General features: G+C 43.6%; 2 protein-coding genes across 4 annotated transcripts; both read right to left on the bottom strand.

Annotated features, from left to right (window-relative positions):
- Positions 1–1370: 1370 nt before the first annotated feature.
- Positions 1371–44092, bottom strand: TRIT1 (tRNA isopentenyltransferase 1). 3 transcript variants are annotated; one of them, XM_065879657.1, is made up of 11 exons: positions 43919–44092; positions 18205–18345; positions 13845–13943; positions 12999–13144; positions 10189–10331; positions 8050–8161; positions 7579–7691; positions 7248–7325; positions 4539–4648; positions 4102–4219; positions 1371–1540 (listed from the first exon to the last, which is right to left on the bottom strand). In XM_065879657.1, exons 1-11 carry the CDS (start codon positions 44090–44092, stop codon positions 1371–1373), a joined length of 1404 nt encoding a protein of 467 aa, XP_065735729.1. The 3 variants fall into 3 exon arrangements, with proteins under 3 accessions (XP_065735729.1, XP_065735736.1, XP_065735744.1); XM_065879664.1 differs by lacking the exon at positions 7248–7325; XM_065879672.1 differs by lacking the exons at positions 13845–13943; positions 18205–18345 and having other exon boundaries at positions 8050–8155.
- An 11273-nt stretch (positions 44093–55365) lies between these two features.
- Positions 55366–61024, bottom strand: MYCL (MYCL proto-oncogene, bHLH transcription factor). Its single transcript, XM_065890598.1, has 3 exons — positions 60816–61024; positions 59953–60457; positions 55366–56985 (listed from the first exon to the last, which is right to left on the bottom strand). The coding sequence occupies exons 1-3, from the start codon at positions 60894–60896 to the stop codon at positions 56387–56389; spliced, it is 1185 nt and encodes a 394-aa protein (XP_065746670.1). The 5' UTR covers positions 60897–61024; the 3' UTR covers positions 55366–56386.
- Between the last annotated feature and the right edge of the window lie 6510 nt (positions 61025–67534).

A 67534-nucleotide genomic window follows, 5' to 3' on the forward strand; every position in this document is an offset into this window, starting at 1 on the left:
TTTATATTATTTTTGAAAATTGAACTATGTAAAAAAATCTAGTGAAAAAATAAAACTTTTGCATAGCTAGCTCACATACATTCACAAAGAACTGCTTTTTCAGGTCCCGCAGAAATGCACCTTCTTCCATGATCCCTCCCCTCTTCCCTCCAAAGTGAAATTCTATACAGCTCTTACGGTCTTTGATAGTCTCTTACCTAAATTTGTTGTCTGTGTATATATAAGATATTTACAAGCTCCCTGAAAGCAAGAACCACATTTCATTGTATCTCTGTATCCCTCTAGCCTACTCTAGGGCCTCTCATATAGTAGATTCAGAACAAATAAAATACTGCTTGAGTGAGGAGTTACTGCTTAATGGGGTGCAGAGTTTCTGTTTGGGGTGATGAAAAAGTTTTGGTTGCACAACATAAATGCTGCTGAACTGCAAACTTAAAAATGTTTAATCTTATGTTATATTCATATATATGTCTACTCACGTTGCTGGTAGCTCAGGTCACTCCAATAAGAGAGCTTCAACTGGAGATAACAAATCTCCTATAAAAAAAAAAGATCCTCTCCAGATGTTTTCCAGGAATATAGTAAGTGCTCAATAAACATGTGCTAAATAAACAAATAGATAGCATATTAAGAACATCGACTTTGAGAAAAAGCTCTCATGTTGAAAACAAAGCATACTGTATGTAAGTTAGACATGAACATAAACATCTTTTTAAGGACTAGAGAGGTTCTTGCAAACTTTTTCTTTATTTAACTTTCAATAAAAATATAGTCTCCTAACTCAATAGAAAGATAGCAGTGATTATCACACAGGAGGAGCTCAACAAATGTCAGTCTTCAGTTTTCAAGTTCCATGTCACAATCACCTCAGTCTGATTCTCTCCGTCTCCATGGAATTCCAAAAACTGGTTTGGTTCACTTAATTATCTCACTGGGGCTGATCCTTTACTGCCATTCACCCAAATCCAGAACTCTTGAATTGTGGCTCACAATGACTCAATCATCTTTACAAGTGTCTGGAAATTAGATATTTCCAGCCAGAGTCAAGGACATAAAACTTTTTTTTAAGGGATACAGTAAATCCCAGTATTCATCACCAAAAAGATCAAATGTAAAAAAGTGCAATCTGTGCCTCTTTCAAAAATAGAAACTTTAAGGTTAAAAGAAAAAAAAAAGCCCTTCCCAAACTCATTACCAGACCAGACATATCAGCCACACAGGAGCTAACAAGGCCTGCTGTTTCCATGACAGAGAACATGAGAGGTTAAAACCACACCACTAAAAAAAAAAAAAGAAAATAAATAAAACCACACCACTGAATGAAAGAACTGGACCCCCGCCACGTTTGCAAAGGCCACTGGACAAGTCCCTTAAACGCTGGATTTCAGCTCTTCATCATTCTGCCCTAGGGATCCCTTTTCTTTAAGCTCTTTATCATGGTCTGGGGAAATACTCTGACTTTCTATGGTAGTGATGGCATCTGAGTCCAACCTTCTTCTTTTCTTCAGTTGGTGCAAGTGGGACTTGGATTTCATGTGTGCTAAGGCAAAACAAACAAAAAAAATTAGGATTTTCTACAACTAATCTTGGAAGCATACAAAATTAACTAAACAATCCTTTTCTTTAACAATAACAGGATCAACACATGTACTGGTACAGCGGCTTAGCATTTTTAAGAGAAGAATAAGTCATATGGCCAGCTAGCTAGCAAACTAGCTACCACATGTCACGTATAACTGCTGGGGGCTTTATATCACTAAATCCACACAACAATCTTGCGGGACAGTATTATTCAGCTCATTTTATACAGGAAGAGACTGATTTCAGAGGTCTTACATTGTGTCCTAGGTCACACAGCAGGTAAGCTCTTCGGATTACCTATAGCTCAAAAAGCGAGTCAATTTTCCAGAACAGGGCTCCAGACTCAATTTTCCCATATAGGGCTGCCTGTTACAGATACATTTCAACTCACACATCTCAAAAGTTCCAAATCCAGGGCTTCCCTGGTGGCCCGGTGGTTAAGAATCCGCCTGCCAGTGCAGGGGACATGGGTTCGAGCCCTGGTCCGGGAAGATCCCACAGGCCGCGGAGCAACTAAGCCCATGCGCCACAACTGCTGAGCCTGCATGCCACAACTACTGAAGCCCGTGCGCCTAGAGCCCATACTCCACAACAAGAGAAGCAATGAGAAGCCTGCACACCGCGACGAAGAGCAGCCCCCGCTCGCCGCAACTAGAGAAAAGCCTGCACGCAGCAACGAAGACCCAACGCAGCCATAAATACATACATAAATAAATAAGCTACAAATCCAAATTCTTATCTGTATTGCAGGACAGGTGGTTCAGGCCTACAATACCCAGAGCCGCCCTTCCCTCTTCTTAACCAGCTCGCTCAGGTTGCCCCTCCTGATGTGACATCCCCATGCCTGGGTCAGATAAGCCATCTGAATGACTAACCCAGATACTCGCATTCTCCAGCACACAATGCACCAGAGAGATCACAGCAAGTATTCTTTTCTGATGATCCCTTTCAAGGATCCACAGAAGCAGTAAAGCTGAAAAGCTACTATTGGCTGATATCAATTTCTGACCTCTCACCCCAAAGACAGTTCTCAGCTTCTGACTAACTCACACAAGCTCCTTTTTACCATCCTGTTCTTTTTCAAGGAAATCTTATCTGGAAACACCTATAAAGATAGACAACGAGATTAAGTTCTTTTATACTTACTTAAAACATCATTTTTAGGGATTGGGAAGCAAAAGTAGGTAAGGAAGAGGTTAGAAGTCAAGGAAAAGTTTACTTGAGGAAAAAAGTCAGCTTTGTCTCCAGCTAGAGCCTACGGCAAAAAGTGGCCTTCTGGACTGACTCTCCATGGCAGCAGGAGATGGGAGAGCAAGGACTTGACAGATGGCACTATAGAAGGGCTTACACAAGCTACGCTCACAAAGGCTCACAAATGTTGCTTCTCTGTGGCAATCCCTGAAGGACATTCGACAAATCAAACCACTAAGTTTCCTTTAGAAAAAACAATCAGACACTCTCTTTCTCTTCCCCTTTCATCATTATGAACCAACGATAATTGAGGCTTCTTCTGCTGCTTGGGCAATCACAGCCATCCCCAGTCTCTGACAATGCAGTTCATTTTGCCAGCGTTAACAGTTAATAGAACTAATCGTTCTATTGGTTGGTATGGGGGAAAAAATCCACTTCTATGAGAATGCCATGCAAAGCAGTACTCTGAACGGGATTCCAGCCGCTGGGTAAAATACAAGCCCTGCTTGTGCCTAAAAGGAGTGAGCCTTCAACAAGTTTCTAAATACAATGTAAATTCAAGGCTTAGAGGCTAAGGCCCTTTTGAGCTTTGCTGGATTACTGCAGAAATCCAACAGGGGAGTGCAATGTGACTCTATGGCAAAGACAGATCCAGGCTCTGAAACAGGGAACTAGAACCTCGGTGCAGGGCTGTTCCTGGGTTGGTCAGGAGCGCCTTATGAAGAAGACAGTACATACCCTTTGACCACCGTCTTTTGGCGTGTCTAACCGTCTTGCTTTCACACAGTTTCCCTTAACACTTTTCATCACAGTTTTTGCAACCAACACCATTTCAACGTATTACCTTAAAAGTTACTGGAGAGACACCACTTTTGAAGAATGTACTCAGGAGGAGTAACTGCACTTCCTGTTCCCTCCCAGCTGTTTCTGCTCCTTTGGCCTCTTGGGTGAGTTGCCTGGCTTCCCTTACAATCCTACCTCACCCCCACTGAGGTCTAAACATGAGACCAAGAAACTACTCAGGCAGGATCATGAAAGTCAAAGGAGCTCTGGCAAGTTAACTGCAGACCTCTCAGTAAAATATCTACTCTAGCTGAAGCTAGAGGGCATATGATCTTCCTTTGAAATTGAGAATACAGAGATAACTCTCCCGTTTGAGAAGGCCTCTCCATGAAATTTGAACAAAGGCTGTTAGAGGAATCTGGTCTTTTTTTTTTTTTTTTTTTTTAACAAACAAGCAGACTCCAGCATTCAACCTACCAAAGACCTTAAATTTTTCATGAAGTCAGTGTGACCCACCCTTACAGATTTCTCTATCCTAGACTCTACCTGCCCATTCACGGTCCCCAATGATGATTCGATCACAGAGGTCACACATGTGATAACTTCTCTTGTTCTCAGTTTCACTGCTTGGCATCTTTACTGGAGTAGCTGCAGGCTTGCGGCCCTGAAAAAAAAAAAAAGGCAGGGATGGGGGAGAAGCATTTGATTCAAAGAGATTTGGATATTATACTCTGATATTAAGAGGAGTGAGATTTTCCCAAGATTCCTTTTTCTCATCCCAGAGAGCAGGTGGGCTGTGAAGAGATTTTAACAACAACCTTTCTGAAAGTGAAAGTAGAAATGCAGCCTCCAAGGATTTAAAAGCAGCCTTCTGCTCTATTCCACGGAAAAGAATGCTTGGTTCCCAGAATAGCAACAAAGGTGTCAGCAAAGGAAAGCTTTGTGAGAACCAGACAATAGACAGTACCATGATTAATAATCACCTGGATGAAACTTCGCACAATTTCAAGAGCAGGTTCAAGAACAGACTCTTCCCACTTCGAGACGTCAGACACTTCTAAGCCATATACTGGGGGAACACTGGGACCAGGTCCTAATGACGACAAAGAAAAGCTGTGAGAGGTCAGCCTCCAAGACCCAATCTATTCTGCTCCTAGGACTCCAAAATCCTCAAGGGAAACATATGGGGTCAAAGAAATAAACATTCTGACCATGCCATTCAATCTAACCAGAAACATGAACCAAACAGCTACACACAATCCAAGAAAGACCCAGAGGGTTGACTGGTCTGCAGCCAATAAGTCTAGCTGTATAATCCAGAGTCTCAGGTGTAGGATCTTCCAGATCAGTCAGGAAAACAATATAGAGTAACAGCTCTAGTGACCACTGTATGGGCTACAATATAAAGGTAGCACGTGACAGGAGGCAATTAGCGGCTTGAAGTGAGTGCCTGTTCTAAGGTCCATATCATCTTACAGTGATGTCACTCTGTGGCAAAAGAGTTCACAGCTTTCTTTAGTCTCAGGTTTGTATACATCCCTTCAGCAGTCTAGCATTCACGAAACTCATTAATACCATACTGATAATCGTGGGCTGGCAACAGCAGAGTATCAACCAGTGAGCTGCTGAATCTGAAAATTAGAAAAAAGCCTTGGAATTGAACTAGTTGAGCCCTGTTTCTAAGAAACAGATCTAGAGGAGTATTCAAGAAATACCCTTTGGTGAATACTTCTGAAGGGAGATAAGACTGGAGGTAGCCGGAAGTATAGCTATAAGCATTTCATCCATCTGAGCCAACTATGTTTAGTCTCTGCTTGTAGCTTCCCCAGTATGTGGATACACTAAATTGCCTTCCACATCCAGGTTAAGTCAGTTGCCTAAAGGCAAAGAGCATTGCCCCATGGACAAAAACATCGAAGTCCTCAGAATGCCAACGGCTGGCAGGTGCTGGCCTTCTGATAGTGCCAACCACAAGTAAGATTCTTCATAAACTGGACTGGGCTACACCTGCCACCACACGGAAAGGTGAGACTGGGAGGGTGCAGGCAGCATCCACAGCACACCTGGCCTTGGCTAAGCTCTGCACCTGTTTCCAGGCCACTCTATATTTTCCTTTCCCCTCTAAGTCCTTTGTTGGGCTTCTGTGCCCTGTCTAAGTACCTTTCAACAAGTTCTCGGCTCCCAGCTGCTATTTCTGGCTTGGGTCCAAGGCCAAGCTGGGGTGGGGAAGTCCCTCTGGCTTCTTGCCAGAACCTTACCCCGGCAGACCAGCCCTTGGCCAATCACACACGGCTCCTGATTTACAGGGCAGCTGTGCCTTTCACCCTAGCACCAGGACTGCGCCGGCATACACATGAATGAGGAACGGGCATACGATGCACTGTGCCATCAAGCCCTCACGACTCAGAGATGGGCGAGTTATTGTGGCTTTACCACAGGAAGAAGTTCCAAATCATTATCCCAAAAACCCATCTTTTGTTACAGACTAATTGTTAGCCCTGCGGAGAAGAGAAGCTGCATTAGAAATTTGTAGTAGGGAACTTTGTTTCAGCTGACACAAAGACTTCTATCTAAAAGGACATGCAGAGAAAGCAAGGTAAGTAGAAGAAAGTGTAAAAAGCCCCTTGGCGTGAGAACTACACTGGAGAGCCCTAGCAGAGGGTGAGAACCGAGAGAGAGATCCAAGGGTCAACAACATGGCCCAAGGTGTTTCTGTTCAGAGGCACTGAGAGGAGGGCGAGACCTCAGCTGTGCGTATCTGTAACTGAAAGCAGAAATCCAATGGCAAAAGGTAAACAGGGATGATTCAAAAGCACATTAAAAAAGGGCCCAAAAGATAAAACTAGGGTTTCACTTATGCTTAATCTCCTTTAAATTAATCTCCTTTTAGCTCATAACCACACAATTTCTTACCCGAGACCCAATACTAATGCTGTCCAGCTAAAGTTATAACTAAAGGAAATAAGAAGCATGGTGTGAAGCTGAGCATGGACTTCAGAGTCTGGCCCACATTCAGTACTCTACTGCTTATTAGCTAGGGAAATTTTGGCAAGTTATTTAACTTCTCTAAGCCTCTATTTACTTATCTGCAAAAAGAAAAGAATACCACCCACCTTGAAGGCTCAGTAACATATGTATGACACCAAATTTAGTGCTAAGGATGCAGTACAGGGTCCAATGAATGAGAATTTCGTTCCCTTTTCCTTAAAAGTGCTGTTCAACTGAAGTTAAAGAGTTGCAGCAGCCTGAAGCACTACGTATCTGAACACAGAAGTGATGCTGGGAGAATTGGTGAAAGTTTTGTCTTTTTATACTACTTATCTGGCCCCCAAACCATTTTAATTAGGAAAGCCTCCCTACGGAAATCTGACTGTTCTTCAGGTACAAAATCTGAAGCTAAAAACAACCCTGAGCACCAACTCCGCTAAGAAGGTATTGCTATTTTGTTCTTCCCTGTCTGCAGCCAGCACTCACGTGCTCAAGGCTTAAGGCAGATTCTTCCTGGGGAAGAACTGTTTTCTGAGGCATCACAGGAAAACACCCCTGGACAATCACTTATGCAAAACCTCCCAGGTCAGGTCCCAAATCTTAGAACAGATCCAGAAACTAAAGTTCACTTTCTGGGTGAGCTGAGAACATCTATGTTCCACTGAAAGCAGACCTAAGGCATAAGGAAAAACAAGGACACTTACTGCTCAAAAAACGGTTTTTAATCCATCGGTTTTGCTTCCGGGCATATCTCTTAGTCACTTGTTTCAGAGCCTCAATACCTGAAAGACAAGGTAGATATAAGAACCTCTATCTAACCATTTCTCACTCTGCTGAAAGGAAGGCCCATCCAGTCCAGCATTAGAGAAAACTAGCCACGTCAGCACACTGGTGGATACTTGGTAGGTGAAAATCTCAATTCTGAGCTGAAGGCCGTTTGGGTCTCTTTTAGCCTCAGCTCCTTCTCAGGCCATAGCAGCAGGACACTCTGTCACCCAAGGATGTCCAAGGCTAGGTTAGATGGAGAATTCACACCTTTCTTTAGGAGCTGGTTTCTAGTCTCTGGTGTGCATTTTCCCTCAGTGATCAGGTACTCGTGAAATTCCTTGAAGCCAATTGATTGGAAGATACCATGTTGATAGTCCTGGCTGGGAATAGGAGAGCATCAGCAGATGAGCCATTGAATCTGAAAGCTAGCAGGGCACTGGAGATGATCTAGCTGAGCCATTTCATCTCATAGATGAGGAAACTGAGATCCTTAGCAGTTACTACCTCTCTGAAATCCTTCCTCCACCTTCCCCCACCAGCTCCCAGGTTACTTCCCTTGAAAATTAACTTCTGGGAATGTCTGAGATTAGAAAATTGCGACTGTAACAAGTACACCAAACCTCCTTCCGATGATGAAGGGTAGCAAACAATAGATCCAAAGCCAGTATTATATGTTTATGGTCTTTTGACCGTAAGCAAGGGGTGGAGAGTAGGTGAAAGTAATAGCCAAATTCTCACCTGTTTTCCACAATTTTCTTCTCATTATAGCGTCTGTGAAAATCTCTTAGTTCATCCAAGAGCCCAGTGGCGAGCATGTTATCCACCCTCTTATCCAAGCGCTCATCTAGAACTTGAATCAAATTAACCCATCAACCAGCAAGCCTGCCGAAGGTGTGTACTATACATGATGAATGCATAGGCTGCCACAAAGAAGAGAATTTGTTCAAATGGAAGAAAAGGTTCAGAGTCCAAAGATTATACAATAATTCATAATTATAGTTAGTCACACTTAAAACTCTGCAATTCCAGTAAAAACAGCCAGAATGAGGCATGTCTTCTTACGTAAAGAGCACACAATTACAGCTACTAGGAACAACAAATATTTTATTCTTGTATAGAATGTATATCCGTTGTTTATTTTAGAGGCAGCTGAGAGCCCCGTTTTACTCTTACTTTTTTCCATTATATGTGTTACTCTAACTTTATGCTATTTCATATTTAAGAACTCTCAGATGACACCTTAAATAGGAATGAAAAACTTGAAACCAAAGCCATCCTAAGTATATCCTGAACTACTGAGCCAGACAAAGGAGCAAAGAGTGAGAGGCGATAATCATTCCAATGTGGTGGTCAAACACAGCTTTATTATGAATCAGATACCACTGTTCGATGCTGCACTGCAACACGTTTTCATTTACAAAATGTTCATTATTAAAACATTACCTTCTTCTATAACCTTATAATTTAAGTTTGAGATAATATAATTTGAGATTAATTTAACAAATACCCACCATTTCAATTACGCTCTTCTACATCTCTGCCATTGCTATTTCTTGGCTTACGATGATAATAACCTTTTTTTCTACCTTCCTAGAAAGTTTGCATTTACTGAGGACTCACCATGTGCCAGGCACATTCTGAGCACTTCGCATGTATTATTAATTCATCTAATCCTCAACGAAGCTATGAGATATGTATTATTATTATCATCCCCATTTTATAGAAGAGAAAATTGGGACACAGAAAGGTAAACCAACTTGCCTTAAAACTCACATAGCCAGAGACGATGGAGCAGGAATTTGAATCCAGACAGTCTGGCTCAGAGACATGTTCTTAATCACTAAACTATACCACCTGTTCCCATAACGATCTCATTTTTCTAGACCTAGCTCATAAGTTACCTTTACAAATTGGTCCCCAGAAAATGCTCATCATCCCTTCTCTGTGGCCCCACAGCACCTTCTAGCCCAGCGTTTAGCACAACAGAGTATCTACCTCGTTATTTGTTGCCCGACTAGACCGGAAGCTCCTTAAGGGCAGGTACTGTCTACATTCATCTCTGAAATCCAAGTACTATGTAGAACACTTGGCACTTCATTGAATGCTTGCTGTTATATTTGTTGCATAAAGAAGTTACTATTATCACAGGGCATTAGCAAGAAACCAAAAAGAAATACTATCAGTTAGCTAGCTAACCATCATTCCCACTTCTCAGGCCTACTGATTCCAAAATAATCAGTGAACCAGGCCTTTAGCCAATCCAGAGAGTCAGACCTCCTTCCACAGGAGACTTCCTTCTCTTTCTCCTTTGGATTTTCTCTGGATGGCAGTCTCTTTCCCATCCCATCTTATCTCATCCTCAGCTTATACTAATCTTTTTTTTTTTTTTCCGGTACGCGGGCCTCTTACTGTTGTGGCCTCTCCCGTTGCGGAGCACAGGCTCCGGACGTGCAGGCTCAGCAGCCACGGCTCACGGGCCCAGCCGCTCTGCGGCACGTGGGATCTTCCCGGACCGGGGCACGAACCCGTGTCCCCTGCATCGGCAGGCGGACTCTCAACCACTGCGCCACCAGGGAAGCCCTATACCAATCTTATACTCAACTCATGTTATACTAATGCCAGGGCTACCTTTACCTGCTTTCCAGAAAGATAATGGCACTGTGTCTTACTAAGTCAATGAATAATGATCATGATAATAAAATGAATAGCTAACACTTGTTTAGTGCTTATTATGAGCCACTCATAGTTCTAAAGCATTTTTTTTCAAAACAACTTTTTATTGAAGTAGAGTTGATTTACTCTAAAGATTTTATATACAGTAATGTATTACTATAAGCTCTGTCTCAGATTAACTCTAGGACACCAAAGGACTTTTACCTGTCTGTTCAGCATGAAGCCAGAGGATGCACGGGTTAGGGAACTTCAGAGGGCCTCCAAGGGGACCACCACCTTCCTCTGCATGTTGACGATGAAGAAATTCACTATGAGAGATTCCTGTTTCTTCAAATACTTGCAAGCTCCTAAGTCATTTGAAAGGGGAGGGTGGGCACACCCACAACAACCATTAGGAAATATTAATTCTCAAGTGAAACAGGGGAGAGGCTATTTATTATAGAATACCTCACTGTCATTTTCACTGCATAAGCCCCTGAACACATGAAGGTCTGGGGTTACTGCAAACCTATAGCTACTCAGAAAAGGGTTCTAAAGAAAACTTTAGGTAAAGAAAGAAATAAAACTATTCTAAACATATATAAAATTTTCTGAAATCAGCTAAACAGGTTCAGAAACAACAGGTTTCTACTACACAAAGAGAACAGGACATATTCACTTTCAGGTAAGCAGTGAAAGCTTGTCTGGGACACTTTGCTGTAAGCCAACAAGTCTAGTCTCGCTGGAATGCCTTTCCCACAGTACAAAAGTATGCTGTATATCCAGCTCATCAACTTTCTTTTTAAATATGTCTAAAATTAATGAAAAATGCTTCTGACTAATTCAGTGCTCTACTAGCACAAAGATCACTGAAGAAAGAACTACACACTTATTCTTAAGCCACTATCCACTCTGTCAGCATCTATTATGTCATGCAGCACTAGGTAATTTAACTCTCAAATCTATACTCTACCACTCTGGGTGATTGCAACTTATCGGCTTGAAAGTGATCTTTCCCTTCCTGATCCAATTCTACTTCCTGAAACCCTAACACAAGAGTAGAGACCCCTCGTCTTTCCCTATCACTGGTCACTCAGAGAGGACCTAAGAGGGAAAAATGTAATAGATATCTTACTTATCTGGAGGCTAGAATACAGCCTCAAACTAAAAGAAAGATGAAAGAAGTCCTCCAATCTTCTTTTAGAGACTCTAGAGCTCTTGCTTAGAACCTACTGTTCTCACGAAAACACATTCTCAACTCATTACTAGTTTAGAAGTCGCAAAATAAGGAGAAATGATAAGAACTGATTAATAAAAGGAGCAGATAGTAACAACCAAGCTCTAGACTCATACCATAAAACGATACAAAAATGAATGTTCATCAGAGTGTCCCTGAGTTTTCCAAAAAGTTTTTGGAAGATTTCTATTTAAACGTTTAAAAATAAAGTGTTTGGATACTGGAAAGTATAAACTTCATTTATCTAGAATATGTATTATCAACAGGGTGACATTGCCCTCAAGGGAGCAAAAAAACCTTAGATATTACAATGATGTGTGGCGCTCTCCCAAAATCTTATTCTTCAGTATTAAAATTTCATGGAGGGGAGGGAGGGAAGCACAATTAGGAAAAAAATTTCTAAAAAGGCTTCAGGGGCAGGGGGGAGAATAGAAAAGGATTAAGAAACACCGATCTAGAATACTCATTTGAGTGTAATACTTCATAACCCCTGTCAATACCAAATGTTGCTATAAATATCTAATGTGTATAACCATCTATATAGTAGGTCCTCTACTCTGCCAGATAAGGTATCGCTTCCGGCACTACAGAAAAGTACACCTCAGTGGTGATCACTTTGTAATGTACAGAAATATCAAATCACTATGTTATGCACTAGGATTCAACATAGTGTTCTAGATCAATTATACTTCAAAACAAACAAACTCATAGAAAAAGAAATCAGATGTGTGGTTACCAGAGGCTGGGGGTGGGGGAAGGGGGAACTGGATGAAGGCAATCAAAAGGTACAAACTCCCAGTTACAAGATAAATAAGTTACTAGGTATGTAATGTACAACATGATAAATATAACTAACACTGCTGTATACTATACATGAAAGTTAAGAGTGAGGCCTGAGAGTTCTCATAACAAGAAAAAATCTTTTTCTTTTATTTTGTGTCTATGTAATAAGTACACTAAACTTATTGTGGTAATAATTTAATGATATACATAAGGAAAATCATTATGCTGTACACCTTAAACTTACACAGTGCTGTACGTCAATTATATCTCAATAAAACTGGAAGGAAAAAATAGATAAAATGACTGATAAAACGAAGATGCAGTCAGAAGTGAACAGAATATGGAGCCAATGAAGATGCATATTTACGGAGGAAAAAATAAACCATCTAATCTTAGGAAGGAAGGGAGGGAGGGAGGGACGGAAGGAAGGGAAGGAGGGAGGAAGGAAGGAAGGAAGAAAGAAAAGTATACCTAACACACGAGGCTGCAATTTCAAAGCAACCTAACAAAACATGGTTAATGAACTAATAAGGTCATCTCTCTCTTCCCTTCAAGAAAGTCTCCATGTGTAAAGGTGAACTGATCTATAAGACAGTTTATAAAACCTGTCTCCCACTGGGCAAGCTGCTGGGGCAGAACTCAGCATTGCACAATCAATTATGAAACCTAAATCACAATGTCAGCTGACTGCATGCCAGAAAAAATGTATATGAAAACTGTTATAAAAGCAAAGATCAAATAGAAAATGAAGCAAGATTACATAGGCCCTAGGGAAAAACTGTATTGTATTATGCATTTTAAATGTAACAACAACAAAGTAGGGTGCAACTATTTATTGAGGGAGTTGGACTGAGGCAATAACTCTTGGCCTCCTAACCTCCTAACCTGCTGAGCTAAAACACATCAATCTCCACTAACTGCTACTACCAAACCTATCTCACCCAGGCACACTTAACAACTGACTGCCCTCTAACGCTAAAGGGGCTTGGCGTCAGTTGGCTCCCAGCTTTCTTACCTGGCCACTTTGCGCTTGTCATGTGGGTGCAGCTTGGCAGCCATTTCTGGGTCCACCTGGCTTAGGCGTTTGTGGAGCGCATGGCCATCTTCCTTTTCAAGCTCAACTTTCTGGTCAATCACTTTCTCAGTGCCCATCTCCCAGGGCTATTAAATGAAGGTTTAGTAGTAAATTTAATTCAACAAACACTGAAACACTGTATGTGCCAGGCACTTTACTAAGTGTTCAGGAACACAGAATGGAGATGAATCAGAAGATCTTGCCATATAGTGAGAGACAGATCATAAACAGAAAATTCCAATACACCATGGTAGTGCTGTGAGGCCACAGTAAACAAAGAGGAAAGAGGACTAGGTGTCTAGGGAAGTATTCAGGGAGTACAAGCTACCCAGGCTAACACATCTATATTAACACATCCAGGAGTCTAGTCTTCTCAACAAGTATAACCAAAGAGTGGACCAGAATTTCCAGCACATTATAGTTTGCAAAGTCCCACCCTATGCAATAGCATCTCTGTAAGAATGGTTAGTGTCAGATATCTCCCTGACATATAGATTGTTTCAGCCAGGAAATGCTGAATCAGACTAATGTACTGTTAACTTACATGGAGATGCTAATTAACCCACAGAGGAGCACTGTCCCCACACACAGCCCCTGTCCTTAGGCCAGCCTGGAGAAGCACACTTCACATATGGAGGGGGCATTTGCTTCAGAATATTAAGTAGGAAAGTTAGTACAGTTGCTGAGTATAAGAAACACGTGAAAGTCAACTTTCCTCCCATTAAAATTAGCCGGCAAGAAAGAAGAACCCATTTCCTCATTGAATTACAAGTGAACTAAACATACCTTAGCATTGACAAGAACTTTCCAGAGCAGAGCCTCAATGTAATAATTGGTTCCTCCCACGACAATAGGAATTTTATCTCGGGCAAATATATCTTCAATGTGAATGTTAAGAAAGACATCAAAATATTAATATCAAGAAGAAAATCTGACTCACTTGGAAGTAGGGTATTAGTAAGAAACCACATTCGTCATATTTTTGATACTAGTCTTCACTGTTTCTCATGAGTTCTCAGAATCACTTCCTATCAGTTCTGGAGGGACTTGCATAAACCAGAGACAGGTGCATGATGGTAATTCCTTCCAATTCGAGAACTTTCTAGGCCTTGCTGCTAAAACTCAAAGCTTGCTTAGTATTCAAAATTAGCTTAAAAAGCGCAAGCCTAAGGACTCTCACAGAATTAAGTATCAACTGCTCAGGAAGCCACCAAGATGATGTCCACTGTGTGACTTTGCCTTCTAAGGCAAATGACAAGCTGGTTTCTCTAAGCCGTAGTTCTTAGACTCAGTCTTCACCATTTTGTAGTAGTAGTGTACATTTCAGCCACTTGAGACTCTACCAGATGAACTGGGAAGCACAGGCTATGAAGACAAACAGATTTCAATTACCAGCTCCAACACTCAGCAAGTCATTCAACTTGTCTGAGCTTCAGTTTTCTCACCTGTAAAATCCTCATGAGTTTTTTTTTTAATTAATTAATTTATTTTTGGCTGTGTTGGGTCTCCATTGCTGCACGTGGGCTTTCTCTAGTTGTGGTGATCGGGGGCTACTCTTCGTTGTGTTGCACGGGCTTCTCATTGCAGTGGCTTCTCTTGTTGTGGAGCACGGGCTGTAGGCTCATGGGCTTCAGTAGTTGTGGCTCACGGGCTCTAGAGCGCAGGCTCAGTAGCTGTGGCGCACGGCTCCGCGGCACGTGGGATCTTCCCAGACCAGGGCTTGAACCCGTGTCGCCTGCATTGGCAGGTGGATTCTTAACCACTGCATCACCACAGAAGCCCCTCATGAGTTCTTATGAGCATTACACGTGACAGTGCAAATAAAATCCCTAAGACAATGCCTGAAATATTTTTTTCAACTGAGTAAGCACTCAATTTAGTCATTATTGTTTTTACACCACTGCTACTTGGAATTTTTCTCTTTAGAATCTCTGTTGAACAGATAATTATCTGCTTTAAGAAGGGCTTTCCTTCTGAGAATAACTGATAAAGAGACTTTCAACCCAGATAAAGACTCATTTACACACTTCTTCCCCTTGCCAGCCAGTCTGTGGGCACAGAGATAGATGACCTCTTTTCTGACAGAAGCCCTCTATAAGAGGTTGGGGTAGGGTGGGGAGAAAGATGTTACTAATCAAGGAGCATAAGGAAGAAACGTGTCTATTCGTTTTTTAAAAAGAGAAACAAATTCTATATCCCTTCCTATAAATTAAGTATAAGAAACATACAATTACACAGTAATTGTAATAAAACTTCAAATGTATAATCTGACTAACAAAGGGAAAGGAAGCAAGGAAAATAAAAGGGGAAGGGGAAATGGTGAGATACCAGAAGGGAGAGATGGAAAAGAGGGAGGGAGATGGGATAGCAGTTATTTGGTGGGAAAAGGTTTAACATGTTTGCCCAAGCCATGAAACAACTGTGATCCTAAGCAAAACCTTTCTCTCTGGGCCTCAGTATCTACTACCCTCACCTGTCAAATCAAGAAGGTTGATCGAATACTTCTTAAGGTACTTTCAGTTTTGACACTCTTGATTCTAGGTTCTTACTTAAATTCACAAATCTCCAATCCTCTAAGTGATCTGATTAAGTCATCCCCTGTTGCTGCTGCCCTTTAACTCTTTTAATTAGCTCTCCACTTTCCATCAGTCCTTTCTGAACAACTGACCTGTCTTACAGCAACAATGTTCATTTGGTGATATGTTTTTTTTTTTTTGTGGTACGTGGGCCTCTCACTGTTGTGGCCTCTCCCGTTGCGGAGCACAGGCTCCGTACGCACAGGCCCAGCGGCCATGGCTCACGGGCCTAGCCGCTCCGCGGCATGTGGGATCTTCCCGGACCGGGGCACGAACCCGCGTCCCCTGCATCGGCAGGCGGACTCTCAACCACTGCACCACCAAGGAAGCCTGGAGATATGTTTTAATGTGCAAAGGGCTTTCACATACATTACTTCATCTGACACAAGTGCCTTATAAAGCAGGTAGGGCAAGAATTATTATCTGCGTTTTAATCTCTGCCCACTTGATAGGCAAAAAAATATTATCTCATTATTTTGATTTGCATGGCCTCGATTAACGGCAATGGTAAACTCTTTTTCATGTTTATCACCATTTATATTTCTTCCTTTGTGAATCACTACTCATGCTCTTTTAGTATTTTTTGAGTTCTTCATATATTAAGTATACTAATGTTACAGATATTTTTCCCCTGGTTTATAGTCTGTTTTTGTTGTTGTTTTCAAATTTTTTATTTTTTGGCCGCATCTCGTCTGTTTTTTAATTTTGTTTCTAGTGAGCTGGGTTATTTTTAATTATAAAATATTCAGTACATACAAAAGAATATATGCAGCATATGTAAATAATAAAGCCTAAAAATAAAACAAATACTCATGAACCCAATGTAAGAAAGTGAACATTATCAATTCTTTTGAAGCTTCCTATGTAGTAATTCCCATCACAACCCCTTACTGCCCCTCTCTGAGGGAACCACTGTCTTGAATTGTTTTGTGTATTGTTCGTTTTTCATCATTCCCTTGCTTTTCTTTACATTATTACTGATGTATATAAAACCCTAAACAACATATTGGTTAACTTTGCTTGCTTTTTAACTTTTATAATAAATGGTATGACCATCTATGTATCCTTCTATAATCTCCCGCATTTCATGTTGTTTCTGAGATTCTTCCCCATTGACTGATGCGTGTAACTGCAACTTATTCATTTTCACTGCTGAAAAAGTACTTATATGAACAAAGCACATTTTATGCATTCTTCTGTAAGTAGGAATCTGGGTATTTATATGTTTTTGCTGTTAAGAGCAATAATGTTAAAATTAGATCTACCACCTATCTCCTGGTATACTTGTGGCAAGGCTTCTCTAGGGTAGATACCTAGGAATTGAAATGGTTGAAATACTTTCTTGCCAGTACGAATTCTTAATTCTAACATATTCAAATCTAGCTATTTTCCTCAAAAAAACCCAAAAAACAAAAAAAACTATTATGGCATACATGGTAGTGATGGCTGCAAAACAATGTGAATATATTTAAGACTACTGAACTATACACTTATAAATGGTTAAGATGGTAAGTTTTATGTATATTTTAACACAATAAAAAGGAAAAATTGAATTAAAAAATCCTTAAAAAAAAAAAAAAGACTAGATCTACAAAGTCCTTCCCTACTCTAAAATCATATAACTACTCAATTATATGTTATCCCATTTGTTTCAGTTTCGTTTAAAAAAAATACATATTTACTTAACTCTGAAATCCATCTGGAATTTATGTCCATATAATAAGGAACTGATTTTTTTTTCCCAAAAATAATTAACCGTCCCAGGAATAATTATTAACTACTACATTCTTTCTCCACTGCTTTGAAATGCCACCTTGATCGTAAGCTAAATATATACATCCATTTGAATTTGTATCTGACTTTTCTAATCTGTCCCATAAATTTGTCTAGTATTATGTAAGTTCCATGCTATTATAACTATTATGAATTTTCAATATGTTTTAATATGTAGCAGTCCAGATATTAAAGGCAGTTTAGACATTAAAATATAAGGGCAGCCCCCCAACGCTTATGTTATTCTTTTTTCCAAAATTTCCTGGTGTTACCCAGAACTATTTTTTCCTAATCCCTTTGGAATTCTAACTATAATTCCATTATATTTATAAATTAATTTCTTATCCCCATTTAAAGGTGGGAAAGTGAAGCTCAGTGGGGTAAACGCTTTACCCAATTAAATTTTTGTGGTCAGACGGGGCAGTTCTAAAACTAGGACATGGATTTTCTGGCTCCTAAATCAGTGTTCTCTCCACTAAAACAGCACCTCTCAAATTTTAATATGCATGTGAATCACCTGCGACTCTATTTAAATGCAGGTTCTGATTCGGTAGGTCTAGAATGAGGCCCAGATTCAGCACTTCTATAAGCTCCCAAGTGATGCTGATGCTGCAGTCTAAGGACAAGACTCGGAGTAGCAAGAACACTGTATCTTTTCAATCCGAATAGCTCTCATGGGGACGCTACTATTGATCTTGGGTACCTCTGCTTAGGAGAATTGTCACTAGGAAGAAAACTTTCTCGGCTTGGGCTGCCTTGCAGCCACCAAGCCTAGTTGCTGTCTTTCCTAAGGATATCAGAGCAGTTGCTTTGTTCCTGAAGTCCACCACTGTGTAATTTGTCACAAGAGGATCCACAAAGCTGATCATGTGGTGCTGGCACATTCTCTGCTCCTGGGCAGAAACCTTGTTGGTGATGATGTCTAGGCCTTCATAAACCTAGGGGAAAGAAAATTAGCATGAGAAAGTCATCTATCTCCATAAGATGCACACTTGATGGGCAGAAATGGTGATCTATTCCTCCCTGCAGCCAAACACTTGACTGACCCAAAGCACCAGAGGAAATGTGTTCTAACCAGAGCACAGCCAGATCCACATAACCCAAGACAAAGGAAACAAAAGAAAACAGAACATTGGCTTTCTTAACAAATAGTGGCTATTAACTCAGACTTAAAGATAAAAAGTATATGTAAATCGGTGCCCAAATAAGAACTAACTCTGCAAGATTAACTGGAGGTTCTTTGGCCTGAACTTCAAGCATTTAGAAGCGGGCAGGTTGTTACTACTTATCACAAGTCTCCAGAAAGGTAACATTTTGCATTGCTCATAGTTCTACTTCAAATGCTTAGATATTTTTTGGATTTAAATGCTCTGAAAGGTTTTTAGAATTTGTAAAAGATTGGCTCCATTTGTGGAGAAGTGGCCTATCTACAAAGATATATATATAAAACACACACGTACACACTTTGAAGTCAGAACCCCTAATACTGCTGAACTGTAGTAGAACAGTGTGCCAAATTACTGCTTCAGGAGGTCAGCAAATACAGTCTAAATACTCAAAGGCAATATCCTGTCTGTAAGCTCTTGATCTGCCAATTAAACTAAAAAGTTCAAGTGTACTTTTTCTAAATGCAAGGTCTCGGATGGAGAACAGATCTGAAAATACTAGTTTGAAAATAGGGATGAATGCTTTGAGATTAAACGTTCTCTCTGTAATCACTGATTCTACAGGGAGCACTGAATGAACAAATAGTAAGTTCCACAGAGCCCACAGAGATGTTAAGAACATTTTTATCTCACACTTCCCTTTACTTATATGGGTGTCAAATAAGTACAGTACAGTATAATGGTTAGGAGGAAGGACCCTGGTGCCAGGCTGCCTCAGATCAATTCCTAGCTCTGCCACTTACTAGTTATTTGTATTTGGAGTAGTCAGTTACTAACCCCTGCGTGCCTTAATACCTCATCAGTAAAATGAGGATAATAATATCTATCTCATATGGTTGTTGTGTACGTTAATACAGGTAAAGAACTTAGTTTTTGCCTGGCAGATGGTAAATACTATATAAGGGTCACTATATTACTACCCATATTACCCATATTACTACCATCAATACTATCACACAAGAAGAATGGGAAATAATTTTCGTGTCACTATCGCTCTGAGGCCTCTGTGCTCCTAGGTACTGAGGTTACTGACTCAACAAGGATATAAGCTATCTTCAAGCAAAAAGAAAATTGTTAATTAGTTAGACAGCACACAAGAATCGAAAAAACAGGTGGATATATGTATATGTATAACTGATTCAGTTTGCTGTACACCTGAAACACATTGTAAATCTATACTGCAATAAAAATTTTTTAAAAAGAAACAAAAGAAACCTTATAGTACAACTTTCTTTGAAATAAATAAATCAACAAAACAGCCCTCTTAAAAAAAAAACAAAACCAAAAAACAAAAGAAAACAACACACAGAAAATATATGAATAGAGCCATAGAGAAAGAACTAGCTTTGCCTTTAACTAACTCATTTATCTGTGCCTGACAAGAGAACTGCATTCTTATACCTGAATATTGATGGAATCTTAAATCATAGGGTGTTCTTTTCCCTGTATCTTGAACAAGACTTCCTTCAAACATTAGACCACAGTATACAGTAGGGTATACTGTATACTGTGGTCTTCTGTGCAAATTAAGAAAACTAAAGGAGGGAAAAAGAATTAATAATTGTGTGTGCCTCTCCTTCTTTTCCCACAGCCTTCAGTTGGCTCTATTGAAGCTTAGATTCCAAATGATCCAATGTTAAAGAATCAAGCAACAACTTGATTTTGCCAAAAGAGGACTTCTGACCTCTGTAAATAGATTCTCATTTTTAACACTGAGATAAACGTTAAGAAAATGTATAGTTGCAAATGTATAATTACCAGCCCCCACCTCCAAAAAAGCCAAAATGTAAACATCTCCACCAGCACATTCTATCAGATATGTAGATAAATTTGAAGATATATTTTCATCCTGTGTTCTGCCTTTAGGTGTATTTTCTAGAGCCCCTTAAAATGGCCAGTTTTAACAGATAAACACATAAACATAAATCAAACAGAGGGGACTTCCCTGGTGGCGCAGTGGTTAAGAATCTGCCTGTCAATGCAGGGGACATGGCTTCGAGCCCTGGTCCAGGAAGATCCCACATGCCGCGGAGCAACTAAGCCCGTGTGCCACAACTACGGAGCCTGCGCTCTAGAGCCCGTGAGCCACAACTACTGAGCCCACATGCCACAACTACTGAAGCCCACGCACCTAGAGCCCATGCTCTGCAACGAAGAGAAGCCACCACAATGAGAAGCCCGAGCACCACAACAAAGAGTAGCCCTCTGCTCGCAGCAACTCAAGCAGCAACAAAGACCCAACACAGCCAAAAATAAGTAAATAAATTTATTAAAAGAATAATAATAAATCAAACAGAAGGTAATCCTAGAACTAAGCTCACCTTATTTGCTGAAGGAAGTAGCCTAATGTACTGTTTATGGTATATATACAAATGTCAATGAATATCAGGAAGAAGAGCATTAATGGTTTAAAAAAAAACAGAGCTCTTGCTGGTAGAGTGAACAAACTAAAACTTGTAAATGAATCTTGGTTAACAATGTAAACTGTCATCTCTGAGTGACCTGTTAACCCTTTGTTTCCTGTACCATCAGATTAAAAGAAACTGAGCATAAAGATATAGGTGATACAAACTAGGTATCTGATGATAAAAGAATTATTGTTAACTTTTAGGTATAATATGCTTTTATGGTTATGTTAAAAAAAGAGTTCTTAACTTTGAGGTATACAGTATTTTGAAGTACATACAAATGAAAGTATATGATGTCTTTTTTAAAAAAAAGAAATCAGGGGACTTCCCTGGCAGTCCAGTGGTTAAGACTTCACCTTCCAATGCAGGGGGAGTGGGTTTGATCCCTGGTCGGGGAGCTAAGATCCCACATGCCTCAAGGCCAGAAAACCAAAACGTAAAACAGAAGCTATATTGTAACAAATTCAATAAAGACTTTAAAAATGGTCCACATCAAAAAAATCTTTAAAAAAATAAATTTTAAGAAAGAAAAAAGAAATAGGAGCTGCACAGGTAAAGGATTAGTGGTTGCCAGAGGTGGGGACATGGGGTGGGCAAACAGACGAAGGCAGTCAGAAAGCACAAACTTCCAGTTATAAAATAAATAAGTCACAAGGCTACAATGTACAGCATGGTTAATAATACCTCTATTGCATATTTGAAAGTTGCTAAGAGTAAATCTGAAATTTCATCCCAAGGAAAAAATAATTCTGTAACTATGAGTGGTGATGGATGTTAACTATACTTATCATGGTGATCATTTCACAGTATATACAGATGTCAAATCATTTTGTTTACACCTGAAACTAATATAATGTTGTATGTCAACATTTATACCTCAATTAAAAAAATATTAGAGGTAATTCAAGGCTATGTCTATAATGATGTTGCTTCACTCTTTTCCAATATAATATGACTTCTTTTGACAGGTACTGATATGCTGTTATAGTTGTGTTTACAAATGACGAGGCAGCTTGTGATCATAGTAACTGTGTATTTTAAAATTTTACTCATAACTTGTTAACAAGCAAGAAGGCAAGGGTAGATGAAGGCATATGTAAAGTATATCTATACCTGCACTGTACAAGAGCAAGAATGATGCTGAGAAAATATTTGTTAATAACGACACAAGAGGTATGGATCACTGAATCAAATACACAGCTATGATGCAAGTAAAATTCACAATGCACTACTTATATTATAACATTGTTTTATGCTTTATTTTGCTTTAACAGAAAAAAAGAAAGTTTATATATTATAAATCAACTATACTTCAATTTAAAAATTAATTCGTTTTAAGTTTATGATGACTGGGGTCTGCGTTCCAATAGTGGGGGAGGAAGGACAGATTATAATTGGAACAAGATTAGACAAGTGTTCATAATTATTGAGGCTAGGTGACAGATATATGGGAGTTCAACTACTATTCGCTCTATTTTTTTATATATTGGGAAATTTCCATAACAAAAGGAGTCTAAAAATTCTTGGAAGCACTTCACACCTATTAGGATGGCTATTATTAAAAAAACAAAACAAAACAGAAAATAACAGATGTTGGTGAGGATGTAGAGAAATTGGAATTCCTGTGCACTGTTGGTGGGAATGTAAAATGATGCAGCTATGGAAAACAGTATGGCGGTTCCTCAAAAAATGAAAAGTAGAATTACCATATGATTCAGCAATTCCACTTCTCGGTATGTACTCAAGAGAACTGAAAGCAGGGAGTTGAACAGATATATATATACACCCATGTTTATAGCAGCATTTTTCACAACAGCCAAAAGGTAGAAGCAACCCAAGTGTCCATAAGAGATAAATGGATAAACAAATGTGTTCTATACTTACAATGGAAGATTATTCAGCCTTAAAAAGCAAGGAAATTCTGACATGGATGAACTTGCTATGACATGGATGAACCCCAAAGACATTATGCTAAGTGAAGTAAGCCAGTCATAAAAGGACAAATATTATGATTCCCCTTATATGACACACATAGAATAGTCAAATTTTGAAACAGAAAGTAGAGTGGTGGTTGCCAGGGGCTGGGGCAGAGAGGAATGGTAGCTTAGTGTATAATGGGTACAGAATTTCAGTCTGGGAAGAGGAAAAAAGTTCTGGAGATGGAGAATGATAATGGTTGCAGAACATCCTGAATGTGCTTGCCACTGAAATGGTTGGCAAAATGGTAAGTTTTATATATTATGTATATTTTTCCATAACTTTAAAAAGACTTGATGATAGGTTTTAGATACAATGAGAAACCAGTGAAAATTAGCAAAATAAAATAAAAATGTCAAAGATTTGTTGAATTTTTCAATTCTTTTGAATATATACCCAGAAGTAGAATTGCTGAATCATATGGTATTTTTCAAAATTATTGCGAGGGCTGGTAGTGCCCTATTTCTTGAACTGAGTTGTGGTTACACAGGTATTTTCACTTTTTGATAATTTATTGAACTGTGCAGTTATGAATTATGTGTTTTATGGTGCACATTATTTATCAATTAAAATGATACTGCTAAAAAAAATCATACTGCTAGGCCAAAAAGCAAAAACAGAGCAATATTTTATATATTTGCATTAAGGATAAATATCTAAACAAACCTAGAAACCAATCAGCTTTATAAATGTCACATTTGGTCCATATTCTTATTGTAAATGCCACAATTGGGCTTATAATTTTATTACCTGTCTAGAAAGCATCATTCCACGAGAACAGGTTTGTAGCTGACTGCCTGACATTTTGTCTATTTTCCATCTTTAATTATAGTTTCAGTGTGACTCTACCTATAGCATAGTCAGCTCCAGGTGCTAGAAAAACTAAAAGGATCTGTGTTATCTTTTAAAGGCAGCACTTCACTCTGTTCCATTTCCCGTTCTCCCAGAGGACACCTGTGATCTGTGTACATAGAAATGACTAGATAAAATGCTTCTCTGCACAAATCATATTTCGACAATACTAAGGGAACTCTGGCCTCTTTGTAAGACTTGATAACTGAAATACGCTGAGAAATTGCAGGTTTAACCTACTTAGCCAATTATCAACAAAACTGGCTTATCTCAGCAAACATTTACTGAGAGTCTACTGTGTGCCAGGTACTCTGCAAGACATTAGGAATGCAAAGACTTAGAAAGAGTCCTTGTCCTCAAGGAGTCCAGCTAGCTAGAGACACAAATATACTATAAGGAGATAAGTGATATAAAGTTTATAAGAGAGAGATTAAAGATTGACTTACAATCTTCTCTAAATATCATGATCATTAAACATTTAATGTTCTAGGTATTTAACTGGGTACTATAGGGAAATAATGCCTCTTTGTCTCACCTCTATTGAGAGTTTATTTTCAGACTGAAAAAATTCTGAAAAAAGGCTACAAGGCCGAAATAACCCAAACTCTCCAAACCAACAGAGCTCAAGTGCCCAGAGGAGCTAATGAAGGTGAGGGAAATCTACAACAGAGACCTAGAGGAAAACCAGCAGAATCTAGAGCTGTGGTTGTTTGTAAGCCGGAAGTGAATTAGTCCATCAGGGGATGCTTGGTAACGCCTAGAAACATTTTTGTTGTCACAATTTGGGGGTGGGGATGCTACTGGCGTCTAGTCGGTAGAGGCCAGGGATGCTGCTAAACATCCTACGATACACAAGACAACCCCCTGCCCCCACAACAAAGAATTATCCAGCCCCAAATGTCAAGAGTCTCAAAGTTGAGAAACCCTGATCCAAAGAAATTTCACCTCGGAGAAACAGCCCAAAAATCTGTACAGCCAAAGGTCCCACTCCTTGAAGCTCCAACCTTTGGGGTTGGCATGCGGTAGGATGGCCCTAATGAGTGTGCTAACCAGCAGAGACACTGGGCAGATCCTGGAGCTCTGTCCAAGTGCTGGCTGGCTATGATGCACCAACACAGCTGTCTACAAGCAAAAGGAAAAGCTACCCCCCACTAGTTTGGTTCCATCCTCTCAAGTTATCTTCCCCCTTTTGACTTCATTTACTTCCTAATCCAAATTAGATGCTGACGCCCTTCAATCCCTTTCTTGCTTCTAGGGATTACACCTGCCTTGAAAACCACTATCTTGGACTATGCATCAATATAACTATCCATCCACCTTCTCTGCTGGCTGCCCACCACTGCTCCATGGATATCTCCCTCACTGAGATCACTAACGAACCCTGACTGTCAAGTATAACATTCTTCTGCTAAGCTCTCAAAACATGTAATGGAAATACAACAATCTGATACTCCTGAGCTCTCCTTCATAAATCATACTCCTTTGGGGACTTCTCTGGTAGCCCAGTGGTTAAGAGTCCTCATTCCAATGCAGGGGATGCGGGTTCAATTCCTGGTCAGGGAACTAAGATCCCACATGCCATGAGGCAACTAAGCCCATGCGCTGCAACTACTGAGCCACAGCCACAACTGGAGAGAAGCCCATGCGCCGCAACAAAAGATCCTGCATGCCACAATGAACATCCCGCATGCCGCAACTAAGACCCAATGCAGCCAAATAAATAAATAAAATAAAATTCTAAATAAATAAATAAATCATTCTCCTTTGGGACTTCAAATGGCACCATCTTCTCCAGGTTTTCTTCCTATCTCACTGGACCTTCCTCAGTTTACTTTACTGAGGCCAGCCACTGATCTATTAGCAACGTCTGTTATGGGAACAATATGGAGAAATGGCAGCCTTTATGTCATCTACCTGCCATTTCTGTACTATAAACTTTCTCTGGGTGACCCCCATGGCTTCTACAACCATTTTTTGTGCTGATAACTCCCGAAATCCTATCTGCAATCTAGTTCTCTCTCATGATGCTAGAACTGTACATTTAACTGCCTAGTGGACATTTCCATCATCTATGACAGGTATATAATATAGTGATGAAGCGGTTAACAGTAAGGACTCTAGAGTCTGCTTGCCATGATTTAAATCCTGGCTTCACAACTTACTAGCTATGTAACCTTGGGCAAGACAGTAACCTCTCTGTGCCTCATAGTCCTTACTTATAAAGTAAGGATAATCTTAAATCTACCTCAAAGGATTATTGTAAAAATTAAATAAATGATACAGCAAAGCATATGGAATAGGCCTGCCCTATAGGAAGCAGCAATAAATGTTAGGTAGCTATCATCATCATCATCACCCCAAACAGGCACGTGAAACCTGCTATGTCCAAACTGACCTCCTTATCTTCTAACCCATACTTGAGTGAACCACCTCGACACTCAAACCGAAAATCTTTAAGTGATCCTAGTATCTCTGTCTCTCTCCCCTCACATTTCCAATCTGTCTCAACTTCTATTCACACAAGTTCCTAAAATTATCTCAAAGCTTATCACCATTACATCTCCCACTGCCATTACATCAATTGAAGGCTTCATGATTTCACAGCTGAACTGTTCCATCAGCTTCCTCATTGATCTTCCTTCCTTTAGCGTATAACCGTTCCAATTTAGTCCACGCTGCAGCCGGTGATCTTTCTAAAATGAAAATATGGCTTCACGCAGCCCCAAACTCTTTAGCACCACCTCTAACGAAAGCCTGCCTTGAGATCTCTCCCCAATCCTCCCCCATCCATGCTTGTCCTCCATGTTTCCATAATACCCTGTATTTACCTCTATCACAGAATTTCTTGTACCTGTGAAGTATTTTGATCTCCCCAACTAGACTACAAGTTCTGAGGGAAGACTGTATTTTATCTCTAGTCTCAGCACCTGGTACAGTGTCTAATACATGGAATATACTAAGTTAGTACTCTGTGCCAGAGGTACAGAGTGCCAGATCTTATGCTAAGAGTTTCACACCCTATGAAATTATGTTGCCTCATTTCACCAGTGAGGAAATAGAAACGTAGACACATTAGGTAACCTGCCTGGAGTCACACAGCTAGTTAGCGGCAGAGACAAACTTTGAATCCATGTCTTCTAACTTCACAATCAGTGCTCTTTTCCCATTATGTTGCTAATCTCTGCGCTGTACAGATCAGCTTTGTGACTTTGGAAAGTCAGTTTTCATTTCTGGAACCTCAAGTTCCTCATATCTAGCATCCCGTCCGGTTCTAATAACCCGAAGCTTCAGGAAAAGTTTTGGCATAGGAGGATAAAAGGAAATTTTTTTTTTTTTAAGATGTTGACACTCGCCAGAAAGTTGATTTTCCTTTTTGATTAAAGGAATTTGAATTTGGTTATTCAACTGAAGAGATGTTGAAGAGTAGAGAAAAAGTCAGTCTCTTGTCTAACTTTTCTTTAATAAAGGGATACCTTTTTAAAAAATTTACACTTCACTACATTGGAAACAATGGATTAGCTGAAGGAATATCATGGCAGGCAACTACTCCTTTTAGCTTTGTTTAGCAGAGATTCAACTGCAGACACGGTGAATAAACAGCCAGGTTAAGATGCCCAGGAAGCAGGAGAACGAGTACCTTGACCTGTTCAGTCAGTCTGGTAAAAGGAGTGGTTTGGAATTTATAGTGCCAATCATGACTTTTATTTTCTTATGGCTATCTCTCTTCAAAGGAAAAGGGATTAGAATCACATAAAGCTAGGCTTATCAAATTAAGAAGTGCACACAGGGCTTCCCTGGTGGCACAGTGGTCCGCCTGCCAATGCAGGGGACACAGGTTCGATCCCTGGTCCAGGAAGATCCCACATGCCACGGAGCAACTAAGCCCATGCACCACAACTACTGAGCCTGCGCTCTAGAGCCCGTGAGCCACAACTACTGAGCCCGCATGCCACAACTACTGAAGCCCGCGCGCCTAGAGCCCGTGCTCTGCAACAAAGAGAAGCCACCGCAATGAGAAGCCTGCATACTGCAACGAACAGTAGCCCCTGCTCGCCACAACTAGAGAAAGCCCACGCATGGCAACAAAGAGCCAATGCAGCCAAAAGTAAAATAAAATAAAATAAATAAGAAAAAAGAAGTGCACACAGCGAGTTCCCTGGTGGCCTAGTGGTTAGGATTCTGGGCTTTCACTGAAGTGACCTGGGTTCAATTCCTGCTCAAGGAACTGAGATCCCACAAGCCTCACAGCACAGCCAAAAAAAAAAGTGCATACATAATGTTTGTGATGTATTCTTCCAGAGCTTCAATTACTTGGTGGCAACAAGAATTTGAAACATTTGTACGTCTGAATAAATATAGACAGATAAGAACAGAGAATGCAAAATTAGCACGTACTTGTAAGTTAAAATGAGAAACTTTGCAATGCGGAGTCTATGCTGTGGCTGCTTCGAAGTCCACCTGCAGGGGTTCTCTGGTGGTCCAGAGGTAAAGAATCCACCTTCCAATGCAGGGGACAGAGGTTCACTCCTTGGTTAGGGAACTAACATCCCACATACCGCGGGCAAACTAAGCCCACACACCACAACTACAGGGCCCACGCGCCCTGGAGCCTGTGCGCCACAACTAGAGAGAATAAACCCGCAAGCCACTACTAGAGAGAAGCCCGAGCACTGCCAATGAAGAGACCGCGTGCTGCAACGAAAAGATCCCGCGTGCCACAACTAAGACCCGACGCAGCCAAAAATAAATATAAAATTTAAAAAAAAGAAAAGCAAAACGTTAAAAAAAAAAAGTCCACCTGCAAACACTGATGAAGCATGGATATTAGGAAATTCAGAGATAACGTAACCAGTCTTATCACCTAAATTTTATGTTGAGAATACTGAGGCTCAGAGAGCTCCCCTGGCCATATAGTTGATGGTAGTGGAGGCAGGACTAAAGCCTAGATGCTCTGCCTATAACCCAAGCTGTTTCTGCTGCCTCTTATCAGTAGAAGTTTTATCGTCATTTGACTCTGGTCTGTTTGCTTCCTTGAAGTAATGAATTCCTACTGAGGCGGAATTAAATTCAAGAAGCTGAGGAGAATACAGCTACCATACTCTTGAGAACCTTGAAGGGGTTCAGTGTAAGTGTGACAGAAAGCTAGAAATACGCACACAGACAATGCCATGTGACTATAATGCTGAGACAGAAACAAAAGGGCTACTTTGAGAAAAAAACAAAGTTAATGATAAAGTTTCTATTTTGTGGCCATCTTTACAGCCTCAAGATTGGCCCACTTTTGATGGTTTGAGTGATATTTTCTCTTAGGATAGCTATGATAGAGTATAACAGCTGAGATGCTCCATTATTTGGAGGTATATGTCTAAGTTAGGGAGAGGAGAATAGCATAATAGAACCAGAAAATCCAGGTTCAAATCTGGCTCTATAGCCCAGTTAGCCTTCATCTGTCAGGTTATTTAAGTATCTAACTTTCCTTTGCCTCAAGTTTGCCTCTGTAAAATGGGGATAATAACAGCATCTACACTCCTCACTGGGTCATTCTGAGGATTAGAGTTAATACACGTAAAATATTTGGAACTGTGCCAGGCAGATGGTAAGCAGTACGCAAATGCTTGATATTACCTATATTTAATTGCTGGTGGTTAAAAAACATTTTCCTTGGCTCTTTGAGATAAGTTCCCTGACTAGGGTTCGAAAGGAGAGAAACAAAAAATACCGGAGCTGAAAGGAGCTTTAGACACTGAGACAAACAGACACTGTATGGCCCACAAAGCCTAAAATATTTACTATCTGGACTTTAATGAGTCTGCCGATCCCTGATCTAATCCAATCAGTTTCCCCTCCCTAACATATCCAAAGAGGAAATTAAAGCCCAGAGAGGGGGGGGCTTCCCTGGTGGCGCAGCGGTTGAGAATCCACCTGCCAATGCAGGGGACACGGGTTCGAGCCCTGGTCTGGGAAGATCCCACATGCCACGGAGCAACTAAGCCCATGCGCCACAACTACTGAGCCTGTGCTCTAGAGCCTGTGAGCCACAACTACTGACCCCATGTGCCACAACTACATAGGCCCATGCGCCTACAGCCCGTGCTTCACAACGAGAGAAGCCACTACAATCAGAAGCCCGCGCACTACAACGAAGAGTAGCCCTCGCTCTCCACAATTTAGAGAAAGCCCGTGCGCAACAAACACCCAACACAGCCAAAAATAAATTAAAAAAAAAAAAAAAAAAAGGCCCAGAGAGGGGTAGTAACTTTCCAAAGTTATATATACAGTGAGCTAGTAGCAAAGCTGGGACTAAAACCCAGTTTTCCCAGTAAATAAAACTGCCTACCAGGCTAAATAAGTGGGCTAAATGAAAACCTTAAAGACTGACTATAAATTAGGAGAGAATACTGGCACCTGAAGAGTTAGGCAAATCACCTAATCGGAATCAACAGGTATTTATTGAATACTATAAGCCTAGGCATCAGTATTTTTTTAATGCTCTCTAGGTGATTCCAATGTGCAGCTGAAGGTAAAAACCATTGTTACAAGTATCGTACTAGGCAGAAAGACGTTAAAGAAAACAGAGAGAGCGAGCTAGGAAACTGGGTAGCTAACCAAAGGTATCCAGACCTAAGTAAGCCTGGACAATGCAGGATCCCATGCTTAATCTGCATCTACCTGCATAAATGTGTAGGAGACCCCAAGGGGAGAGCAACATGCACAGTGAAGGCAAGGAGGCTCAGGATAGATCTTCATTCACACTAGAGAATCAACAATACCTTTTATTCACATCTGTAAATTCCAACAGTTCAATGGATTTTAAACTTCAGATGTCAACTCTTTCTAAAAGAATACTAAAACTAACTTGTACTCCTAAAAAGTGTATAAGAATATACAAATTAAAAACCTTTTTTGGGCTTCCCTGGTGGCGCAGTGGTTGAGAGTCCGCCTGCCGATGCAGGGGACACGGGTTCGTGCCCCGGTCTGGGAGGATCCCACATGCCGCGGAGCGGCTGGGCCCGTGGGCCATGGCTGCTGAGCCTGCGCGTCCGGAGCCTGTGCTCCGCAACGGGAGAGGCCACCACAGTGAAAGGCCCGCATACCTCAAAAAAAAAAAAAAAAAAAAACCTTTTTTGTTTTTTGGAAGAACCTAGGGGCAGGACAGGAATAAAGATGCATATGTAGAGAATGGACTTGAGGACATGGGGAGGGGGAAGGGTAAGCTGGGACAAAGTGAGAGAGTGGCATGGACATATATACACTACCAAATGTAAAACAGATAGCTAGTGGGAAGCAGCCACATAGCACACGGATATCAGCTTGGTTCTTTGTGTCCACCTAGAGGGGTGGGATAGGGAGGGTGGGAGGGAGACGCAAGAGGGAGGAGATATGGGGATATATGTATATGTATAGCTGATTCACTTTGTTATACAGCAGAAACTAACACACCACTATAAGCAATTATACTCCAATAAAGATGTTAAAAAAATAAAAACCTTAATATGGCAAAAAAAATTCATAAAAGTCAAAACACAAATGACCAACTGAAAAAATATTTCCAACTCATGAGACTGGACAAAGGGTTAAAACTCATAATACACAAAATGCTCTTACAAATTGATAAACACAAAAATGAAAAACATTATAAAGAAGTAGGCATAATAGGTATTGAACAGGAAATTCAAAAAAGAAAAATACAAATGGCCAATGCACCCTTAAAGAGACAATTTACCTCAGAAATGAAATTTAAAGAAAATCCATTTCTTGTCTACTAGACTGACAACAATGAAAAGACTGATAACACACAGAATTGCAAGGGTACAGGGAAATAGACATACTACCGGTACAAACTTTTTTGAAAGCAGTCTGGCAATATGTATCAAAATGTAATGTGCGCAGCTCAAACAAAAAGAGAAGGGACCCAATTTAAAAACAAGCAAAGGACCTGAATAGACATTTCTCCAAAGAAGATACATAAACGGCCAACAAACACATGAAAAGATGCCCATTAGTCACTAGGGAAATGTAAATCCAAACCACAATGAGATACCACTTTCACACCCACTAGGATAGCTATAACTTTTTTTTTTTTTAGGTAAATAAGTGTTGGAGAAGATGTGGAGAAACTGGTGTCCTCATACATTGATGGTGGGAATGTAAAATGATGTAGCCGTTGTGTAAAACAGTTTGGCAATTTCTCAAAAAGTTAAACACAAAATTACCAACCATATGACGCAGCAATTCCACTCCTAGGTATATACCCCAAAATAATTTAAAACACATACTCAAATACATTACACATATGTCCATAGCAGCACTATTCACAACAGCCTAAAGGTGCTAATGTCCATCAACAGATGGACAAACTGTGATCAATACATACAATGGAATATTATTCAAGCATGGAATGAAGCACCAATACACGCTACAACCAATGTAAGTGAAAGAAGACAGCCATAAAAGGTCACATATTGTATGATCCCATTTCTATGAAATATCCAGAACAGGTAAAATCTATAGAAACTAAAAGCAGACTTGTGGCTGTCAGGGGCTGGGGGGGAGGGGAAACTCAAAATAGTGGCTTAATGAGTACAGGGTTTTCTTTTGTGGTGATGGAAACGTTTTGGAACTAGATAGAGGTAGTAGTTGTTGTACAACACTGTGAACGTACTAAGTGCCAATGAATTGTTCTTTTCTAGTTTTTCTTTTGGCTACACGGCACAGCATTTGGGATCTTAGTTCCCCAACCAGGGATTGAACCTGTGCCCCCTGTCCAGGGAAGTCCCTGAATTCTTCATTTTAAAATGGTTAATGTTATGTGAATTTAACCTCAATAAGAAAAATAATATAAAGTAAGCATATACTCTTGGGACTTCCCTGGCAGTCCAGTAGTTAAGACTTTGCCTTCCAGTGCAGGGGGTGCGGGTTTGATCCCTGGTCAGGGAGCGAAAATCCCACATGCCTAAAGGCCAGAAAACCAAAACATAAAACAGAAGCTATATTGAAACAAATTCAATAAAGACTTTAAAAATGGTCCACATCAAACAAACAAAAAAATCTTAAAAAAAAAAAAGTATATACTCTAATAAAGCTCTTAGAAAACTGGAATAAGAAAGTAACATGTACATCCTCTCATCCAGCAATCCCATTCCAGAAATTTACCCTGAAGAGAGAATCACACAAATGCAGAGATGTTTGTGCAAAGATGTTCATCTCAGCATCATTTATTAAAGCAAAAAAAAAAAAAAAAACCAGAAAACTAAACCTACTAAATGTCCTTCAGCAGAAACCTGGTTAAGTAAATTATGATACACCTATAAAATGGAATACTACACAGAGATTAAAAACAATAATGTAGAAAGTCAGACAGCTTACACTATCAAATTTCAAGACTTATTATAAAGCTACAGTAACTAAAGACAATGCAATACCGGCAAAAGAACGGACACACAGATCAATGCAACAGATGAGAGGCACCAGAAGTAGACCCACACAAATACAGTCAACTGGTCTTTGACAAAGGTGCAAAGGCAATTCAATGGAGAAAGGACAGTCTTTCAAAATCAGAGCTGGTACAACTGGACATTCATACGTATCTTACACCTTTTATAAAAATTCACTCAAAACAGATCACAGGCCTAAATGTAAAATGAAAAGCTATAAAACTCATATACAGGGCTTCCCTGGTGGCGCAGTGGTTGAGAGTCTGCCTGCCGATGCAGGGGACACGGGTTCGTGCCCCGGTCCGGGAAGATCCCACATGCTGCAGAGCGGCTGGGCCCGTGAGCCATGGTCGCTGAGCCTGCGCGTCCGGAGCCTGTGCTCCGCAGCGGGAGAGGCCGCAACAGTGAGAGGCCCGCGTACCGCAAAAAAAAAAAAAAAAAAAACAAATGCTGGAAAGAATACAAAGAAACAAATTCTCATTCACTGCTGGTAGGAATGCAAAATGGTACAGTCATTTTGGAAAATTGTTTAGTAGTTTCCTATAAAGTTAAACCAGTCCTGTAAAGTTAAACCACTAACTATGTTTATAATAGCTTTCTTTACAACTACTAAAAACTTGACACTCAGATGGCCTTTCACAGGTCAATGAACATATTACGTACAATGGAATAATACTCGACAACAAAGAGAAATGGACTCATGCAACAACACTGAAGAATTTAAATGTATTTTGCTAAGTGAAAAAAGTCAGACCCCAAAAGCTGCATGTTGAATGACTCCATGTATGTGACCTTCTGGAAAAGGCAAAACTACAGGGACAGAAAACAGATCAGTGGTTGCCAAAAATTGGTGTAGGTAGAGGAGTTGACTACAAAGAGGCCACATAAGGCAATTTTTAGAGTGATGGAAGCATTCAGTATGGTACTGTGATGGTGCATATCTGACTCTCTCCATTTGTAAAAACCCACAGAACTGTGCACAACAATGAATGCACTCTACTGTACGCAAATTAAAAAAAATAATAGCCAGAATGTCTGAAGAACCAGGACAGAACGCAGACTTCAATAACTGAATCTAATTATATTACAAGTGTATGACATAACCTCACTGGAGGGGGGGTGGGGAGGAGCTGACCGAAGTAACTTTGTAAAACAATGTTATGACTAGATACTATATGGCTAAAATGAACAAAAAGAACTGAACACAAACATCATACTGTAGTTGGTAAATTTGTCCTCACAGTATTAACTACTTAAACTACTTTACAGGTTGTACAAATAAAATATTTGTAGACAAGGAGAGCCAGGTTCCTTACTCTGAGAAAGAAGTCACAAATAAGCAAGAAGGGAAGATTAATATAAACCCTGTGATGGAGCAGAGTCAGAGATATCAGTATAAATTCATGTTTATTTTAATATACATACAGATAGATACAGAAATATAGATATTTGTGTATATGTGAATTAGTGTATATACATATGTTTCCTAGCAACAAGCACACTTAGCACCCAGCTCTTGGTATCTAAATACCATTCACCAAAAAAAGGAGCCAAGGGGACTTCCCTGGTGGCACAGTGGTTAAGAATCCGCCTGCCAATGCAGGGGACACAGGTTCAAGCTCTGGTCCTGGAAGATCCCACATGCCGCGGAGCAACTAAGCCCATGCGCCACAACTACTGAGCCTGTGCTCTGCAGCCCACGATCCACAACTACTGAAGCCCGTGTGCCACAACTACTGAAGCCTGTGTGCTTAGGGCCTGTGCTCCATAACAAGAGAAGCCACCACAATGAGAAGCCCGTGCATCGCAATGAAGAGTAGCACCCGCTTGCCGCAACTAGAGAAAGCCCGCATGCATCGCAATGAAGAGTAGCACCCGCTTGCCGAAACTAGAGAAAGCCCGCACACAGCAACAAAGATCAAACACAGCCAAAAATAAATAAGTAAATTTAAAAAATAAGAATAAAAAGGAACCAGGGCTCCTTGGAGAAATGGATGATTCTAGGACTGGAGCAGGACAAATGTAAGTTGAAAGCATCTTGTAGTGCCAGAAAGGAAGTGCTAAACAAACAAATATGGGGCACGCCAAAGGACACAAGAGTCAACATGAAAGAGCACCCAATAACCAAGCTGAAATAATTTGAGCAATAAAATAAATAACTTAGCACTGGATTATAACCCAAGAAATAAAATACATATCCCTACTGATGTAAGTAAATAGGGGAGAGAGGACAAATCTCTGCAAAAGAATTTCAATTAATAAAAGTAGAAGGACTTCCCTGGTGGCGCAGTGCTTAAGAATCCGCCTGCCAATACAAGGGACACGGGTTTGATCCCTGGTCCAGGAAGATCCCACATGCCATGGAGCAACTAAGCCCATGCGCCACAACTACTGATCCTGTGCTCTAGAGGACATGAACCACAACTACTGAGCCCTCGTGCTGCAACTACTGAAGCCCATGCGCCTAGTGTCTGTGCTCTGCAACAAGAGAAGCCACCGTAATGAGAAGCCTGCACACTGCAACGAAGAGTAGCCCCCACTCACCGCAACTAGAGAAAAGCCCGCGTGCAGCAATGAAGACCCAACGCAGGGACTTCCCTGGTGGCGCAGTGGTTAAGAATCTGCCTGCCAATGCAGGGGACACAGTTTCGAGCCCTGGTCCGGGAAGATCCCACATGCCGCGGAGCAACTAAGCCTGTGTGCCACAACTACTGAGCCTGCGTTCTAGAGCCCGCAAGCCACAACTACCGAGCCCGCGTGCTACAACTACTGAAGCCCTCGCGCCTAGAGCCCATGCTCCGCAACAAGAGAAGCCACCTCAATAAGAAGCCCACGCACCGCAACGAAGAGTAGCCCCCCGCTCGCCACAACTAGAGAAAGCCCGCGTGCAGCAATGAAGACCCAACACAGCCAAAAATAAAAAGATAATAAATAAATTTATTTTTAAAGAAAGACCCAGCACAGCCAAATAAATAAATAAAGACCCCAAACATACACATAATTTAAAATAAAATAGAAGTAGGAGGAATGAAGGAAATTACCACAATAATTATAGCAGGAAAGATTCATTGATAAATGTTAAAATTAGGAGGTGAAACTTTAAGGAAAAACAAGATATCTGCATTGCCTCAAGCAACTCCCCTGAAATATTAATTACTGTGGTGCTTTTAACATATGCCCACAAATTCTTTGATAGTCCTCCCTTCAGGATGTGGAGTTTAAATCCCCTCCGGTTCAATGTGGGATGGACTTAGCAACTCATTTCCAACAAAGAGAGTATAGAAAGGAAAAATAGGGATTTCCCCAGCGGTCCAGTGGTTAAGACTCCGAGCTTCCACTGCATGGGGCGCAGGTTCGATCCCTGGTCAGGGAACTAAGATCCCACATGTCACACGATACAGCCAAAAATAAATAAATAAATTTTTAAAAGTGAAAAGAAAAAGATTTAACTTTACAGTAGAGGAAGCTGGCAGACAAAACCTAAACCAAATGATCAAGGTTAACATCACTAGTTGATGTTAAATCATGCTGACATTATACCCTGATATGATGCAATGAGAAAGGTACTTCACCTCTGTGGTACGCCTTCTCAAAATCCATAATCATGTGAAACCATTAGACAAACCCAAACTGAGAGACAATCCACAAAACAGCTGACCAGTACACTTCAAAAAGTAGCAAAGTCATGAAAGACAAGGAAAGACCAAGAAATCTGTCACAGATTGGAGACAAGCAGACATGAGGACTAAATGTAATATGGTATCCTACATTGGATCCTGAAACAGAAAAGGGACATCAGTAGAAAAACTGGTAAAATCCAAATGAAGCCTCCAGTTTAGTTAAGAGTATTGTGCCTGTGTCCATCTCTCGGTGTTGATAAATGTGCCATGATGATACATTAATTTTAGAAGAAGCTGGGTGAAGAATATATAAGAACTCTCTGTACTATCTTTGAAACTCTTGTGTAAATCTTATAATTACTTCAAAATTTAAAAACTAACAGTAATGTAGAACAGGGTTCCTCAACCTCAGTACAATATATTCTCTGTTGGGAGGAGCTGGTTTATGCATAGCAGGATGTTCTGCAGCATTCCTGGCCTCTACCCACTAGACGCCAGGAACCCACCTTTCCATTTGTTACAACCAAAAACGTCTCCAGAGATTGCCAAGTGTCCCCCGGGGGGGCAAAATTACCCCAGATAGAGACCGAGATGAGGGTTCAAGAAAGTAATTTTTGGGGCTTCCCTGGTGGCGCAGTGGTTGAGAGTCCGCCTGCCGATGCAGGGGACACGGGTTCGTGCCCTGGTCCGGGAAGATCCCACATGCCGAGGAGCAGCTGGGCCCGTGAACCATAGCGGCTGAGCCTGCGCGTCCGGAGCCTGTGCTCCGCAGCGGGAGAGGCCACAACAGTGAGAGGCCTGCGAACCGCAAAAAAAAAAAAAAAAAAGAAAGTAATTTTTGGTAGGGGTGAGATAATAATAGGGCCTACCTAATAAGGTTGTGGTGAGGATATTAAATGAGATAATATATGGCAAACTTCTAGAACACTGCCTGACATATATTTTATTATTGTTATTATTTTCAGTATTATTATTATTCATGGTACAGTGGTAAGAGCTTGAACTCTGGCTGACACAATGAGGAAGGAGCAGCGGTGAAGTTCCAGCCCAGAAGTAGGGCCCCAAAGGTAAGCAAAGAGACAAACAGGACCCTGGTCTGATTCAAACTTATCTAAAGAATCCAACAAACTATACAGGAAACCACAACCAGTTCAGTTAAGCCATACTAGAGTATATGCAAGCACATAGGTGAATTCCTATATACCCAAATAACTTAACACCCCTCAAACATACATTCCTTCTTGAAGAGGAGCTGTTTCAACACCCTGCCCCAAGCACTGAAACATCAGGGCAGCACCTCATCCTCACAAATCTGAAACTGCAAGTCCCATTTGTGCTCTCCTATGGTTTCCCATTTAGCTAGTAGTCACTTCTCTTTCCTTACATAACATGGGAGGTTTGACTCTAAAGTTCTTCCCACAGCTGCAAAAAAACTGAATATATATGTACAACCCACCCAAGCTTAATACTGTAGCCAAAGGAAAACCAAATTCACTCACAACGGATCTGAACACAGGGACCTAGAAATTTATATTTTTTTAGATGAGTCAAAAATTTTGAGATCTCCTCTGGCCTACTCTCAAGCTCAGTCCTGTAAAACACTGCCTCTGTAAGTTGTGGAAAGTAGCCTCTGGATAGCCCTCATTTCTCCTAGTTAACAGATGTTTCTAGCTTTCATTTTCATGTCCTAGTAAGCCACTGTGATCCACTATCCCATCTCTACTTTCATATCTCTCCCCCATGCAACCCAGATCTCCCTTGAGCACTAGCAAACAGTCCTTTGGTAAAAAAACACTGCTCCTAAATTATGTTCCAAAGCAGACAAAGAATGCAGAACTCCACATTTATTAGATGACACATAGCCTGCTTACTAGTCAGACTGCCAAAAATAATTTGCTTCCCCTCTTGTAGGTTTAGGCAAACACAAGGGAACTGTGCTCCTACGTATGACTACTGCTTCTCCACAGGACTTGAAGAACTAAGGCATTAGAGATACTTCCTCTCTATAAACCCAAGTAGAACACTCTGTTCATTTTCTCTTGGCATATAGTTGGTAGTCTGTATTTCCAGGCAGCCATTGTACATCTTTTGGCAAGTGCCTTCAAATTTCTCAGTACAATGTTTCATCCAGTCACTGAAGGCAATGCATTGTACCTTAAATTTACATGCCAAGGAAAAGACTCAGACTGAAAAGAAGACCTTCAGTATCATCTTCCTGCAATATATCAGACACTACACACGAGTTAGAAGACCCAGATCCAATTCCCAGGTGCGCAAGTGTCTTGCAGTGTGATCTCTAGTCTGCTCTTTAATCTTTCTGCACCTCAGTTTTTCCATCCTGGAAAACAGGGATTGTATTACCTGTCCCTCCTTGAATTTAGACTCTTACTGCTAGCTGAGAATATTTATGCTTCTACAACTTGTGAAACTGGGGTTTGGAAAACTCAGAAAATTAAGCACAAAATGTTTCTCACTTTTGTCAGACCTACCATGAAAAATCCACAGTTGAGCCCAGCAGAAGTCCCTAAGCAAGTAATCCCTCAGAAAGTTAGTTCTGACTTCCCACTCAACAGACCACTGACACAAGAATGAGAAGTGAGAGGCCAGGCAGGACCTCAGGTGCTACATGGCTAAAAAAGCAAGTCATTGTCTATTATGTTCCCTGACAGTATTATCACCCTAGACACACTACCCTTAACACTCCATTGTGGTTTTATCTCAAGGAAGCTACCTCAATACTTAGAGCACTTACTTCTTCAATGTTTACCAAAAAACAAGCACTTTCCCTGGATGGGAAGTGCCCTGCTGGTATTGCCTTGGGATGACCCTACAGTTAAGGTAGGACAAAGGGATAACAAAAGAAGTATGAGGTGCAAAAGAAGTTAAGATTTAAGGCAGTGTTTTACAATCCTTTCTGAGTTACCGGTACAATTCTGAAATACAAAACTCTGGGCAGCATTCCAAAAGAGATTATTAAAATTCAAATACTGGTTTTTAGAAAGATCAATTTGGAAACTTGAAAAACCTTTCTAATTATCCACTTTCCATTAGGTCCCCCTTTAGTCTGCGTGGCTGTCACAACAAGGAAGTTTACTGCTCTGTCTAGGCTCTCCACAAGGCCTAGTTTCCCTCTGTTCCACTAAACACTGCCTTTGGTATCTTCGAATTATTGACATTAAATTATATCTCAGCTGAAGTAAGTTTCAGGCCCCTAGCAATGTATCACATGGCCAACACTCAGCTCGAGAGATATCACTATGAATTCACACTAAGATCCACGATATGAATCCTAAAATACATTTTATACCCTGATCAAAATGTAGCACACTCCTGTGAAGGATCAGTGTCATACAAGTTAAGAAATACTCTCTAATAATTGAATCCCACAGCTCCTGCCTCATTTAAAGGGATAACTTTGTGTATAGATAAGGCAGGCACTGAGCGTGGAAAGTAGAGACCGATGTCCAACTCCAGGTCTGCTACTTACTGTAAGACCTTGTACCTGTTTCCTTAACTGTGAAGTGATAATAATGTCTACCTTACAAGGTTATTGTGAGGATAAAAAAGCATATGTAAGCATTTTATAAACAGTGCTATTCAAATTTAAGTTATTATTCTGCCTGTGGATTTAACTAAAGCTGAAAAAGTTCTTTTAAGAAGCTGGTTAGGGACTTTCCTGGTGGCGCAGTGGTTAAGACTGCCTGCCAATGCAGGGGACATGGGTTCAAGCTCTGGTCCGGGAAGATCCCACATGCCACGGGGCAACTAAGCCCGAGCACCGCAACTACTGAAGCCCGTACGCCTAGAGCCCGTGCTCCGCAACAAAGGGTAGCCCCCGCTCTCTGCAACTAGAGAAAGCCTGTGTGCAACAACAAAGACCCAACACAGCCAAAAATAAATAAATTAATTAATTAAAAAAAAAAAAAGAAGCTGGTTAACTCCAACATTAAGAATGTCATTTGTTCACATGCTTACAAAAATTTTCTGAGTCAACCTCAAGTCACTGAAAAGCATTATCTCCTTCCATTGGCTAAAGAGCAAGCAGAGTAGCACTACCCTACGAGGGGCATGGTAAGCAAGGGGAGAAATGAAGAACTGCGTATACCCACAGTGAATGGGGCAGAGATACTTCATTTCATTATTTGAACTGAAAAGTAAACATCAAAGGTCAAAGTTTTCCAACGGGTCTGAGAGGAATATATCCATGTTATGAATATTAAACACAACCTACTGCCAGTTCAGAAAGCTCAATTATCTTCAAAGTGTTTTTCACGCATTAATTAATCCTCACGGCATCCCATGGATGAAAGAAATTTAATTTTCATATTCTAGTTATTTATAACAACAGGAAGAATCTAAATGGATCGTGATGTGCCATTTTGATAAGACAGGTCAACAAATGTTTCATCAAATGTTAAGGATCTACCGTATCATCAGCACTATATAAGGCACAAAGTGTCTAACTGATGTGGCCTATTTCACATCGAGCAAGACCTCTAGCAAGCTCAATCTTATGGTACACAGCTATGCGTAAAGAAACATTTCTGAATAACGGATAACAGCAATTACAGAGCTATAACCAATCCTTATTGCCAGAAGCCGCTAATTTACTTAAAAACATTTGTAAAATTAAGATGTTTTATTGAGAACGCTTTCCTGACAAGGACTATGTGTGGTACATGAGGAAGAGGCAGAAACAGGGAGCAACAGTGTGTTGTGTTGTTTTAAATAGGATTGTCAGAGGCCTCAATAAGATGACATCTAAGTAAAGACCTTAACAAAGAGAGGAAGCAAGCCAAGTGCTTATGTAGGGGAAGACATTCCACCAGGCAGAGGGAACCTCTGAGTGTAAGAGTCCTAACATGGGATCATACCTGCTGCATTCTTCACACACCCACTAGACTTTCCCCATGGATGTCCTGCTGCAACCTCCACTGTGCCCCGCCAGATCTTCCTGACTTCCAGGCTCACCATACTCTCCCAGGCACACAAACCTGAAACACACTGTTAGCACTGCTCTCTTCTTTCCACAATCAGTAACCAACTCATACTGTAACATGATACTACCTTCAAAATGTTACATCTTTCTCTTCCATTCATTCCCACTAAAATACCAGCCCCAAATTACAAAACATTAAGACTGCAATGGACCTTAGATATTATCAGTGAAACGCCATCTTACCGAAGCCCGTATTACCCAAGTCTCGGAAGTATCAAGCCAAAGATCTATTATTACTACGTTCTTGGATTTTTGTTTTTGGTTGCCCCTCCCACCCACCCCCAAATTCAACTCATCAGCATACTGCTCACAAATGAATGCTTCTTACACAGTCTCCATCATGTTACTCATCCCCCATTCCACACTACCTACAATACCTGTTAAATAGTCTCCTTTCACTGTCCTACATGCACACTAAGTTCACTTCACCTTCTAAATCTTCATTCACATTCCTTCCTTGATACGATGCCTTTTCTTCTTTATCTATCTAAAACTCACCTATCCTTCAAGTCCCTTTTCACAGAGCTTTCCACGACTATATCAGCTTTCACTGATTTCTCTCTTCTCAGAAATTCTATGGTTCATCATAAGATCTACCACGGTAGTCTCCCTCCTCCCCACCTCCCATCCCCACCCCTTGCAAAGCATCATCAATAACTCACTTCAAACACGTATTAACTTGCTTTGTTTCATGTTTACCTGGACTAAAACTCCTTGAAGACAGGGATTGCAGTTTTGTCTCTCCAAAAGGGCCTTGCAGAAAATAGCACCTAATCATATTTTTAGCACTTACTGTGTGCCTGATATTGTATTAAGTGCTTTACATATTTAATCTCATTTAACCATCACATTGATATTATTCTTCCTCTTTTACAGAAGAAACAAAGACATGAAGACGTCAGGCTGAGGTTGCATATCTTAGAAAAGGCAAGGCTGGGATTTGAGCTGAAGTCCGCCTCTCAAAGCCAGCACAAAGCAGAGGTTGTGAACAAAGGTTTGTTGAATTATCCTAATCATCTGATGTGTGTTGATGGTCGTGTCATCCCACATGAATTAATGAGGGTGGAAACCATGCCCAGAGTTTACGGGGTACAGTGGGGAGAAGGACTGCCCCTTCCTGCTGAACACCCATCAGGTGCTAGGTTCAGCACCGGGCATTTCACCGAGCATCTCATTTACACCGTGAAAACTCTTAACTTGTAATTCCTCCATCGGAGATTTACCCCAATGTCACCCATCCTCAATCGGAGCACAAATGCTCCCAGGTGTGATGTGCACACACTCCTTCTGGGCCTCCCTGTGGCTCCAGGAAGAGGGCAAAGCCTGCTGATTCCCATTAGACGGTAAGTTAAAAATCTCAGCATCATAAAGCATTTGCCAAGTGCCTGGACTTTTTCAGGACAGGCCACCCTGCTCTTCTTTCTAACACTCATGTTCTCACTTATTAAGCACCAGAGCCCTGTGAAGTAGGCGGCATTTTCTCCACTTCTCAGATAAATAACGTCCCCCCAAACCGACGCTGTTTAGGTCACGTGGCCGATGGCAGATGAGGGAAGAGAATCCAGGTCTCCTGACTATCCACCCTGCTTCATTCCCTCAGCAGACACTCGTAGATGGTAAATGATTTATCCTGGTGTCGCTGGGAACTCTAAATAGCAACAGCTCTGGAATAATTTTCCTTCAAAAGGTATATAATGGACACCTATAGGTCAACCTTATATGTTCAAATACCATCTCCACGTATTCCCTTAGTGACACAGAGATAGTCGTTTCACCTCCCTAGGTGAATTCCCTCATCGGTAAATGGAGATAATAACAGTACCTACACCAAACAGTAATATCCTGAGAAGTAAATGAGATGATGGCAGTGAAACACCTGGCACGATGTCCGGCATATAGTGGGCGCCTAGGAATTATGGGTGCCCTTTCCCGGCCCCCTCCGTCCCACAAGCCTCGGGGTTCACCCACTACCATTAAGCGACAGGGTATCCACTCAGCCAGAGGCCCACGCACGGCCTCCGGTTTACCAGGCTGGGGACAGCCGCACTGTCATACCTGCATGGAGTCAGCGCTGACGATCTCGCCACCGAGCCGCTGGCCTAGCTGTAACGCCAGCGTGGATTTGCCGGTGCCCGTGGCCCCGAGAATTACTACAAGAGGCAGTGTCCGTTTTAGGCCCCGGAGCCCAGGGCCCGCAGACACAGCTCGTGCAGCCGCCACCGCCGCCATCTTAAAGAAGTCTACGCTTGCGCAGGAGCAGCTGTCCCCATGGCAACCGTCAGTGCGCCTGCGCGGACCTCGGGCTCTGAAGGGAGGGTGCGGAGGGAGAAAGGAGGTGAGGGACCCAGGTCCCCAGGCTCAGAAGCTCCTGCTGTGACTGCCGTCAACTAGCTGCTGATGTGAGAACCTCAACTACCTCCTCTCTTAAGTGGGACATGGCAGTCGTATCTAAAATAGATCTATCCGTATTATTCTCTCTTTCACAGCACCCAGTTCTTTTTCTTCATAGAGCTAATGACAATATGAAATTATATATTGACCTCTTGTCCATTGTCTGACTTTCTCTCCAGACTGTTAGTTCTATAAAGGCAAGGAACAGATTCTGCCTAGGTCACTACTGTATCTCCAGTACAGTACCTGATACCGAACAGACACCCAATAATTGTTAGTAGAGGGGAGAATGGCTTGCATATCTAGTGCTACAGCCAGTGAGCTCAGAGGTGTGGTGTTCTCCAGGATCAGATCTACCCAGTTCTCAGTCAAGGGCGGCTGCTCTAATGTTTTCATCCAACAACTCAAACTGAGACACAATCATAAGGCAGAACAAGATTTTTCATATATTTGGCGAAAGGATGCAAGAGATGGGGTAAAAACAGATAAAGAACAAGCAAGTAAACAACCCACAACATACAAAGAGAAAAAGTAAGGAAGGCAGAAAGGATAAAATAGTAGCAACCCTCAGATTAAAGTGGGGGTGGGGAAAACTAGGTCCAGAGAGGACCAAAATTCTGGGGACTACACAACCTTTAAGAAAGGGCTATGGGAGATTTCCCCGCGGTCCAGTGTGTAAGACTCCACACTTCCACTGCAGGGGGCATGGGTTGGATCCCTGGTTGGGGAACTAAGATCCTGCATGTGGTGTGTGGCCAAAAAAAAAGAACTTTGGAACCAGATGAACATGGGTTCAAATCCCCACTGTGCCACTTTCAGCTGAGTGACTTCACACAATTCGCTTAGCCTCAGTTTTCTCATCCTTAAGTACCTCTCAGGACTGCCATAAGGAGAAAATGGAAGTAATCCCTGAAAGGTGCCTGCTACAACGCCCTGGCACATAATCACCACCATTTGTTAAACATTTTGTAGTATAATAGTAACACCCCATCTGCCTTACTAAAGAGGTTAGAGCAGCAGCCTAAGGGCAGAGGAATTTTCAGTAATGTGTGAAAGTACCTAAATACCTATTCTACTAACCCTTTGTTAGCCAGTTTAAGAGTCTTAATTGCTTTCTGCCTGAGATTACTACCTGGCTCTGCCTAGCTCACAGGTCATATCACCCTTGGGTCAGAGGAATCACCCCTGGATGGTTAGAGAATATGATAGGCCTGCCCTGAATGACTGCCAATAAATACATTTCTCAATCACTTGGATCACCCCTGGCATCACTTGCAGACCCAGCCTAAACCTTGTAGTCACATGTATCCCAGGGTCCTTGTACCTCCTTTTCTCAATCCAGCCTGCTTTGATCAAAAGCCTAGTTCTCTCCAATTTGTGGTACCCGCCTGGGGCTGGTTTTAAAATCAAGATGTGTGGCCACATATTGGCAGACACTCTCACATGATGGTTGTTAACTGTAGAGCCTTTGCCTGCAGATTTTCTGAGGGTACGGTTACCTTGACAACAAGCAGAAAGAAGGCTGGCCGGAGAAATGATGCAAATAAAGCAAAAGGGAGGCTAATTTCATGATGACAATCTGACCATGACAGAGGAGGCTCACTCATAGATGGGAAAGTACTGTCCAAGTCATGACCAGGTGACTGTTATGAGGGAGAGAGAGAGAGAGAGAGAGAGAAGGGGGGTGGTGGTGGTGGAATTTACCACTGAGAGACCAGAAGAGGGAGAGGCTGGTTACCAAGGCAACTGGGGAGCAAGGAATGAAAAAATGGGGCTTCACCACAGCCGCAGAAAATTGCTTCTAGCCAAGCAACACAGGACTGTTGCTATAGAAACAAAGAGAACAGGGATCCTGTAGACCATGGGGAGAATTATCACTGAAATACTGAGCAGGAAAGATTCCTAAATCAGAATGGAGCCTGTGGTCCAAAACAAATGAGGAGAAGTGAGAAAAAAAACATCATACCATTTCCATTCATTGTAACTCTGCCAACCCCACCAAAGGAGAATGGGAACATATTTTTTAATACCTTTAGGCTATTTTATTTGTACCTGTCTCCCTAATGATCTTCTGAACTCTAAATTACACTAAGAATAGTTCCTGAAAGATAATCTGTAACTTGAAATCCTAATTAGAGAGATTAAGTTCAAGGGAAAATTGGGAAATTGAAGTCTATGATCAAGAGTTAATAAGTATTTATAAAAAACAACATAAAACCCTCTAATGGGCAGCTTTGCAGGGTAATAAGGAGACAAAAGGCGGCAAAAGGGAGTCAGAAAAGCTATTTGTGGTCATGCCCAGGTATTAGCCCTGACCCCTCTCTGCCTTGTATGAGGCCAGATGGGAAATAGCTTATTCTGAAAGATAGCTCAACAGGAAAGGGAGTCTCTCATTCAAAGTGTATGTGTATATCTAGAGGTGAGGATGCAGAAGCCCATCTCAACACACTCCACTGCTTACAGATTATTTGGGGTTAAAAAAAATCTAGTTTACAAGGCAAAAATGCTGGGATATGTTCAGTCTGGAAGAGGATGTCTAAAATGCAGGAATGAGGTACTAGGGAGACTCAAATTACTTGGAGGGTAATAATTCTTGCCTGCCCTTCTGAAAGTCCACAGTCAGCCACCTAATTGTTACCGCTGGTGTGGGTGTGCTGTACCCTAGGGCAGATGGGTAGTCAGGATGGGCAACCTCTAGGTTGCCTCACATTCTTTAGGAAATTGAGAGCAGTATATGGGGTGGAATGGGCATGGGAACATGGCAGAAAAGGAGAAAGGAAGAAGTGCAGAAAGTTAGAAGGGAAATCTAGGTGATGACCCAATTAAAAAAATTTTTACAAAAAGAAAGAAATATAGGGAGAAGGTAAAGGTGAAGCCATTAAGAGTGGAAGGGTCATTCAAAATGGAACATCCAGGAAGTTTGAACTTTTTGGAATTCTACAGGATGCTGCGACATGGAAAGGAGGAGGTGTATGCCATGGAAGGCCTGAAGCATCTGTTCCCAAGGTAAGAGAAGAAAGTTGGGTCAAAGATAAACACTAGCTTTTTGGTACAATCCAAAGTGCTGAGAATTCCCTGGCAGTACAGTGGTTGGGACTCTGTGCTTCCACTGCTGGGGTCCCGGGTTCAATCCCTCATCAGGGAACTAAGATACTGCAAGCCGCACAGCCAAAAAAAAATTATTTTTAAATTACAAATTAAGGGCTTCCCTGGTGGCACAGTGGTTGAAAGTCCGCCTGCCAATGCAGGGGACATGGGTTTGTGACCCGGTCCGGGAGGATCCCACATGCCACGGGAGCAGCTGGGCCCGTGAGCCATGGCCGCTGAGCCTGCGCGTCTGGAGCCTGTGCTCCGCAACGGGAAAGGCCACAGCAGTGAGAGGCCCTCGTGCCGCAAAAAAAAAAAAAAAAAAAAAAAATCACAAATTAAAACAAAAAAGCAAAGCGCCTTTGCAGCCTGACCCCCATCCTAATTAGACACCCCAAATAAAAAATGTTTCATGCAGGAGTATTTCATGATGAACAGGGTGCCTGTATTTTTTTCCTAGGACTACCATAACAAATTACCACAGACTGGGTGGCTTAAAAAACAGAAATGTATGCTCTCACAGCTCTGGAGTCTAGAAGCCCAAAATCAGTGCATTGGTAGGGCCACACTCCCATGCTTCCCCTCTAGGGGAGAATCCTTCCCTGCCTCTTCTAGCTTCTGGTGGTTGCTGGGAATCCTTGACATTCCTTGGTTTGTGGCAGAATGACTCCAATCCTGCCTATCTCACATGACCATCTTCTCTGTTGTATGTGTGTCTCTGTCGGAGAATTTCCCTCTCTCTCTCTCTTTTTTTTAAAATAAACTTATTTATTTATTTGTTTGTTTCTTTAATTTTTGGCTGTGTTGGGTCATCGTTGCTGCATGCGGGCTTTCTCTCGTTGCAGCGAGCGGGGGCTACTCTTTGTTGCAGTGCGCAGGCTTCTCATTGTGGTGGCTTTTCTTGTTGCGAAGCATGGGCTCTAGGCACGCAGGCTTCAGTAGGTGTGGCACGTGGGCTCAGTAGTTGTGGTGCACGGGCTCAGTTGCTCTGCGGCATGTGGGATCTTCCCAGGCCAGGGCTCAAACCTGTGTTCCTTGCACTGGCAGGTGGATTCTTAACCACTGCACCACCAAGGAAGCCCGAAAATTTCCCTCTCTTAAGGACACCAGTCACTGGATTAGAGCCCACCCTAATCCAGTATGACCTCATCTTAACTTGATTATATCTGCAAAGACCGTATTTCCAAATAAGGTCACATTCACAGTTTCTGGATAGTCATGAATTTAGTGGGGGACAATATACAACCCAGTACAGTGCCTGTGAGTAATCACAACACCTTCTATTGGTCTGGTGAATGGCTGTTTCCATTACTGTTGCCATTGGTGATTGGCCAATTCAAATCTAGGAGCATCGGAATGGCTCAAAACAAGTGAGGGGAAGAAGAGAGTAGAGCTCACCATAAACCATGGAGTTACCACGGTTTCTGTAACTCCTAAAGCTGAGTTATAGAGTTTGCTCCAGAGCACACCAGAATGTTCTCAAAGAGAGCTCACTTCCTGCCTTCTCAGATCTCCAAGACAGCCTACACACGCACAGGGATCCCCGAAGGCTGCAAAATCAGAGTGGGGAGGTGCAAAAGGGGAAAAGATGCAGAGCCATCAGAGGTCCTTTCCGGTTCTAATCTCATGGCTCCTTCAATCCCTCTCCTCTACTTCTCTGGCCCTTTCTCTTTCTTGTGGCTTTGGCACTGTGGGCCTTCATCATCTTCATATATTGATGAGTCTCAAATCTGTATCTTCATTTCAACCCCCTTTCTAAAACTTTAATGTCACATTTCCAAGTTCCTGTTGGGTGCTCTATTTTGAATGACCCCATTACCTCAATCTCATTGTGTCCCAAACCACAATCAGTTTCTTTCCCTGACTTCCCTATTTCAAAGCATCACAGAGGATGTTTGTGGCAAAAAGATCCTCTTAGAAATCCAGTGCAACCCCTCTTGTTTTGTAAAAATGAGACCACCTGGCCTGCAAATCAAACCAGATTCCTCCCCCTTCCCCAGATTCCACACAACCTTCCCAATCCTCTCTTCCGCATAGCTATTCCCTTAGCTTAGAACACCTTCTTCCTCTTCACCTAGCCAAATACTCCTGGAACTCGTATTTCCAGTTAAAGTCACAGTATCTCCAACAAGAACTTTCTTGACGACCCCAAAATGCTCTCTTTCCCTTCTGAGGCTTGCAGCTCTTGTCTGAGACACATGTTGCTTTCCTTTGTGATCATGTTTGCATACTCATAAACTCACATAAGGAACCATCACTTCATATATCATTGCTCTTACTATGTGGGCACTATTCTGAGCACTTTATTTTATTTTAATTAATTAATTAATTTACCTATATTTGGCTGTGTTGGGTCTTTGTTGCTGTGCGTGGGCTTTCTCTACTTGCAGCAAGCGGGGGCTACTCTTCCTTACGGTGTGCGGGCTTCTCATTGTGGTGGCTTCTCTTGTTGTGGAGCATGGGCTCTAGGAGCACAGGCTTCAGTAATTGTGGCTTGAGAGCTCTGGAGCGCAGGCTCAGTAGTTGTGGCGCATGGGCTTTGTTGCTCCACAGCATGTGGGATCTTCCCAGACCAGGGATCAAACCTGTGTCCCCTGCACTGGCAGGTGGATTCTTAACCACTGCGCCACCACGGAAGTCCTAAGCACTTTCAATATAGTAACTTATTTAATCTTTGCCACAGTCCTATGAGGTAGATGTTAATATTATATCCATTTTAGAGAAGAAGGAAACTTCTAGGACTCAAGGGGGTTGAGTGATATTCCCAAACATCACATAGGGTAGTAACCCCAAGTCCCTGTTCTTAACCATTTTACTATGCCATCTATACCACCTTCTGTAAATATTTTTGTATCTCCACAGGACATGGCTCCAACCCCTTGTTCCAATGTTTTTCTAAGTGTGACCTCAGGAAATCCACCTCCCTGCTTGCTTGTGAGCAATGTAGATTCCTGGTCCTGACCTACTACATCAGGGTCTTGGGGATGCATAGATTCTTAAGGTCCACTCAGGTTCGAGGATCATTGCCTTAACCAAAATAGGCCTTAGAGGATTTAATGACTGAATGGAGTCATTGACTCCAGTGCAGTTTGAAGACACTGCAGTGCCCAGTGAGGACAAATGGAGGGCCCTTATGTGCAACAGCATCACAGACTCACGGCTCCTGCCTGCCATGGGTCATGAGATGCTGTGGACCAGTCACAGGCTCAGGTCTTTGCCCTCCTTTCTCCTCTGTTCATCTCAGTCTCCCAAAATCCTGTCTGCTCCTTCCCTGATGATTTATTGCCCCTTGAGACATTAATACGTCCATTTCAGATTACTTTAAGCACTACTTCTGGGAAGATTTCTTCTTTTACCAATCCCTTCTATCACCTTCCAAATATGACTGATCTGTGTGGCTTGTTAGATGGTTTAAATAATACTAATCATTTACTGAGCACTTAATATTGTTCACAACAACCCAAAGAAGCAGGTACTATGAGTTATACCTGTTTTACAGATGTGGAAACTGGGACTGGGAGATGTTAATAATTTGTCCGAGCTCACAAAGCTGGAAAATACAGAGGCTGATTTGGAATGGAGCTCTGCTGGGTGTGGGAGGCTACTTAACCATACCGCTTCCCACAAGTTTAGAGGCAATCCAACACTTACTTCCTGGGCACCGACTGGACCCCAGCACTGAGTCTTATTGTTTAATAACTCACCTGATTAGAGACTTTAAGAACATATTTAGATTTGCTCACCAAAAGAATGGTAATCGTAATACAGTTGATCCCTTTGGCAGCAGTTCTAAATAAAGACATTAAGAAGAGCTGTCCACTGGGCTTAAAGTAGAAATGCCCACACCCCAACGGAACCTTAGCTGACACATTTACAGACCTCCCCTTTACCTTCCCCAGTCACCCAGTCATCAGTCACCTCCCAATTGGTTATCTTATCCTTAGAATCCTCTTTCACACTCCCTATCACCTTCCAGATCAACAAAGCCATCCCCATCATCCCCTTCTCCTTCTAATGTGCATATTCTGAAATATCCTGACCCCAGGGGGCACTTAAGACAAATTCGACACTTTTGAGATAGTTCAACCGGTCTCAGTTCCCCAAAATAGCTGCCAATAGGGGGCAGGAGTTAAGCACTTGGTTTAGCCTTTGATTGTCTAACAGAGAGGATGGCCTTTCTTTTCCACTCCACTTGTGGCTTCTCAGCTGTCCTTTATTGTCTACGTCCACAACCCCGAGCTGTGTACTTAGTCCCTTAGGTGTACTATTCAGGGGAAAACCTAATTTGTAGAAATTGTTCTCCGAAATCCAGGAATAATCTCATGGCTATTTTCAGACAAAGATAGAGGTAGGAGCCCGCAGAAGTGAGCTAGGAAGGAGCTTAAAATACTTCACATACCAGAAACACCCTCCCTTCCCCCCAGGAGATGGCTTTATTCCCACTCCTTTCTCAACAGTCAGACTCACAGGAGCTGAAGCTTAGAGGCAGACAGTTGGTACTAGCTGCCTGGGCTCAGACAAATGACTTAAATGTCTTTGAGCTTCAGTTTGCTCACCTGTGAAGCGGGGCTGACACCACCCTGATCTCCAGGTTATTGTGAGAATTAAGGTATGTAAAACAACATCAGCATCAGCGTTAGGGCCTGTACCTAGGAGTCCCTAAGATTTTATTGAGGACTCATGAATTCTTTTAAGGTCTAGTAAAGCGAGAGAAGCCCTACAAACTAGTGTCTTGACAAGTGGAAGGATGAACGCACTGGGAACAGAGTGACTATAACTAAAAGAGGGAAATGGAGTTTTTTTAAAAAATTTATTTATTATTTATTTTTGGCTGCGCTGGGTCTTCATTGCCGCACGCGGGCTTTCTCTAGTTGCGGCGAGTGGGGGCTACTCTTCGTTGCGGTGCACGGGCTTCTCATTGCGGTGGCTTCTCTTGTTGCAGAGCACGGGCTCTAGGTGCGTGGGCTTCAGTAGTTGTGGCTCGTGGGCTCTAGCGCGCAGACTCTGTAGTGGCGCACGGGCTTAGTTGCTCCGCGGCATGTGGGATCTTCCTGGACTAGGGCTCGAACCCGTGTCTCCTGCATTGGCAGGCAGATTCTTAACCACTGCGCCACCAGGGAAGTCCTGGGAATGGAGTTTTAAGAAAAGAATCCCAGTAATCCAAGTCTGTTTTTATCAAACAGCTATTTATGCCCTGGGTTTGGGGACATAGGGGCAGTGGGGGTGGAGTGGGAAGTTTACCTGACAGGAGACTGGGTTTGGGATTAGGATTCTGTTCTGTGACCTTGAGCAAGAAACCTGTCTGGGGGAATTCCCTGGTGGTCCAGTGGTTAGGACTCTGTGCTTCCACTGCAAGGGGTGTGGGTTCCAGTACCAAGCGGCAGACATTGCTTATTTACCAGGCTGTGATGAGGGTCACTTTGTAAATGTGAGGAATTTACATCAATAGTAGCTTTTGGACTCAACTCAGGCTTCGCAGGAGTGCAGGTGGGCGATACCGACCCAGGTCTCAGCTGTAAAGCAGGATTACATGAGACAAGGTGGCCTTCTCCCACCATGATGCTCATGCCTCTCTGAACAGCAACTGTTTTCCTTTCACAGTCCCAGAAGGCGCCTCTCTAGGGCAAGACGAATCTACCCAGCCCACAAAGGCAGCAGAGTGGCTGGTCATGGAACATTTGCTCCACTTCATCCCAATAAGTGGCAGGCACAGTGGCCCCAAGGAGAGACAATGCCAGCAAGCAGTTAAGTGATGAAATTCCTTACTTCCTCCACACACCCCACGCTAACAAAACAAGCTGATCATTATTATGCAGTGGTTCACACCTCTGGCTCTGCAGATAGGCAGAGCTGGTTTCAAATCCCTTGGACTCATTTACTTACTAGCCGTGTAATACTGGACAGTTAGGTTTCACTCTTAGAACCTCAGTTCCCTCTTCTGTAGGCCTTGGCCTGTGCTTGGTGTGGTATAATGTGTAGGAAGGAGCAGGGTGCTTAGACACAGGCAGTGCTCCATCAGGAATGGCTGTTAATAAATTCTCCCCTCTTGCATTTACGGCAAGTTTCTGAGGACTATGGGAGGTAAAGGGAGCCTTCATTTTCCTTTATTAATCAAGGGAGAAAGAAAAAAAAATCACATCACCAATTCTCATAGAATTTTTAATAATCTTTTTTTCTTTTTTTGCAGTACGCGGGCCTCTCACTGTTGTGGCCTCTCCCACGCAGGCTCAGCGGCCATGGCTCACGGGCCCAGCTGCTCCGCGGCATGTGGGATCTTCCTGGACCGGGGCACGAACTCGTGTCCCCTGCGTCGGCAGGCGGACTCTCAACCACTGCGCCACCAGGGAAGCCCCCTCATAGAATCTTAAAAAAGACATCCTGCAAGCGACTTCCCTGGTGGTCCAGTGGTTAGGACTTTGCGCTTCCATTGCAGGGACCACAGGTTCGATCCCTGGTCAGGGAACTAAGATCCTGCAAGCCGTGGGGCATGGCAAAAAAAAAAAAAAGTCATTAAAAAGACGTCCTGCAAATACCACTAAGGTAAGAACAGTACCACCCTAAAGGATTTAAGGGTTTATAGTTTAGAAAGTGGTTTAAAGTCTATACTTTGGGAATTCCCTGATGGTACAGTGGTTAAGACTCTGCACGCTCACTGCTAAGGGCCTGGGTTCTATCCCTGGTCGGGGAACTAAGATCCCACAAGCCGCGTGGCCAAAAACAAGAAAAAAGAAAAAAAACAAGTTTATCCTTCATTTAATGCCTGCCAACCCCTTGTGAAGTAGCATTTATCCCCACTTTACAAGTAAGGAAACTAGGGCTTTTAGCTTTTAGGTAAAGCTAAAAGCACAGGACGAGTAAATGGTGGAACCCTGGGATTTCAAGCCTTCTAAAATACAAATTCAGCACACTGCAATTCACAAGGGTGCTTACCGAGTACTGAACCTACATTGTTTAGACGTGTCTGAAATGGCATTTCAGGAACCCAAAGTGGAGTGACCAGGTTAGCAACATGGTTAGAGATCACTCGTGGCTACCCTGAAACAATTTTCCTTGGTTCCGGGGGATGCGGTGGGCATAAGCTCTGCCCCCACTCCGACATGTTTGAGAAATCTTTTATTAGAAGATGTTTCAGAAGGCAACATTTTCAAATCAGGCAATCAGTAATCACAACTAAATACAAAATTTCAGGTAAACCTGCCTTTTAAAATAAATCAGACTCTTGCAACAGGAGAATTGCCCCAGAGCTTTTTTCTTGTACAAAAACAATTAACACCACTTTGCAAAAGGCATACAAAAATACAGTATTAAAAAAAAAGAAGACTGCTCCCGGCATAATACCCAACAGCAGCTCATAAAACACAAGCTATTCAGGTGAGACATCAGTAACCTACATCTCAACTGTTCTCCAAAGAGTTCTAGAAGTCAGTTGGCTCCCAAAAACCATGCTCCAGAAGGTAGGGAGGCTTTTTCCTAACTTCCACTGGGGTTCTCTGAGGCCAGGAAGGAACCTCAGGAACAGACCCTCATGCATAACAGGTTTGGAAGTAGCAGCTGGCTTCCCAGAGCCATGTATAGCGCTCTACCATCCTCCCTTCCCCTACTTTCAAACCCCCATCCAGTAGGCACCTGCTGCCCTGGGCAGAGTTCTGGAGGGGCTGGTCTTTCTTCCAGGCTAGGCTTTGGGGCTGCTGAGGTTGCCCACATGACGCCTGTTGGGGTGGGTGCCTTTCTCAGAATGGACGCTGCGCCTGGAATCCACTTGGAGAGGCTCAGTCCAGCTGGGGTAAAATCCATCGTGGTCCACTAAGCAGAGCTCCTGGAAGCCCCTTAAAAACCCACCAGGAAGCTAGTCTGCCTTCCAGAGCACTGGATGCATCCCAGCAGCTCTCCCAGTAAGAACTGCAGTAAGGCCCAGATTCTGGGAAAAGGATCTGACTCATGTCAAGCTGGCAGGAGGCCAAGGGTGGCTGCAGAGCCAGCAAGCTCCTTGGAGTTGCATGAGAAGGACAGGTTTGCATGGTCCTAGTAGAACTTCAAACTTACCAGTCAGGGATTGAGACGAGAGGGAGGAGGGAAAGAGGAAGCAGTACAGTTCTCCCTCCTCAGGTGCCTGACATCTGCTTTGAGAAAATGCTAAGATGGAAAACACCTAGGCAGGGAACAGGTTTACAGCCAGGACTCCAAGCCTTCCCCAGGCCACAGTGTGGGACACTTTGCCCTGTGTCCTGGGGAAATATTTCTGACCTGTGGGAAAGGGGGTGCCTTAGAGCCCATTGCATAACAAAGGCAGAAGGAAACAAAAAATTCCCTGGTGAGGACTGAATGGTCTCTGCCCTCAGAGGAAAGGACCCAGGGGGCTTTTAGACAAAGAATCTAGAGCCCAAGTTCTTTAAATGTTCTCAAGGTCACAGCCTGGAGAGTGGTGGGAGGAGGGGTGTCATTTAACATCAGAATATATATATTAAAGGTGTCCAACTCCTCAGCTACTGTAAAGTGTCTGACAGTGAGGTAATGGTCCCTGCTGATTAAGTCTGCGAGCTCATCTTCACCCAAGACAGCTTGTATGTCTCCTGGAAAAAGGAGCCTCAGGGAGAGTGTCCAGGCCCAGCTGTCCCAGCGTCACCCCAGAGACACCAGTGGGAGCATCCTTTCCCAGTCTAAAGCTCATCGGGAGTGTGAGATTTCATGCAGGCTGGAGCCCCCCGACAACGTCCACCACCTGTTGCATAGCATCTGTCGGGCTTTTCTTCGGAGCTAGTGAGCTAGGCAGACCCCAAGGCTCCTCAGTCAGCTGTCTGCCTGAGAAGCCAAAGGCGTCAGAGAAGCCACAGCGCTCCCATGAGTCAGGGCAGAGGGAGAGTTGGGCTGCAAGGTTTCCAAGAATGCAAGCCCTTCTTGCGTGTGCTCCGGCTACAATGCATTCTGGGATCTACTGTCCAGGCTGTCCCACTGGAACCAAAATGTGCAAATTCCTATGGGGGATAGGAGAGGTTAAACGATAAGTTCGGGTCTTTGTTAAGACAGAGCAGTCGGGCTTTTGGTCAGCTAGTAGCCACTGAGGTACGCAATTCTTTTCTGCAGTTGCTGCTGCCGACACCGGAGCTGCCTTTTCTCTGTAGCCATCCTCTTCTCAGCCCCCACTAGGGCTTGCAAGTATTCCAAGGCCTTGCTCAGGATCACTACTTTGGGGGCCTTGGAGCAGCTGGCCAGGGTGGGCACCTGGTCCCTCAGGGCCAAGAACCTGGAACGGAGGTCATTCCGTCTTTTGCGCTCCAGGAAGTTGTGGTTCTTCCTCTTGGTCACGTCCTCAGTGTCAGAACTGACAGGTTTGGGGTGGCAGGACTGGGGAGGCTCTCTTTCTACAGGCGGGGGGCTCACAATTTCTTCATCTGCCTCATCTTCCTTTTCCTCTGGTACATCTCTCTCCAGACCCTCTTCTTGGGGCTCTCGCCCTGGAGCCTCTCCTTGGGAGCAGCTTTCTGGAGGAAAACGGGCGGCATAGTTGTGCTGTTGTTGATGGATGGAGATGTGGAAGTGTTTCATGCAGGGGTCCAAAGGGTCTGCTCGCACTGTGATGGTGACCGGCTTCCGGACACCCAGGGACTGTCTCTTCTCCACGGTCACAACGTCGATTTCTTCACCCTCTGTCCAAGAAGAGAGATCAACAGAAGAAACACACCCCATGAGAAACACATACTCAGACCCTATCTTGGAGTTTGGGAAAGGAGGTGACATTTTCCCAATTTAGATATAAACAAATTCAAGGGAGGAGAAAGACAGCTGATTCATCCGTAATGAGGCTAAGGGCAGTGTGAAGGAAAGGAGGTGAAATAAGCAAGGAGGAAAATATTCTCCAATTTCTCTTTGCACAGCAAGGCTTAGATAAGAACAAAAGGCAGACCCAAGCCAACAGCCCCCGGTCTGCACAGGCTCTCCCCTCCCCCACTGAGGGGATGGAGAAAAAGAGCTATCAGCCTGGGACAAAGTTTAGCTCTAAAGATCTTCCCCAGTCGGGCTCTTTCATGCCCCATCAGAATTGTAAATGAGGGGTCTGTGGGCAGAGCTGCCCTTTGTTCCAACCCAGCACAGCCTGCACTTGGGAATTGTTACTTTTCACAAGTTATAAATCCTATTATTCCCCCACCTCTCTATTCTGCCGCCCCTTTCAGCTGAAAAGTCGGAGAAGGGAGGGCTACAACCCATCCCTCCTCACCCAGAGGGGAGGGAAAGGGTTTGCCTTAGCAGCATTTTGCTCCTGGGTTCAATGGGTTTCTAGAGTCATCCATCATTTATAGGTTGCCTGCCCCACCCCCTTCCCTGACCAGAAGAGGGTTGGATTTGTAATCACAGGTCTGCAAAAGCTGCAGGAACTTCACAAAGGTACAAGCGACCATTTCCAAGCTACCTATGCCAGGGCAGGAACTGAGCAGCCTGGGAATGTTCTGACACAAGGGCCAAAACACTAGCAACACCTGGACATGCCCCCATCATTCCCTTGCTCCAAGGTCTTTTAGGTGACCCCAACCAGGAGAGGGACAATTTGGGGAGAACCTTGCTGCTCCACACGTTTTCCAGCGCCCGCATAGAAGGCCACCTTAATGCATTTCAGCCTGACAACAGAAGAGCTCAGTTCTCGGCCTCTTTTGCATATCAGGATGCTTGAGCCCCTTTGTCAGGAAGGCTTCCATTGTGTGGACAATCGCATTATTTCTCCATTAATAAAACCTGACCGTTCAGCCCTCCTGGCCCCAAGGCCTGTGATTGGCTGGCTAAGCGGTGTTTTGAAGGCTGTCTTACCCAGCCCCTGGCCCCTATTGGCTGAGCTTTGCCATCAGTCACTCTTCCCACCCCCCCCTCATTGTTTGCAATCTGTTGCATTTTGTTCTGGGCCATGTGGCCTATGGGTGAACCAGGAGCTTGCAAATAGGTTCAGGTTAAAGGGCAGGTTAGAAAATGAATCAGGAGGCTTCCCCACATCCCAAACCTTTAATATTTCAGGGTTAAACCTCACAGCTGCGGAAGGTTCTGCCTAAGGAGGAAATAAGGTACAACACGATTCTCCTTTCCGGAGAGTAGTGCCTAACTCTACCCAGACAAGGAAGTGTCCTCGGCTGGACAATCGGGTCATACTCCATGTGCAAAGGGAGAAACTGAGACCCAGTTCAGCCAAATCCACACATCACCTTTGTAATGTTCTGGATCTCAAACTAAGACCTCCAGACTCCCAAAACAATGGTCTTTCCATTCTACCACTCCATCAGCCTTTGTAGAGATACATCTTTATTGGTTTCTTGATCTCAAAGTTCCCATTCCAGCCATTAAACAAACAGAAGGTCTTGGTGTAGAAAGCAAGCAGGTTAAAAATGACCTTAACACAGTAGACCGAAAAAATTGACTTTTAATTGTTCTTGTTATCCTTATTTTTACCTTCAAGTGTATGACAACCTCCATACCCATTCCCCAGTTCCCTCTAAATGGTCATGTAAGTTATTCTTAAAAGCTACAGTGAGGTTTCCGTCCTGATTTTCCCGATGCGAGCCTCAGGTTGCACCCTATAAAACACCCTCGCCAATATTTCTCATGGGCACTTCTGAGAAGAGGTTAGGCTAAGAACAACATAGTCTGGTGGCACAGGATGCAGCAGGCTGTCCTCAGGGAGGTTTACACTTGCCTTCAAGGATAGGGAAGGGGAACCTGGAGCTCTGTATCTGTGACCCCAGCACCAAGCCCAGAGCTTAGCACAAAGTAGGGGCCAGCTAACATTTGTTGAATACAAATGAAGCAGTTGAAAGCCCTCAGATGAATTGGGCGGGACCTAGAGGAACACCTTCCCACATCAGGCCAGAGCAAAAAGGCAAGATGTACCACTTCTCAGATAAGCTACCACGAAGTTCCTCTAAACCTCAGAGAAGTGCCTGGTTGGGATGGAGGATTGAGCAAAAGAGGCTGGCTGGATGGCAGGAAGCTGGGGTTCACTTCTGGTGATTTCCTATTTCTAAGCCTGTTTCCATCTGTTAATGGGTAGTAGGCATTCCTCCGCTACCTGTCTCAGGGGTGATGGTGTGGATGCAAACATGGTAAGGGGTAGCGGAGCAAGAGAAGCCATTATTGTCTTTCAAAAGTAAACCAGGCAGGAGACCAGGTTTTCGAAAGGATGAAGGCTTTGGCTTTGCACAAAGACTCCTCAGCTTCTTCTCTCCTCAGGGGAGTGAGTTTCCCAGAGAAAGAGACAGGAAAAAAAAAAAAAAAATCCAAGCCTGGAGTGACACTTAAGGGACCCTTTTCAGCCTTAGGAGGACAGAAATCCCCTACGGTCCAATCCCTGTATTGTCCTCCTAAGCGCCAAGCCCCAGCCTGTCTCCCTGTCTCCCTTGTCCCCTGGGGCTCCAATCATCATCAAAGGGACGCTGGCTCCCACGCCACTTCTTCAAACTGTTTACTAACACACCCACGTGCCAGACAGACACCGCTGGGGGCTACACCGGCAGCTTCAGCCACAGGAAGGGGGAGGTGGCGGAAGGGCTTGCGCAGACCCACTGCCTGACCTCAGCGGCAGAGGTTTGGCCACCCATGAGGTGCCCCCCTCTTTGATGGCCCAGGGTGGTCCTTACCCGAGTCGCTTGGGCTCTCGGACCCCGAGCAGGCCTGGGTCTTGGGCTCGCCCAGCGGACAGGGGGCAGCGGGCGCCGGGTTGCCGGCTTCGAGGCTGGGAGCGCAGTCCAGGGCGGCGGGCGCCTTGGGCGGGTTCCCCCGGGGCGCGCCAGCAGCGAGCCGGTCGCTCACCGCTCTCTCCAGCCGTTCCCGGGCCGAGAAGCCGCTCCACATGCAGTCACGGCGGATGATGGAGGCGTAATTCCTGCCCCAAGCTTTCGAGTGACCCCGGGATTCTGCCTCGTCCCCGGCGCCCCCTCCGGGCCACGGCTCTGGAGGACCAATTCCGGGGGCCGGGTCCCCGGCGCCGGGACCGGAGCCCCAGGGCGGCGACGTGGGGGGCGACGGCACCAGCTCGAATTTCTTCCAGATGTCCTCGCTGGGCGCCGTGGAGCGGTAGAAATCCTCCCCGCAGTCATAGTCGTAGAAATAGTGCTGGTACGAGTCGAAGTCCATGTCCGCTCCCTGCGGGAGGGAAGGGGGACGTGCTGACCCGGGTGCAGGCCCGGGGAGGGAGGCGTCCCCCCGTCCCCCAGCACAGCTGGCTGCCAGGCTCTCGTCCCTCTCCAATCGCTCGGCTTGGAGCCCGCGCCCTTCCCTCGCGACCCGGCAGCCCGGCCGCGGGTCAGTGTGCCCAGGAAAGCCGGTCACAGCGCGCGGACTAGGGTGCAGGGAGCGAGTTCAAAGCAAACTTTGCCAGCGCCGCCCGGAGCGCAGCTCCCAGGGCCCGGCCGGGCCGGGCGGGGGCGCGCTGTGCCCAGAAGGCAGCCTGCAGCCCGTCCCCCGGGACCCGAGCCCGTTCCCCGGCCGCCCGCAGCCTCACCTCGCTCCCGCCGCCGACCGCCTGGAGCGGACCGGCTCCCCGCCGGCTCGGGGCAGCCCGGCAGCCCGCACACATGCACATGCGCGCCACCGAGCGCGCGGACCGCACTCAGGAGCTCGCCCCCCCCCCCGCGCGCTCCCGCCCTCGCTCGCGCACGGCGACCCGGACGCTCCCGGGAGCGGCGCGGGAGCGCGAGATGCAGGCGCATTGTTTCCCGGCTGCCTTATATCTCGTCGCGCGCCCGGGGCTCAGGGACCGGGGGCGGGCCCTACGGGACAAGCCCCGCCCCTCCCCCGCCCCTCCCGGTCGACAGGTGGGGGCGGTAGAGTCCCAGCCCCACCCTTCCAAGCTACCCTCTCAGACTCTATTCTATTCCCTGTACCCCTCGAAATGAATTGCACACTGGGGAGCGCAGAGCAGGCGGCGAGCTGATGTAGCCCGGCGGTCGCCTGGTGGGGACGTGACTCTTTAGCGAGGCCCGGGTGGTCCCCTAGAGACCGAACGAGAACCGCGCTCCTTGCAGATTCTGGGCTGGGGAAGAGAACTACTCCCCGCCCCACGAGCCTGCTTCCTCGGGCTCGCCCCTCTTGGTTCTGGTGCGTCTGGCCCGCGGGCAACAAGGTAGTTGGGGGCAGCCGCACCTCCACCGCGCCACCTGGTGGCCCTCAGCCCTGAGCTGGGACTGGTCCCCGGCACCCGCGTCATCACCTTTTGGCCCGTTTCATCAGCTCGGTGTACCTAAACCTCAGCGAAGCAAGGTGGTGAAGATTCCGGATTTTGAAGCCTGTAACTTAACCTCTCTGAACCTTGGTCTCATCTGTAAAATGAAGGGACGGTAATACCTCACAGGATGGTTGTGAGGGTTTAAGAAGATAGACTATCTAGGGAAGGGATTAGGCCGGGAGAGGCAAGTAGAACAAACTTAGCCCCTGGTATGGGTGGTAAGGAGAATTTTTCCCCAGGACCAGGCCAGGGCTGAGATTCCCCTCCCTAATACCACACACAAAACACTCTGTAGCAGCTGTACTAGTAGAGGAAAGAATGGAGATTTGGAGTCTGGAAACTTCCTTCAAGCCCTTGCTTTGCTACTTGCTAGCTGTAGAGTTAAGTCCTTTGAAGCCTCTGTTTACTTATCTGTAAAATGGGAACTTTGCTTGCAGCTGCATCTCTAGCCAAGATGATGGTCATAAGCCTTGTGTCCTCTTCTATGCAGACTTCCTTCAGTAGAAGAGGAAAAGCTAAACTATAGGGGCGTTCTATTTAGACCAAGGAAAGTAACTTGGGGTAGCAGCCAATACATCATCGAGAATGCTCTAACTGGCATTCAAGGTCTGGTCTACAAGCAGCAGCCTGATTACCTGCTGTCTTTCTCTCCCACCCCTGTAGTCTAAGAAACCAAACTACTCACTGTTGAAATCCCAGCAGAGGGTTGTGAGATGTGCAAGCAGTTCAATGTGTTTGGAGCGTGGGACACCAGGTGTGAGTTGATGTATGGGTTGAGAGAAAAGGGAAGGAAGATGACACCCTTAGTTCTGCATATGTTAGCTCCAAGATGCACACCTCTGAAGGCAGCAACTAGCTCTTACTAGCTTTGCAACCTCAGTACATAGAACAGCTTCTAGCTGAACTTACTGAGTGACTCAGCCAACCAGATTTTAGTGAGACAGCCTGTGTGCCCTGCTTTGTGCTGAATGGAAGGTACAGATCAGAGAGGTTCCAGGTTTGGTTGCAGCCCTGAGGCAGAGGGGTTGGGAACTGCCTTTGGGCACTTGTTCTCTGGTCCACAGATGTCTGAAATGGTTGCCGTACCAGTCTGAGTTCTTGGTTACAAATGACAGATACATTTAAGCAGAAAATCATTTTACTGGAAAGATTTGGGGCAGAGAATCCATGGGAGGCTGGGAATATATGCTTGAGAAGTGGGTCTTCTTTCTCTATCTAGATGAGATTCCTTACTCAACAGCCCCTCCCCATGGTTCATTGTAGTAGGTGATATCTGGGGACAACCAGGAGGTGGCCTCACCTCAAGAACTAGAATAAAGTGAATTAAGTTGTCTTCTGAGAGTTAAACTGCTCCTTCACTTTGCATACTTTGTCTTCCTCACCAAACTGTAAGCTCAATGAGGGCAAGGACAAATGTCAGTCTTGTTGACCACTGTAATTCCAGAGCTTAGAACAGAGCCTGGCACAGCGTGGGTGCTTTGTAAATGCATTGCCTGTTTGGACACAAGCCTCTAATGCTTTAAAGTAGAAATGTGTGGATGAATTGGGAGATTGGGATTGACATATATACACTATTGATATTAAGTCTAAAATAGATAACTAATGAGAACCTACTGTATAGCACAGGGAACTCTACTCAACGCTTTGTGGTGACCTAAATGGGAAGGAAATCCAAAAAAGAGGGGATATATGTATACGTATAGCTGTTTCACTTTGCTGTACAGTAGAAACTAACACAACATTGTAAAGCAATTATACTCCAATAAAAATTTTTTAAAAAGAGGAAAAAAAATAAAGTAGAGATGTGTCAGTCTACCTGCTGGAGACAGAATCACTGTCAGGCCCAGTCCAGACTGTAACCTGAAAAAAGGTATTAATGCGGCTAAAGAGAAGAAGGTGCCAGTCAGGAGGGGTCTGGACAGTCAACAAAGCAGAGACCAAGAAGGGTTGTCAAGGCATTCACCAGAGTGTCCATCCTAGCACTGTCTGGGGACAAAGATGCTGGTCCAGGAGATGGAAGCATCATCCTTTGAAACCACCCAATTCATCCCCCACTTCACTTGTGCTCTGGATCACCAAGAGACCTGCTGAAAAACCCACTCTGTTCCCCATGTAGATCCGCCCACAGGGAGAGAATGCACTCATCAGTGAACAAGATGATCCAGTCTGCTTCAAAGCCCTGCTTCCTCTTAAAACTTAATGAATTGGCATCTGATTTGAAGTATCAGTCTCATGGGCCTGGTTAATGTGTGTCTGTTCTGCAGAGACGCTGCTGCTTTTAGGGCTAATAGCTCTGCTTTCTGAGTGATGTCTGGACCCAGGATGGTGATGAATTCACGAAGGTAACAAATGCTACTCTAGGGACATTCTGCAATTTTTAATTTCCTTTATTATTATTTTTTCTTTTATTTTTTAAAGAAGATGTTGGGGGTAAGAGTTTCATTAATTAATTAATTTATTTTTGCTGTGTTGGGTCTTCTTTTCTGTGCGAGGGCTATCTCTTGTTGTGGCAAGCAGGGGCCACTCTTCATCGCGGCCCCTCTTGTTGCGGAGCACAGGCTCCAGAAGCGCAGGCTCAGTACTTGTGGCTCAAGGGCCTAGTTGCTCCGCGGCATGTGGGGCTCCCAGACCAGGGCTCGAACCCGTGTCCCCTGCATTAGCAGGCAGATTCTCAACCACTGCGCCACCAGGGAAGCCCATCCTTTATTTTTCTTAAAACATATTTTGAATCAAAATAATACATGTACATAATTTTTCAAAATCAACTAAATGTATGACAAGGTTAAAAAAAAAGGCAGCCTTCTCCCCTACCCTCACCACCCCTGATTCCCACTCCCCAAAGGCAACTACTGGTTTAGCTGTTTTTTTTTTTTTTTTTTTTTTTGCGGTACGGGGGCCTCTCACTGTTGTGGCCTGCCCCCGTTGTGGAGCACAGGCTCCGGACGCGCAGGCTCAGCGGCCATGGCTCACGGGCCCATGCGCTCCACGGCATGTGGGATCTTCCCGGACCGGGGCACGAACCCGTGTCCCCTGCATCGGCAGGCAGACTCTCAACCACTGCGCCACCAGGGAAGCCCAGTTTAACTGTTTTTTGTCCCTGATATTTCCTTCCACATTTTGACCAATACAGATAATCTATTTTAAAAATTGGAGGGTGGGGTGACATAAAAACAACATAAATTTATTTCTCACAGCTATTGGCTGGGAAGTCCAATAGGAATTTAAAAATTTCTATTGACCTTTTTAAAATTAATATTTATCTATTTATTTATTTATTTATTTGGCTGTGTCGAGTCTTAGTCGCAGCACGTGGGATCTTTTTTGTTGCAGCGCCGGGCCTCTCTCTAGTTGTGTTATGCGGGTTTTCTCTTCTCTAGCTGTGGTGCACAGGCTCCAGAGCACATGGGCTCTCTAGTTTGCAGCATGTGGGCTCTCTAGTTGAGGCGTGCGAGCTCAGTAGTTATGGCGCGAGGGCCTAGTTACCCCGTGGCATGCGGAATTTTAGTTCCCCGACCAGGGATCGAGCCCCTGTTCCCTGCATTGGAAGGTGGATTCTTTGCCACTGTCCCCCTATTGACATTTAAAATAGAAGGAGAAGTAGTTCTTATATTTCCCTTCCCACCATACATACTTTTTTAAAAAATATTTATTTATTTATTTTTGGCTGCATTGGGTCTTCATTGCTGCGCACGGGCTTTCTCTAGTTGCAGCAAGCAGGGGCTACTCTTTGTTGTGGCTTCTCATTGCGGTGGCTTCTCTTGTTGTGGAGCACGGGCTCTAGGTGCGCGAGCTTCAGTAGTTGTGGCACGCAGGCTCAGTAGTTGTGGCGCACGGGCTTAGTTGCTCTGCAGCATGTGGGATCTTCCCGGACCAGGGCTTGCACCCCTGTCCCCTGCATTGGCAGGAAGATTCTTAACTACTGCGCCACTAGGGAAGCCCCCACCATACATACTTGGTCTTCCCTTATTCTCTCAATAGATTTATAGTTCAATTATGAAATAAATATTCAATATCTATAATATTTTGACTATATGAGTCAAATATTAGAGTATCAGAGTACTATGGAGTACTCTGACTACATTTCCTCTCTTAAAAAAATTTTTTTTTCAGGGCTTCCCTGATGGCGCAGTGGTTGAGAGTTCGCCTGCCGATGCAGGGGACATGGGTTCGTGCCCCGGTCCGGGAAGATCCCACGTGCCGCAGAGCGGCTGGGCCCGTGAGCCATGGCCACTGAGCCTGTGCACCCGGAGCCTGTGCTCCTCAACGGGAGAGGCCACAACAGTGAGAGGCCCGCATACCGCAAAAAAAAAAAAAATTTTTTTTTCAGAGTTAAGTTTTATTTTATTTTTTCCTTTTTGGCTTAGATTTCAATGTAGATATTTCTTTCTATGGATATATTTATTCTATGTATATGAATTTAACCCTAGACATTCCCACCAGAGCTACAAAGACCACTTCATATGGTCAAACGTGACAGTTAATCAATCTATCAGCTCCATTTCTTTCTTGGAAACATCCCTTTTGGAGCTTTTTGTTTTTCTGTTACAATTTGAACTTAATGATCTCTAGGCCTGCTTCACAACTGTCATTTTGCAACTTCCCTTCACCGTCATCCTGGAAATTCCCTTTGCTTCTCTCCTGTGTTGGCTCTCCTGTTTTCTGAAGCTCATTGCTTCTTCTTTCTTGATTTACTTCCTCACACTGGTGGCACATATACTTTAGCAGCTGCCTGAGAAAGGGTACTTGGGAAGTAAAATTTTTGAGGCCTTGTATTTCTGAAATTGTCTTTATACCCTCACCTTTTGTTGATAGTTTGGCTGGGTATAGAATACTAGATGAGAAATAATTTTCCCTAAGAAATTTAAAAGTATTGCTTTCCTGTTTCTTAGCAACCAGTATTGCTATTGAGAAAACTGATATCATTTGATCTACAAACCTTTGTATGTGACCAGTTTCTCTTTCTGGAAGATTTTAGGATGTGCTCTTTGTCTCTGGAATTCTGACTTTTTTTTCACTGCTGTGCTTTGGTGTGGGTCTGTTGTATAATAAATAATTTGACTGGACCTTGTCGCCTGTCTTTAGGAGGTAGCCTCTAATTCTTGGAATTTCCAGAGTGATAGGACTGTCTTTGTTATTAGGGCCCTGATAGTTTATGCTCATGAGGTTACTCATGGTGGTCCCCTGGATAGTTTAAGATGACTCAGGATAGGGGTTGGTCAAACAAGAAAGGCCAACCTTGTGATTAGGGGTTTAGAGCTTTAAGCCATGTGACACTGTCTGACCTCTAGAAATGGGAAGGGGGCTGGAGATTGAGTTCAATCATGCAGACAATGATTCAATCCACTATGCCTATGTAATGAAACTCCAATAAAAACTGGACACTGAAGCTCAGGTAAGCTTTCCTGGTTAACAGTACTCTGCATCCATGTGCTGGGAGGGTGATGTGTTCTGACTCCACAGCAAGGGGACACTGGAAGCTTCACATTTGGGACCCTCAAACCTTGTCCTTTGTGTCTTCTTTTGGCTGGTCCTGATTTGTATCTTTTTTTACCCTAATAAATCTGTAACCATAAGTGTAGCATTTTCCTGAAGTCTGTGAATTGTCCTAGTGTATTATCAAACCTCGGGGGGGGGCTTCCCTGGTGGTGCAGTGGTTGAGAGTCCGCCTGCTGATGCAGGGGACACGGGTTCTTGCCCCGGTCCGGGAAGATCCCACATGCCGCAGAGCGGCTGGGCCCGTGAGCCATGGCCGCTGAGCCTGCGCGTCTGGAGCCTGTGCTCCGCAATGGGAGAGGCCACAACAGTGAGAGGCCCGTTTACCGCAAAAAAAAAAAAAAAACCTCAGGGGGTAGTGGAAACTCCCTGAATTTGTAGTCAGTTGGTCAGAAATGTGGGTGGTTTGGGAACCTCTAAACTTGCAGCTGGTGTCTGAAGTGAGGGAAGTCCTTTGGAGGACTATGCCCTTAACCTGTGAAACTTGGCCTACTCTGGATAGC

The sequence above is a fragment of the Phocoena phocoena genome, chromosome 1 (assembly GCF_963924675.1).
Source record: "Phocoena phocoena chromosome 1, mPhoPho1.1, whole genome shotgun sequence".
NCBI classification, from domain to species: Eukaryota; Metazoa; Chordata; class Mammalia; order Artiodactyla; family Phocoenidae; genus Phocoena; species Phocoena phocoena.

Coding starts and splice junctions, on each gene's coding strand:
- TRIT1 (XM_065879657.1), bottom strand. CDS start 44,092: ATGGCGGCGGTGGCGGCTGCACGAGCTGTGTCTGCGGGCCCTGGGCTC. Junction 7,326..7,578: donor AAACCAGCTCCTAAAGAAAG/GTGTGAATTCTC, acceptor CTTGTCTTTCAG/GTATTGAGGCTCTGAAACAA. Junction 4,649..7,247: donor TAAAAACCGTTTTTTGAGCA/GTAAGTGTCCTT, acceptor TGTCGTCATTAG/GACCTGGTCCCAGTGTTCCC.
- MYCL (XM_065890598.1), bottom strand. CDS start 60,896: ATGTGCATGTGTGCGGGCTGCCGGGCTGCCCCGAGCCGGCGGGGAGCC. Junction 60,458..60,815: donor CGGTCGGCGGCGGGAGCGAG/GTGAGGCTGCGG, acceptor TCCCTCCCGCAG/GGAGCGGACATGGACTTCGA. Junction 56,986..59,952: donor CGAGAGCCCAAGCGACTCGG/GTAAGGACCACC, acceptor CTTCTTGGACAG/AGGGTGAAGAAATCGACGTT.